We start from the raw sequence: 66,912 nt of genomic DNA, 5'->3' as shown, positions 1-66,912 counted from the left end.
ACACACTGCAGATGTCTGAGAGTATTTCTGGAAACGAGAAGGACAATAGTTACCAGAGACATTGCAGAGAAGTTTCTGCCCAGTCTGATAGAGCACGTCCTGCTCAAAGAGTGATGATGTGACCCAAAACCCCCTTGATCAGCACTGCTTTTTACTTGCAAGGACTCGCCAGTGTATTTCCTTGGGAATGACCACTAAATCCCACAGGAAGTGGATTTGGCGATGATGGTTTCTTTTTTTTTGTATTTTGTTTCAAGTTAGTTTTTTTTTTTTTAATTTCAGTTTGTGGTTTGGAAAGAAAACTGGTACATTTGATCGGTGGGGTATTGCTGGATGGTTGATTTTTCTGCCCTTCTTTGTTTTGCATGGGAGTCTGCCAGTGTTTCTCATTTTTTTGATCAAGCTGTTTCTTTCCCTCTCAAGAGAAGGCGGGAGGGGAGAAAAAAAAAAAAATCCAGTCAGTGAGCTCTTATTGCCATGTCCTACATGCCAGCAGCCAGCACCTCCACGGACTCCTGGAAGAAACGTTTCCAGACACGGGCTTAATGTCCCTTTACCAACCCTAGCTGAGCTGGACCCAAGCGTGGAAAACGTTACAATCTCTCCCTTTTTGTCTTTTGCAGCTGGGCAGACGCTCTCACAGCGGTGAACGCCACATGGAGCTTTGGCTTTTGGAGCACAGCGCAAAGCGGGTTTGGAAAACACAGGCAGTGGTTTGGCCCTGTGTTCTTTCCCAGGCCCTGCCTGGAAGGCTTCTCCAAGTTTGTTGGCATCACCTGGAGGCCTCTTCTTGGCAACCAAGCCAGCAGTGCCCTTTTGCCCAGGGACCACTTCCTCCTGCTGCTCTGTCAGCTCCAGCTTTCTGCTCCTAAGAGGCTGTTTTGCCACAGTATCTATCACACAGCTGGGAAACGGCAGCCTGGGGCAGTGAGCTCCCTGTAATACAAGAAATTCCATTTAAACATAAGAATAAAACTTTTCTTTTAAGGTGAGGGTGGTCAAACACTGAACAGGTTGCCCACAGAGGCTGTAGGGCCTCCATCTTTGGTGATATGTAAAACCCCATTGCCTCTTGTCCATACTGAGCAGTCTGGCTCCATCTTCTTTACTCACCCCCATCAGATGCTTACACACATGGATGAGAGCCCCCCCCCCCCCCTTAGCCTTCTCTTATCCAGGCTAAACCGTCCCAGTTCCCTCAGTCTCTCCTTGTATGTCAGATGTTCCAATCCTTTCATCTTCTTTGTGGACCTTTGCTGGACTCACTTGCTGGACTAAGTCCATGTCTCTCTTGTGTTAGGGAGTCCAGAACTGGCCACAGTACTCCAGATGTGTCTCACCACTGCTGAGCAGAGGGAAAGATCACCTCCCTCCACCTTCTGGCAATGACCTGCCTAATGCAGCCCAGGATATCAGTGACCTCCTTTGCTCTGATGCTGCACTGCTGGTCTGTGGCTGACTTGGTGTCCACCAGAACCCCAGTGTCCTTCTCTACAGAGCTGCACTCCAGCCGGTCAGCCACCAGTCTGTACTGGTGCCTGGGGTTACCCTCCTCACTGTCCATTTATCTAGCCTGTACTTCATCAATTCCTCTGAGGACGTTATGAGAGACAGTGTCAAAAGCCCTACTAAAGTTGACATAAATAACATCCACTGCTCTCCACTTATCCACTCAGCCAGTCATCTCACTACAGAAGGCTATCAGGTTAGTCAGGCATGATTTCCCCTTCATAAATCCAGGCTCACTACTCCCAATCACCTTCTTGTCCTTCACATGTCTGGAAATGGTTTCCAGGAGGATTTGCTCCACCACTTTCCCAGGGATGAAGGTGAGGCTGACTTGTCATAGTTCCCCAAATCCTCCTTCCTGCCCTTCTTGAAGATAAGGGTAGCACTTGCCTTCTTCCAGTCCTCAGGAATCTTCCCCGACTGACATGATCAGCATGACAATCAAGAGTGGCATCACAGTGACATTGGTCAGCTCCCTCAGCACTCCTGGGTGCATCCCATCAGGGCCCATGGACTCGTGCATGTCCAGTTTGTTTGTTTAATGTTCCTTAACCTGATCCTCTTCCACCTAGTGTAAGTTTTCATTGCCCTGGATTTCCCTCCAGTCTTAGGGACCTGGGATTGCTGAAGGCTGGTCTGACCAGTAAAGATGGAGGCAAAGAAGGCACTGAGGACCTCAGCCTTCTCCATGTCCTTTGTCACCATGGCCCCATTTCCATTTAACAGCAGGGCCACTCCCTAGTCTTATTTTGGCTGCTGATGTACCTGCAGAAGCCTTCCCTGTTGCCTTTCATGCCAACCACCATATCCAACTGCAGGTGGTCTTCGCCTTTCCTAAGCCCACTTCTGCATGCTTGGACAGTGTCTCTATATTCCTCCAGAGTTGTCTGTCCCTTCTTCCACCTCCTGTACTTATCCTTTTTATGTTTGAGTTTAGTCAGGATCTCCTTGTTCAACTGTGCAGGCCTCCTGCCGCCTTTGCTTGATTTCCTGCTCATCAGGATGGACCATTCTTGAACTTGGAGGATTCACAGAATGGCTGAGGTTGGAAGGGACCTCTGGAGATCGTCTAAGTCCAACCCCCTGCTCAAGCAGGGTCACCGAGAGCTTGTTGCACAGGATTGCATCGAGGCGGGTTTTGAATATCTCCAGAGAAGGAGACTCCACAGAGGAGGTGGAACTTGAATACCAGCCAGCTCTTCTGGAGCCCTCTTCTTCCCAGATGGTCTCCCATGGGATTCTTCCAAGCAGTTCCCTGAAGAGGCCAAAGTCTGCTCTCCTGAAGTCCAGGGCAGTCATGCTGCTTTTTGCCTCGGTCCCTCTTCTTGGGATCAGGAACTCCACCATCTCACAGTCACTGCAGCCAAGGCTGCCCCTGACTTTCACATCTCCCATCAGTTCTTCCTCATTTATAATAATCAGGTGCAGCAGAGCGCCTCCCCTTGTCAGCTCCTCAATCACCTGAGTTAGGAAGTTGTCACCAATGCACTCCAGAAACCTTCTGCATTGCCTGTACCCTGCTGTGTTGTCCCTCCGTCCACCCTGGGGTGGTTCAAATCCCCCATGAGGACCAGTGTCTGCCAGTGTGAGGCTTCTTGCAGTCGTCTAAAGAAGGACTCATCTATTTCTTCTTACTGATCAGGCATTCTCTAGCAGAGAGCCACAATGGCATCACCCACATTGGTCTGCCCACTAACCCTGACCCATCTAGCCTGGCTCATTGTCTGTCCCAGGCAGATCTCCATGCAGTCCCGCTGCTCTCACATAAAGGTCAACTGCCCTCCTTGCCTTCCCAGCCTGTCCATCCTAAAGAGCTTTTATCTCTCCATGGCAGTGCTCCAGTCATGTGAGCTATCCCACCATGTCTCCGTGATCCCAGCGAGATCATAGTCCTGCAACTGCACAGAGCTCTCTAGTTCCTCCTGTTTGCTCCCCAAGCTGGGAACCGGTTTGGGGCTCTCCAGTTCAAGAAACTGGAGAAGGGCCAGCAAAGAGCTGCCAAGACTGGCAGGGCCCTGGGCACAGGCCTGTGAGGAGAGCTGGGGGGGCTGTGCCTGCCTGGTCTGGCAAAGGGGCGGTGAAGGGGATCAAGCAGCAGCAACAACTGCTGCAAGGGCAGTTGCAAACAGGACAGAGCCAAACGCTTCCTGGTGGTACCAGGTGATATAACAAGGGGCAGCAGCCACAAATGGCAGCATCGAAAGGTTCATGTTTGGCCCTTGAGGAAATGCTTCCCCAGGAGGTGGTGTAGCCCCGGGTTGGGCCCCAGATGTGGGGAGGGTCTCCATCCTTGGAGGATCTCGAGACTCAGATGAAGCCACGGCCACCCTCACCTCATGCTGGGGACAGCCTCGCTGTGAGCAGGGGGTTGGACCGGAGACCCATCACCAGAGTTGCCCACACACATCACCCCCTCCCTCAGATACAGGTTCAGGGTTTCCAGTTTGAGAGAGATTAGAAATACATGCAAGTCTATTTTGTGTTGAGGGAAGCATTGGTTTGGTGATAAATGAGCACTTAACCAAAAAGAACCATTTCTGGCTTCAGAACAGGGGACTTATCACTAAAATCATCTGTGGCCAAGGAGTACAGGCTATGCACACATGCAGTTATCCTAGGGGAGGCTTTACTCCAGTCCTCCCAGACTTTTCTCGTTGCTCTCATGTTCCTCCTAGCCCATTCCCAAGGTTAAAGCAAGGAGGGTCTGGATGTCCAAGGATTTCTTTACAGCCTCTACAGGAGCCTATGACAGAGCCAGAAATTTAATCCCAGTCCCCACTATTCCCTGTACAGCTCCTTCATTGTAAGATCTAGCCCAGGCTTGAGAAATCAGTCACCACTGGCTCTGCAGAGATCTTGTCTGTGTGCACTAACATCTGTTTTGCTGGCAGCGACACTCAAAACAGTGAATGGGAAAATAAAACAGATTCTGGGAGCAGAACTGTTGTCTCAGTTCAGACACAAAAAGAGGTCTCATATGGGTGCATTGTCCCGAAGCGCATAGACATCCCGCAAACGTGACGTAGGCAGATAAGTACAGATCCAGTGCCAGCACTGCTGTACTAAGAAACATACAGAGTGAGAGCAAAGAGCAAGCACGCCTACTTCAGATTCCTTCCAAGAGGGTGAAAGGGGTCAGCAAGCTTCAGTTTAGTCCTTTTTTCCTTCTAACAACAGCCTCCCTTTTGTTTCCTTAGGCTGGAAAAGCAGAAGGTATAACAGGGTAAATACAACCATGATGCACGTCAGAGATCCCTGCTCACCCTTCTTGGTCTTTGGCAAGCAGGTCAAGCTGGAGGTGGGAAAGGAAACTGTGCTAGAGCAAACATGTTCTCACAACAACAAAAAGTAATGAGATCCTTTGCAAGTACGCATGCCGATCTGATCTGGGAAGGTCTGGCAGCACTGGTGACCACACACAGTGCCCAGGATGGAGAGAAGGGTGAAATCCTAGCGACAGTTCTCAGCTCTGCTGCTGCTTTTCAGCAAGAGACAAGATGGTGGGACCCCAGGTGGGACTTCTTACAGTCACTGAGATGGGTGACTCCTGCCCCTTTCCTTGGCCACTTGTACACTTCTGAAGAAGAAGAGGGAAGGAATAGCTTGATACTCTTGAGGACAGAAGTCGCAGAAAGTGAAAGAGCCCCCCGACTTTCTTATGTCCCTCTCAGATCATTTTTCTGCCCATGGGCACCCAACAAAGAGAACTCTGGGAAGAAAAAGTCCATTATTCCTGTGCAATGCCTTTGAGAGTCCAAAAACTAATGAAAGATGCCATAGGAACCAAGAGCACTCCCCCATCACATCCCTACCCACACCCCCTACTGCACCCACCCATCCATCTGCTAGTAACTTCTAAGTGATGATGCTCCTGCCAAGTGACATCCTGCGCTGCCCTCACTCCCCCACTGCTGGCCCTGGAGGGACTGGCTCTTTCCCTCGACTGACGAAACAAAACAGGCAGAGGTCAGCGCCCTCTTCCAGAGCCCGCTGTGGATGTGGTCTCCAGAGCTTGCCTCCAAGCCAAGGTACACGTTCAGGCACGGACCGGGCTTCCCCCTCCTGCCCAGGACATCCTCTTGCACCCAAGGCACTGCCAGCTCTGTCCCAGCTGGGAACGGGATCGCTTCTCTGGAGAGCAGCAGGGACCTCAAGCTGACTGGCCTGCCTTAGCCACCGTCTTGCAGCCAGAAAGATCTCCTCTATGGAAACGGTTTTCATGAAAAAGCGCCAAGTAACACAGGCAAACTTCTTGCAGTCACACTTTCATCAGTTTCCCCAGCATGATTTCTCCACTTCCAGACGCTCCAGCCAAATCCCCCAGACTGCTGACAGCCCCGGGGCTTGTGTCCTCCGTCTGATTCAAGTGGGGTTTGTACGCTGTCCCCCTACCCACAGATAAATGAACCAACCCTAAGGCTTTTCGGTGTTGTCTAGGTGGTCAACCTCTTGTCTTGGATCCATTCATCTAAAGGCACTAAATAGTTCACAGGGCTGAGAAAGAAACTGACTCTAGTCCAGCTGTTGCTCAACAGTGATGGGCTGGATTTACAGAGGGGAACAGATGCTTTCCCTAACATCTTGGGGGGGCAGCCAGAGGGGGGAGAAAAGCTGGAGAAAGTTAAGACAAGGAGGCAACCACCCCCGCCAGCCAGAAACCTGGCCAGCTAGAAAGAACAGACAGATAAGGCTGTTTCTTCGGAGTAAAGCTGCCAAACATTGTAAATGAAAATACTTTATTTGACATTGACAGCAAAGTAGGAACATTAGATTATACATCTGTTGATACATAAATGATAAAAATGCAAAGCAAAACCATCTTTAGGAAACCCATAAGCAGTCCAGTAAATAAGTAACATCCAGGGGAAAAGCTGCGTGCCAGGACCCTCTCCTATCCTAAACAGCAATCCCAAAGAAACCAACCATTAGCATTTCCTTTGCAGCTATTTGTTCTGGATTTGAACCCTTACACACAGTATCACTAAGTGTTGCTGCCAGTACTTGAATGGAAAAAACATCACCCAGTGTAGGACATGGTCAAAATTTATTTCTGTGTAACAGCAACTCCTGCAGCAAAGGCTCCTGAAAATCCCAGAGAGAGAAATTTCATGGCCTGGTTGAAGCAAGAATGTTTCACAAGTTTGACATATACAGTTTACACAGGGACAATGAGATCAGGAAATCATGGGTCAGCACCAAAGGGTGAAACAAACAAGGACAGACAGCTTCAGCTTTTAAATGGCTTGTGGCTTTAGCATTAGAAGAAAAACTAAGTGACAGTTTCTTGCACCACTAATGTTTCCATGCTGAAAATGGTTTTCAGGTTTCCTGGTTTTCCAGTTTCCATTTCTCCCCTCTTTCAAGGCACATTAGCAGAAAACTTTGATTGCAACAGCCATAAACAGTGTTCATACCACCTGGATGATATTCAATTATTTCAGCATACAGCAGAACAAAAACTCACTACACTAACTTTTTCTGATCTTCAGAAAATCATAAGGCAAGAAAAAACAAACAAACAAACAAACATCAAATATGACAGATAACCCCTTTGCACAGTCTGTAGAGCAGACAGACATGAACATGGTTGAAGGTCCCAACTCTTCAACTTATGAAAGGCTCAGAACGGTATCGGGGGTGATCTCTGCGGGGACCTGGGATTTTCAGTGGAGCCTTGATGAATTTTGGTACTGATCTGCCACCTGCGGGAACTGGGGCCCTGCTTCTAAGGCACCTTTGAAAAAAAATCCTCACCTGTGTCTTAGTTATTGGCACAGACTACAGTTACACCAAGGTTTTACAGGTAGAAAATTAACCTAATTTCTGTAAGGCATCCTACTCTTGTACCCCTTTATACTTGCCAGAGTTGGAGCCTGGCTTGCCAAACAGGTGCAATTTTTTCGATGCGACAATAAGCAGAAGAGAGCTGCTCATCAGCACAAGCCTGCTTTCTCCAGCTTCGCTGTTGCCTGCTGCCAAGCTCGGCAGATGGGCAAGCCCACCTTCGCGAGCTCCCAGCAGGGCTGAAGCAGTGGTTTTGATTAGCAATAGCCTTTTAGTGAGGCGGGTAAGCTTGTTTTAGAAACGAGACATAACGGGCAAGTGTTCTCTAATAATTAGAGCTTCTGTTCCTACTTGGAGCCATTATTAGCCTAAGAAGAAACTCGGAGGCAGTAACCAGCATGCCTGACAAGTTTGGAAAGCAAGACCCTCATCCCCCTGCCCAGGTCCCCTCCCCTGCAACACAAGAGTTCGGCAAAACCTTCAGGTCATGACAAAGAACAGGTAGCGCTGAAGGTGATCCCCAATATATCAAGTGTCCCTGATTTAAATAGCCTTCAGCGCAGGCCAAGGAAGTGCAAATTGCTGTGGTCAGAGCTGGTGGCAAAACACTCACCAAAACCCGGAAAGGGATTAAGTTCTCAGTCTTGGCTGAGAGTTTTAAATCATTTAAAGGAGCTCCAAGGGCATCAGCACGTGAGGCTTTCATACAGCTACAAGAAGGAAAAGCAGGCTGTCCGTACAGCTTCTGCTGGTGCCTTGGTACACTGACAATAAGCACCCTAAAATGTGCGTGTCCCTCACTGCTGGAGAAAATTAAAAGGGAATTTCCCACTACAGGACATACGTCACAACAGGCTTCTGACAAAAAAAAAAAAATCAGCTGGATGTCAGCTGTCCTGCGAGCATCTCAGCACTGCAGGATATCTTGTGGACAAATATGCAGAGCAAATACAATACATGGCTTTTACATAATGATGCACATAAAATGCCTACTAGTCTGAAGATAAAGGAGGCTTTGAAACATCCTATTACGCTGCACCCTAGTTTACTCAGGTATTAAATATACTGCTTATGATATACAAATTACTTTTAAAAGGTATTAAAATGTTACAACAACAGAAGTAATAGTGAATTCAAGTTTTATGCACAACCTGGCAAGCACAAATTTGTTTTTGGAAGATTCAGACAATGTTTAAATAGCGTGATAACTTTTTACCACTGTTAACAAGTGGCAGCAAATTCCATCACGCAATTAAACCCATTTGTCTTTACTACAGAGGAAAAAAAGCCCCGAGTATCTTGTTGTGTTAAGGCAAAAAGTCACCATCACGTCCAGAAGTAAGGTTATCTGAAGCCAGCAGTTTTGCAGATCACAAAATAGATACCATTTGTGTTGCTCTCACCCAATACACAGAGCTCCCTGGCAAATTCTGGCTCAACTCACTCAAAGCCTCCTTTGAGACTAGAAGAAATATTACATTCATTGAATCTAGACTATATTATTCAAAACTTGCTCTGCACACAAACAGAGAAGGTGTATGTTTTGGTCATTATTAGAGAAAAATATATGATTATTGTCTCCATTAAAAAAAATCTAATGTAAAGTGTAAACTTGTACAATTTTAGCAGCATTTTACAGTCCTTCATAAAATAAAACCAGGCACAAATTAAAAGGAATGTTTTCATCCACCTAATTTAAAACATCAGAATAACATGGGCAGTAATTGCTGATGCATCACAGTTGTAATCAATAAAATTTGGGCCCAGCAATTAACTTAACACCGGGAGCACTGTAGCAAACATATCAGCTTCACCATTATCTGGCAAAGTAAATATTTACAACTCTTACGTACAGCTTCTGGACTTACAAAACAATGGAGAGCTAGAAAGTTGTGTAAAGTCAAGTTTGGAATAAAAAAAAAATACATTTGTCCAACCAATTTGGAGAGGCTTTGGCATGCCAGAAAAGGCCTTCTTTTCTTCTTCATTGCAACTGTAAAAGAACCAGTAGATACTAAACATCAGCGAGGCCAGATGTCCTGGGCAACATACACAAGGTCTCTCTTGTGTCTGTGACGTTAGCTATTTGGTGAGCCAATATCCACTGTGATCTTTGTGTACAAAGGGTATTTGTCATTTTTTACCACCTTGTACGATAGCGTATTTAAGCCATCAGAGCTCATTGTCTCCCTTGTGTGAGCAATTCGATCAAACCTGGGGAAGGAGAAAGAGAGAGAACTGTGTCTGAACAACCTTAGCTTCACATTTTTATAGCCTCACAGATTGCAGCCTTAGTGTTTTAAGATCAGCTTGAACGTCAGTGCGGATCCCATAAAACTCCCAGACTTGGCCAGACTGAGCAGCGGGCACACGCATGTCTGAGGAGGCCCCGAGGGAATAGCTTTTAGTCGGAAAAAACAGCCAAGCCTGTAGGCACGCAGATCCTTTTTCAGGTCTGTACTAAAAGCAAGGGTTTTCAACACCAAAGACAAGCTGGGAACAATTGCTCGGAGTTTAATGTGATGTGTATCATCATGTAGGATGCTTTGGAAAGAAAAGGTAACTGGTGTTTGTGCAGCAGGGAAGTCTGGGGGTGGCAAGAAAGATCAGTAATGAGGCAATAAATTGGCCAGGGGGAGGGGGCAATTCATAGCCGGGGGAACGGAGAGCTCAGCAAGAGGAGATTGTAGTAGACTTACAATCACCAGGCTTTCACGCTGACAAGAGAAAGCTAAGTGTTTTGGAGCAGCAAGGACATGTCACTTGAATTTGTCCATCAAGATGCAGAGAGCCTCATGCACGCACCTTTCTGGGTTGGGCTCGTTTTTACGGTCCCTGGAATGACGAATCATTCTGCATTTCCCAATGACTGCATCTGGCCGAGATATCCCCATACCTTTAAATACCAGCCTGTAAAAAAACAAATACATTAAACATCCGTGACGAGCTACGTAAGCGGGCTGTTCCACCACCAACTCCACAGGCTTTTGGGGGCCCTGTAGAAGGGATGGGCAGCAAAACAGCTCCCCACCCATGCAGTAAAGCCAAGCTGGAAAATGGGATGTGCAGAGAGAAGGCAGGGACAGCCACATCAGCTCAAAGAGTTTCTCCTGCAGCTCGTTCTACCGATCGCTCCATTTTCAAAAGCGCTTCCAGGCCAGTCACAAAAACCAGCTCACAAGATCAGTATTAAAGCATCATCACTGCCCTTGAGCCTCATGTTCAAAATTCCCCAGCTTCCTCCTCGCAACTCATGAGCAACCCCTCTTCCAGACACCCCAGGGACCGGAGATGTTCGGTGGGCTGACAAACTCAGCCCCTTCCAGTGCTGCCCAACCAAGTTGTCCAGGGCAGGCAGCAAGTGACCCTGGGCCCAAGGACAGCTCATCTTCATCTGTGTGTGCAACGCATGCAGCAAGACACCTACAGATTGTGGACACCAAGGCTGAAAAAGTACACGATTTCTTCCTCTTTTGGCCTCCCTTTTCATTTTTATGTAGCACTTTCTAGTCTTCAAAACCAGAATGCCAGAAAAAAGAGGACCACCACTTTTCTTTGAATGCCGTGGCCCACTAGAAGTTGTCTCTTACTTGGTTTATTAAACAAAAGTGCTGAAAATCTGCAGCTGTCTCAGGAAGGTACAAGCATTTTTATGAAGACTTCTCCTGAGCTCAGGAGAGTTTATAAAGTCCAGGCAAAAGACCATGCAAGAGTCCATTTTGCAGTCAAGAAACTGAAATAAAGCTCCTCAAATCCAAGTTCCCATGACAATTTCTCAAAGTTACTGTCCTACCTTTTCAGGGCACGTAACCCAACCCCACAGCTATGCTCTCCCTTGATCCTTAGGCATTAACGGGTCCAACCTACACTATGCAAACACCCTACTCCTATTCCGCAATTCTGAGCATTGTATGCTCACCTTTGTTCCACGTAGGAAACAAAGGCCGGTGGTGTTATTTAGGACTGGTTCAAACTCGACAAACAAAGCCTTCCTGGGTACAAAGGCATCCACTGCCAGACTTCAGAGCGGGGCGCGTATCAGACTGCGTTAAGTCATGTGGGTAACGTCTCCCACCTCCGTCTCCCGCGGAGGTCCTGGAACGACATGCCTGCCCCACCCCGGGACCGAAATCCCTTTCCTTCGGCCAACGCTAGAAAATTCAGAAGCACCGCGCTGCACTCCAAACAGCGCGCTGGCACAAATGTTTCAGCCCATTAGGCAAATCAGCATTAGTAAGCGGTGCGCGGGGGCGGGAGTGTTTTGTTTTTCAGCTGGATCCATTCCTGGATACATCCTGGAAGCTGCAAAACCGGGCACCGGCGCAGGCAGGAATGAGCTGCACCCTCTTTGCAATGGAAAGGCTCTGCTCCAGCAGGAAGATCACGTTGGGCACGCTCCGCCTCGGTTTCCTACCTGTGCTGGACACCAGCAACATAAAGCCGGTCCCATTTTCCCCCCGTATGGTAAAAGGGGGATGCGCAGGGTGCTCCCAGGCTGTGCACGGGGCGCGAAGGCAGCCGTGCAGCCCCAGCCGAAACCCAGCTCAGCGGCTGGCTGAGGAGCAGCAGGGCGAGGAGGGACATGAACTTTCCCCACTGGGGCTAAGCCCAGCGGGACCCAGGTCGCTGCGGCGAGACGTGCGTCGAGGTGGGTACTCACCTGTTGTAAATGTCATCATCTTCGCCGCCCCAGCCCCAGTAGTTGTTTGGAAACCCGTTGATCTTTGTGAACTGCTCTTTGCTCAAAGCAGACACGCCTCCGAAATACTGATTGTAAGGCAACCTGGAAGTAGCAAGAAAATGCCATTAACGGAGGAGGTTTGCGAGCGAAAAGGCAGACGTCCCCCCGCCACCGAGTGGGTATCGCACGCAAGGGGGCAAACGACACGGTCCGTGCTGCTCGGTCGCAAATACGGCTGGAATATACTTTTTTTACTTTTTCTTCCCCATCTTTACTACGAAATACACTGCCCTCAGAGGACAGACTGGCAAGTTATCCCCGACACCTAGTCACAGGGCGGGTGGATAACGCGTGACGTCCCCAGGGCCCCGAGCGGCAACTCGGCGAGGCGTCAGCCCCGAGAGACGTGGCAGGGCGCTCGCTTCCGACGGCTTTGCCTTTCGCCTGCGCTTTCGCTAGTACCCCCAAGGAAAGTTTGCAACCCCAAAACGAGCTGATTGATAGGGTAATACCGCACGCACAAAGCCAATTAGCTCCCGCTTCGAACCAGGGATGATTCACCAGGGGGGTATTAGGGATGGAAAAAGTGCAGACCCACAGCACCAAGAGAAGGCCCACGCGGGAACCGCCAGGACCTACCACAGATCTTGGTTCTGCTTCGACAAGCAGAAGGACCTTTGGGGCCTGCATTTTTGCTCTAAATTTAATCAAATTCATCTAGCTGTAAGAAGAAAACTGCAACTGCCCTGATCAAGTGCTGATGGTAGCCCCGCTCCAAGCAGGGTTTGTGTCTGGAGTAGGGACACAGAGAGGGCCATGCCACTAACACCTCCACGATACCTCTTGCACTGCTGGCCACATGGGGTCACAACAGGTATTGACTTTACAGATGAGCTTTTAAATTTCTCTTGGGAGATTTGGGAGAGAGAAAAAAAAAAAAGAAAAAAAAAAAAAAAGCAAGCCACACTTTCATTTGCAGCAGTCTGCTGAACCAAAACGTATGCTGAAAGGCATTTAGTTTTGCATTGCCCTCAGATACCAGGGCAGATCCCCCAGTGGCCCAAAATCAAATAGACAAAAATATTTGGTTTTGTTCTTAAAATAACATCTGATGCAGTCTTTTTAAAGTTGCAAATAATTCTTACTGTGTGAGAATGTCTCATTATTCAGACCGAATAGAAACACTAGCTGTCTTCCAACTTCCAGCTTGAAATACAACAACAGATACGCAGCTATCTGTAAAAAGACAGCTTGTAGTTTGCCCGAGCCCTACATTTCATTTTTCAGGAGCTGTGAATTTTAATAAATTGCTTAATTCTGTTTTCCCCGCTTCCTCCTCTCCAACTGATCCTCCTCGCAGCTATCCATTCCCTGCAGGAACGTGCATGCCAAGACAGACTTCTGCCAGAGACATTTTCCCAGGCTTTCAATGGTGGGTGGGGATGCTGTAATCCTGTGCCTGCCATGTAATGCTAAAGACTATATTAGGAACAAAATGCCCCTTCAAAAGGCATCTCACCGAAATCCGAATTTATCCATGGACACAGAGAGGTGCCTCGGCTGGCTGTAACATTTGTAGGTGTTCCTGTCGTCCATTGGGATTAGGTCTACATCGCTAAACACAAAGCAATCATAGTCATACTCTTTCAAAGCCTCTGCGAATCCTATATTCAGCAGTTTAGCACGGTTAAATTCTTCTTCTCCATCCTAATTCAAAACAAAGAAAAACTGTTAAGTACCTTACATTAAACAGTTGGTGTCAGCAGTTTCTTACCTGTTGCCAGATGCCGGCTTTGCCACACCAGGTGTGCATCGCCTTTGACGGACCGAGTTTGAGCCCGCGTGCCCTGCCCGCATCCATGGGACTGGCCACCGTGGGAGTCCGGCATCGCCGTCCCAAGCGAGCCTCCCCAGACCCTGTTCTCTGGACAGCCACCTCTGACCAAGTCACAACGCATGGGGGCAGCCGAAACGGCCAGGGAGTGACCAGGGGCTGGAGGCACTCGGTTCCCCCGCTGGGCCGTGGCACCGGGAGCAGGTGCTGTCCCTCTCCGGCCAGGAGGCTGGCCCCATACGTGGGTCAGCCCCAGCCACACAGAGCCGAGGCAGTGCGAAACCTCCCACGCCTGAGATGGGGCATTTCGTGCAGAGCGGTTTCCCCCTCACCGGCATTTCAGGATTTAATTTTATTGGGGGGGGGGGGGTTGTTTGTGACCGCGGGGTTAGACTGACGCAGTCTCAGGTGAAGGCCACAGGTGGGAAAGGAGGAAGGTAGGGTGCAATGGGGGATCATTCGGGGCAAGCAGCTGGTGCTTCCCAAAACAGTGTAGGTAAACAACAAACCCAGACAAAATGAGACAACCCAAACAACCCACATGGAAGAAGAAACCCTTGGTATGACCAACACGGAGGGAAACCTTGGCAATGCTTCTGGTTACACCCAGGACAAGGAACATGGAAGAAATGTTTTTTTGGGCCAGGTCTTTGATACTTCTTTCCTAAGCTCTGTCACACACAGCTCTGAGACCCTGTGGTCTCAATAACATGCTTGAGCACACACCAGATCTGACTTGCGAAGCACACGGCAGCACCACAAGCCAAGGTCTCACTCTCTGCCGCTCGCTCCTACTCCCACTCCAGCTTGCACCAGCCTCTGTGAGGTTGTGCATGAACTGGATCAGGAGACCCCAAAGCAAGGGCTGCCTGTTTGGTGCACGGCTGTGACATCTGAATTCATTTGCTTGTGCCAGAACTGGGATGAGGTGCTCTCTGGGAGAAGGACTACGGTTGCTCTGCCAGACATCATGGATTCAACAGCCTCATGAGAAAAAGAAACTGGGAGGGCTGTCACCATGATGTGAAGGTCCTGGAAAAAGCTGATACCACAGCAGAGCACAATTATCTCAGGCCAGGCACAGTTACAACGCGATCTGCAGAGATCAGTGACCTGGGATGGAAATTCTCCGCTCTCTTCCCCAAGCAATGAGGAGTCTGAGGAGAAATCGGTTTGGCCTCTCTGGGGGAGAAACATTTCAAAAGCACACGTGGCTCTGAGAAAAAGTATGGGCTCTCTAATCACTCTGGTACTCTTCAAAAGCAGTAACAACAAAATCATACCCTGAAATCCTAGAATACTGGTGGTTTGAGTCCAAGTATTTCTAACCCAGAAGCTGATCTTGCAACAGCAGCTTCAAATCCAACCCCTGCAAGGGTAAAATAGTGCAGGGACAAGAGGATTCATGGGGCATTACTGAAGGAAACTGAAGTTTTTGCCCACCGGGAAGCAACACTTGGAGATGCAAGAAAACAGAACAACCAAGTCCTCCCTATTCTATCGCAACCCACCCTTCTCTCTCCACACCCTAAGAGCAATTTTGAGCCAAAGGATTCCCCTGTTGCCCTTGGCTCCAGGGCCCAGGAACACGTGCAAGCGTGTTGGTTTGCAAGAGTGTTACACGCTCCAGAGCTGGCACAGAGCAGCCGGCATTGGATGCAAATCAAGAATAGATAAAATACTGTGCCCAAAGAGCAGCAGTTTAAAACATCAAATTTACTTCCTCCCCTGAATGGTTTTGCCTGGTTAAAAAATTATCTGTTTGGAAACTGATTGATCCAAACTGGTTAATGGATCTGTGGCTCGAGAGACAACACAGGTTCTTGAAGCAACCGCAAATACTCTTCAAATGAAGGATTTAACATGCGAGTGTCAAACCAAGGTTTTCAAAAGCATTCCGCACCTGCCTCAGGCTTAAATGACTTCACAGGGAGGAGTGAGTTTTAGTGGAGGTGGATCTGAGCAAATTCTCAACACCCTCACCTGAAATAAAAGAGTTCATGCAGTAACTAAGGTGGTGGGAAGATGATCCTCATCATGCATAAGCAAGAGCAGTGAAGACTTGAGCACAGAAAATGAAGCAAAGTTGAACAAAAGGGTTGGGAAAAGGAGCAAGATGGGAAACGGCACAGCTGCTGAGGCCACGGGAGCAGAGGATATCCTTGTCAGCAAAGGGGCCACCAAGTCCCGGATGCAGAGCATCCCACGTCCTGCAGTCCCAGTCTACAGGCCCCAGGAAAGCCAGCACCCTCAGGAAAAATCTGACTCCAAACGAAACTCTTTTGGACCACGCCAGAGGCTGGTCCTCAAAAGTAATGCTTGCGGGGGGTTTCCAGGGACTCTCTCAGCACCAGGTTTCACACTTGCTTTCCAGCTACCATGAAGCTGCAAACCAAAGAGCAATTGCTCTCGCAGCAGCAACACTCCTGAAACCTGGCTTCCTTGCCCCAGAGGAAGTTTTTCCCTGTGCTGGCACAGAGACCACTTTGTGGAGGGCAATACACTCAAGCCTTAAAGCACTTGTTGGCCCCACTCTGGGAGGAGAATATCTTCATTTTATACCCTTTGGCTGCTATTGTTATAATGAAAAAGGCAAAAAGAGCTCTTCCCACTGATTTTGCTATCAGCAAAGACTCAATCCTATCTATCCCATACCCTTGGGTAGACTCTAAGTCATCTAGGTAATCGTAATTTTTTTTAGCAATGCTTAGGGATTAATGCTGCTACAAGGAGTTGGATTTTTAACCTCTCCCAAGTAATGTTTTAAAAAACAAAATGTAATGACTGGGCTATGAGCGCAGTTAAGCACTCAGCTACCATATGGGAACCCTCCCACGTTTCCGCACCACTTCACCCCTCTGATCTCCAGCAGAGGCCCCGCGGCTGGCCTGGTGCATGCGGACGCGGCAGGCAGAGACCGGTTAACACAGCAAACACTTAACACGAGCGCTACTTCTCTCATCCCATACAGCTTAAAACTTAAAAGGAGAATTAAACCAGCCTCCAGCCCTCCGCCCGGCTTGGCAGCGCCTCGTCCCCGGGTCGGTCCCGCCGAGTGCCGGCGTTTGTCACCAGGCAGGGGATCGGCTGGGCCGTGCTTTGACGGAGGAGCACCGTCCTGAGGAACGATGCAGCCCACGGCACCACTGCTTCGACACCACAGCCAAGCCCTCGCCGCGGCCTCTAAGCTCGCTTTTGGGCTTTCAATAAGCAAATGCGTAGTCCGAGCACATTTTTGCTAAGACTAATATTTGTTTTTCCTGCCATTTTTTTTTTCCCCCCTGAGCTCTGATCCCGGCACTTGACTCGCGTCAGGGTTCAGTGCAAGCAGCCAGCACCTGTTTCCGATTCCCAGTTCGGCTCCCCGCAGCACGTGCGAGTTCGCGGCCCCGCTCCCTGCTCCGCTGCGGAGCCGGACCGAGGGCGCGGGAACCCCGGGGCTCCCCGAACGGCGGGAGGGAGGGCTGGCCCTTCCCTCCTCCCCTGCCGGCGTGGAAGGTGCTCCAGGAGCAGGAAAGCCAGGAGCGGGTCACCCCGACTCCTTTCGGCAACAGCGGGCGCCGGGAGGGACTCTGTTACACCCTGGGAAATGACGGGACAAGCGCGATGCCCCAGCCACCTCCATGCACACACGCGCACACACAGCGTGGGAAAAATGCCACCGAGGATGTTGCAGGTGATGCCAGGGGCCCATGGAAAATTCCACCGTCGCGGGACTCGCTAGACCTTCTCCTTCCCAAACTTCATTTTGGAGCACGAGGTCACCGCCACGCTGGCACCTTGCACAGGGTGGACTCGCAGCGAGAAAACTCATTTCGAAACCCGAGCGCGCAGCGGCTCGCCATTTGGCTGCCGCGCCGACAGCGCGAGGCGACCGCGACCGCAAGGCTACTGCTCGCTCGAGCTTAAGGGGTGGTGGGTCCCCCGCGGCAGTGGCCGAACACGTAAGATAACGCGTAAGGCAACTGCAGGAGTGAATGGGACAAAAAGGAGATTTCACAAATTCAATACTGCTTTTTTAATTTGAGGAAATCGGGTTCGTGTGTCACCGAACAGGTGCTACCAAAAAAAAAAAAAGAAAAAAGAAAACCCGCATTCAGCTGTTTATTTCTCATCTCACACTGGGGAAAAAAAAAAAAAACAACCTAAAACTGCTACTCCATGTGTTGGGTTGGGGTTTTGGCGGGAAGCATGATATATGATATTTTCCACGGGCTCCCATTATACACCGGACATTTTTACAAACACAATTCTTCTGACCTCAGTCAAGCACTACTCTGGTGCATTCAGACACACAAGAACAGACCGGTGAAGACACAAGACTCATGACTGAAACGTATTGTGCTGAAAGGAAGAAGTTTGACATTACCAGTGTAGCGGTAGCAGGGCTCAGCACTCCTCTTTCTTTCTATGAGATGCAGAGTACAGAAGAGCATGTAGGCAGCGTGTAAGAATCAGATCACACAGTAATTCTCCTTGCTTCAGTGATTGCTTTGCTATAGACAGGATTAACAAGTAAAGGTAGTATTTCCCCACTAGAAGGAAAAATAAAATAAAAAAAAAAAAGGAGGACAGATGCAAAGGGAAGGACAGACAAGAAAAACAGAAAAGCAATTGTCAAGACAGCAGAGAAATAAGAGCATTTTCCTACTGCACTTCTGGCAGGATTAATACATTTTCTGCAAATCTCTCCATTCAGCATTCCCACTCACCCTCAAGAGAGGCACCTCGTTGGTTTACCAGCACTGACACAGCTTTTTAAAGGCATGCAGAAGGAGTGTGTTTACTTTGCAAATCAGGTAGTCTCACTTGCTAACGCACATCCAATTGCAGGACGTATCTAGGGTGTGTACATATATAGCTTGCGCACTGGGTGTTACACCCATTCCAAATTTGCTCAAGGGATCTGAAAAAACATCCGATTAGGTAATTTCTCTGAAGGTTAATTCCAGAGCACGCAGCCAGCCCCGGAGGTCTAGCGCTGGAGAACAGGACCAGAGAAGAGGAGGAGCCAGAAACGCAGGGCGATGCAAGCCAGCATGCACGGTCACAGCAGCAGCGGGAACCCAACCGGGCTTTTGGGGACTGCCTGCCTCTACGGGCGCCAGCGCAGCGCTGCGGGGTCGGGCCCTGTGCTTTCCTTACCCTTGAACTCTACCGATGGGGAAACACCCCGTCGGTCCCCAGTCGCGCCATCGGCTCTTTACAGCAGAGACGGCTGCTCGCCCACAAGCAGCGCCCCCCGAGGCTGCCGGCAATTTTTCGAGTCTTCTGAAGAATTAGCCAAGGAACCACGATCGGCAGAAACAGCAGAACTCCTATTCCCACTACATCCCAATTTCTAACCAATGCTTGGAAAACGGAGATGCGTTGCTCTGCCACCCACACTCCCCTCACCCAAATAATCGGTGGGAACGGTGGCTCGAGCGACCTGGTAACCAAACACCAGCAACCGCACAGGCAAATGCTAAGGCGCGGGAAAATGCGGCCTGAAGGAGCAAGAGCTGGGTTTGACCACCGCGGTCAGTCTGAAGAGCTGAGCTACGAGCTGGTCTCTGCACCGCACACGGGCAGCGTCAGCAGGGCATGGCTTCCGAACACGGCTGGTCACCTGACGTGTTACAGAAATGCCTTTCGGGCTCGGCAGCGGTGGCCTGGTATCCACAAATACATTCAGTGGCACATAGAGAGTATCTTGGCTTCTGTTCTTAGCAGCTATCACTAATTCCTCACAAACTACTTTTTCCCCAGTTCTCTGGAACCCTGGAAATGAGCAAAGTAAGAGGAATAACCGATATTCCATTACTGTTTTCTTTCTAGAAAAAAAGTCTCCCCTTATTTTCCATTTCTATATCGAAACTCATCATTTGGGCAATAATTTTAAATATTCAAGATGCCTGGTACACCCAAACACACTGGCAGATCTGAAAATTTAAGGAGTGACATTTCAGGAAGCATATTCTTTCTCAGATTCATGAAAAATGAGGTTAAACCAGGATACAAGTATGTATTCAGGAGAGAAACTGTGCTGCAAGATTTTCCAGGCAGAAGTCTTTGCTGGAACTGTCAGCACTATCATCCCCCTTTCACACTGCTGTCCAAACAGTGGTCTAAACATTTTAAGCTCTTCCATGTGTGCAAAACACCCAATTGTTTAACCACCATGATGGTGTAAAGCAAGACCAAGAATGTTTGGAGAGAAATGTGCCATTTTTTAAAGACAGCTCCACAACCATCAAATATAGAGAAAAAAAAAAGTCGTTATTTTCTGCTCTATTTGCCTAAAGACAATCACTTACCTGCTCCACCATGACAGCTTTGTCCATCCTGACACTTTGTGCACTACTACTAAAAGGAACAGGACTTGCTCAAGGAAGTGAGCGAAACCCTAAGGCTTTATGGCACACCCAAGGTCAAATTAAGCATTAATGTTACCTTCTCACCTTTAAGACCTGCGTATGCAATTCCTGCAGCAGTTGGGAGAAAGGAACATTTGGACAGATTAGGTCAGGCTAGCAGGATTTTATTCCCCTCTCACCAAGTGGCTTCTTTAAGCAGAAGCTCTTTACTGTTATCTTTGCCTGTCTGGGGAAAGGGGATTCCAGGTCTTCAATCAAAGTTATCAAAGCAGAATTGCTCATCTTCACTTTCACATTCTCTTACTGTGCTACAGCTTTTTTTTTTTTTTAATTTTTTAAGGGACTTTACCCCTCTCCACCAGCCCACCGACATTCAGGATGAAGAAACCAATCCTCTGTTTCAGAGTAGCATGGGCACACTTACAAGAGTGTTTTAAAACCCTATGTCTTTAGCATCTTACCTGATTGATAACATACACTCCGTAGTCCAGCTGCTGCCTTTGAAGAATTGGGTGTAGGTAATAGAGCCAGTATTTCAGGTGTTCCTCGCGATTCCTGAATGGTATAATAATTGCTACTTTCTGAAGTGCTGTACAGTCCTTGGGAGCAAAACGACCTCCTGTTTTCACCTCCGGGTTTGTCCTCGCCACTTCTTCCAGGTTCACGGGCTGGGAAAACTCCACACGTAGCGTGCCAACTGCAAGGAAAGCACAACAGAGAAAAAGTTAGCAGGTTCCCAGGGCTGCGTGCAATTTATTTCACTGGATGGGCACCCTTAACACGAGGACTGGTTCTTCTACACACCGACAGCACCCGAAGCAACCACAGAAGGGAAAAGGGGGAGAATGACGTTCATGGGAAACCCACAAGAGCCTGTTGGTATCCGACCCTAAAAAAGCCGCAGATGTATAACGAGCCTGGAAAATCCTCACGTTTGCATGGCAATCCAACAGGTGCGCTCCCATTGGCACACGCATCATGAAACTAGCCCAGCAAAGAGCATGCCCTCTGCGCCCTCTTCTACCTAACGCAGCGTGAGAGTCAGGCGCTTCAAAAATAGCCCAGCTCTCCTATCAGCGTAATTACTTACGCCAAGACTAGCCACATGCAAAGTGAACAAAACCCCCTTTTTGTTACAGATACTTTCAGTGTTTTGTAGGCATACCTATTATTTTTTTAAAAAGTCCTGTGATAGAACTGCTAAGAAGAAAAAAGAAATCCACATTTGCATGCAGGTTGGCAACTCCTGCATTCGGTTTCAGCATGGCAGGTATTGAAACTGCCAAAATAATCTCTGCCAAAACTAGCGTGTAAAACTGAGAAGCCCCCACTGGCACCCCAGAGAGGACAAGAGCTTCTGAGCTATTTAAAGGTGAGGAACACACCATCCAGAAGGGTGGAGAAAGATGTACTGCTGACGCTCCCATCCGGCTTGAGCCAGCTCTTAATATGCCGCGTCCAGGCGGGAGAAACCTGAGGAGCTTTGGTGACAGCAACAGCAGACGTGAGAGCACGGGCTGGGACGCAGGAGACAGCCGACCAAACCCTGCAGGGACATGCAGGCAGTTGGCTGACGTGGCCTCAGCCTTCTCGAAAGGCTGGTGTTTCCTCACGCAGGGATCGGGGCCGACTGCTTGCATGAAGACCACTCTGTCGGCAGTGACCGCCCCACGTGCGCCACGTTCATTGCTCTACACCCGTACCCGGGAGCTGCCTCAGCCTGTGCCTGCAACAAGCTCAGGTGTTGCATCATGGAAACATGCCAGAAACGCACCAGAGCAGCCTCCTCCGTACTATGCTAGGCAGAGGGACCTGCCTGCGTAGCCAGGGGCTTTGGACAAGTCCCGCGAGGAGCTGAGATCCCTCCACTGCCATACCCTGCACCAAACCACGCTGTCACCAAAATGGCTTGGACTGGCTGATGATAACATTATCATACAAAGAAAAGTGCACACTTCTGCTGGGAAGCTTACCACCAGGATTTAATGATCCACCAGGTTCTTTCCCTCCCCGGTACTCCCAGTCATGACTCTTGTACATATACACCTTCAGCTGAAGGCCGAAGGGTGCTGTTTCGCATATGAGCAAAATGAACATCTTGCCATCCTCACACCCCCTTTTGTCTCCCCTTCTCCTTCTTCCCTCTCCCTGCCCCCAGCTGGACAATTGTCCTCTCCCGCAGCAGGTCCAGAATCTACCTGGTCACAGAATAAGCCCATTCGTTGCACTAAACTAGCAGAAAACTGTTCACCTTTTGCAGAATTTGCTTCTGGCTGCTTAATTTGATGACCTGGCTTGCCGCAAAAGCTGAGGAGCCCCACAACTCCCTTCGCCCTTTGTACCTCCCCCTTCGTATCTCCCCCTTTGACACATGCTGTTCCCAGCAATGGTGACCTAATAAATCAGTTTATGGCATCTTGTAAAGTTGTGCTTCGCGTGCATACCCAGCCACCGATAAAGAGCAGTCCATTTGCAGCAGATGGGAGAGCTGTAGCCTCCACACTGGCAATGCCAGCTATAAAACAAGTCTTCAATCTTAAACGCTAGGCTGTGGATCAGTCCTTAGAGATTTGGCTGCTGTATCCTCTCCCTCTCCTCCACACGGGTATAAACGCACACACGTACATGTGTTTTGTCTTAGAGTTACCAGTTTCTCTTTGCATTTGTTGAAGATGCTTCCAGTTCCCTTTGAGAACATGCATGACATACATAGCTGTTTTGTATATTTACATATTAGCGGTGGGTATACATGTATTCACAATCTCTGTAACACGTAGCACAAATTGTCTGTTTGTGACCACTACCGTGATTCACTGGTGGGGATCAGGGAGTCCACGGTGAGGCTGGACTTCGCAGAATACGTTACCCTGGAGCCCAGCTATGGACATGAGGTTGTGGACCTTCTTGAGAAGGGAGCACGAGCGATTTTAGAGCTATGTAAGACAGTGGTTCTTACAGTCAATGCTGTACACACTCCAATGCCTACTAATATAACTAGGAAGTGGAAATAACACTTGAGGCTAGTGGCCTTTTTCTTGGTTATTCATCTAGAAGAAGATATTTCAGTCCAGATGTGCTGCCCTCCAAACCCGTACTGGCTCAGGCTGGAGATAAAAGAGACCTGCCAAAGCACGCAGAGGTGCTTGACGTACCCTCAGAAGCAGCAAGACCTGACTGTTGGGAGGCTTGATTTTCTCAAGACCTGATTCACTCACTGAACAACGGAAATAAGATCTTGCAGAAACAGGTGCCACAGGTGGGATTTGACAAGGTCCACTGACTGCATTTATACTCATAAACTGAACATGTCTGGAGCCGTCCTGAAGGGCTGAGGCCGACCCGCTGCAGTTTCGGTTCATGCTGGTAGGTTCAGCCTTCAGAAAGGGGTGGCTGACCACAAGTGGTTTTCTGGGAAAGGCCCCTGGCCCAGCGCCAATTCCCGAACTGTGCCAAGGAACTGTTTGGAGGCACGCCAGGAAGCATGCTAACAGATGGACGGTATCAACAACTATGTTGCAAGGTCCAAACTCCAGCTCTATCCAGCTTAGCAACAGTTTTGAGCTCTGATTTTTGCATATATATTACAAAGCAAGTCACTGGTGTATCGCAAAGACCCACGAGCAACGAAAACAGACATTTACAGTTGCATGAAAGTGGTTGAACCATCTTTCCTTCAGGAAGGCAGAGCTTCTCCAAAGCATCCTCTCCACCTTGTTGCTCCATGGGTTTCCCAGTAAGGAGAAGGGCTCATAGGGATGAGTTTGACCACTGCCCAAGAAGGAAGAGAGAAAAAAAGACGCAGGAGAAAACAAATTATACATATCTGTCCCCAGATGATGCATTTTGCATGGGTAATATTACATTAAACCGACAAGTCTCCATGGTCTCCTCTCACACAAGAAGAAGGAAGAAGTTTCTCAAGCTGAAGCAGCTAAGATCAGTTTGTTGACAACCGTGCCTTAGTTACTGACGGATAACTCCTGCCTTTCCCAGCTGTGGCCCAGTGCTGTTTGCCTGGTTCTTGACCCTCGTTATCACGCTGTGCCAAGCCAATTTCTGCGCACGTCTGGCCTGGGACTGCAAGGTAGGGGCCCACAGGGGCTTAAGCTCCTCCAACCGAGCAGCGGCTTGCACACAAAGTTCGGAAGCGCCTTTTGCGGCGGGAGGAAGAAACAAGAATGGGAGGAATCCAGCCAGGAAGCAACACGCGGCAGCGCGATGGGAACCGAGGCCACGGCCAGGGCTGGGGCCGGCAGCCTCCCACCGCACCTCCGAGGGGACGGAGCCGGCCGCGTCCCCGGCGGACACGGCTTGGGCGCGTGGCCGGCGATGCCCGGCTGGCAGTGGAGGCGGGAGGGGACAAGAGCGCGACGTTTCCTCCAAAAGCTGGTACCGCGTCCTCGCGGCGGCCGCTCTCCCAGAATAGCTTCTGGCTTTGGCCCAGCTCTGTGCCCATTTCCCTGTCTCACACGGGCTCTGACACACGTCCGTCTGCCTCCTTTGCCCTCTCCTACCCTCAGTTTCATGTCCGTTAGAAGATGACATCAAGGGACGAAGAGGTATGAAAGCCATGGTTATAAGAGCGTTGCTCAGCATTGCTGCTAAAATTCTGTTCATTGAAAAAGTAAAAGCCGTACTAGATAGGAATTCACTTAAACTATCAACACGCTCCAGCAGTTACCAACATGACAGCTCTGGCATCCGTCCTTCATATGGCACTGCATGATGGAAAGCCTCTGAAGGAGCATATCTGTACTTTAATAAAAACTGGATAATTACAGTTCTTCATCCAAAGACAGTGGGAATGGACAAGCATTTGCAGCACTGGAGTTTTAAACACGAAAGAAAAGAGCCAGGTGCTAGATTTGAGATGAAAAAGGAAAGTTTCTGCACAAACTTGAAGAGGTCATCTTTTCCTCACATACTGTCACCAGGAGCAGCATTTCAAAAATCGCCCGGGCATTTTCCGGGCAGAACACGGCTTTGTGGCTCTGCCTGTGTTGGCTCTGCAGGGAGATCTGACCAGTCTACAGGATGTTGCAGGAAACTGAACGGCGGAAGCAGCAGATCCCTTTGCAGCGCTTGCAAATCAAGCCAGCTTCCACACACCAGGTGGCCGCAGTCCCACCTAAAAACCCTTTCCTGTTAAGGCAAAAGTACACTTTTTGTAATTGTTTCTCAAGAGAAACAACTTGGAAGCACATCCCATCAGCCCAGAGAGGCTTTCTAGTTCAAACACAAAAGCTCTTTTAATGGCTCGCATTCATTCACGCAGAGTACAAAGTGAGGGGAACCAAAGAGTTTGCCAGTTAGGCTAATTTAAAAGTAAATCCCTCTTTTGCAGCTTGTGTGCCCCAGCCGGGCAAGGACAACCACAAGCATTTGAACATTACACGGTGCTTTTACAGCCTGGCAGTCACCAGCCCCCAAGTCAAACCAAGACCACTCATCATGCTAAAGCGGGTGCAACACGATGCTTGTTCTTGTTCACCTTCAAGGAACTGGAAGGCCAGAAACAGAAAAACTGAGAGGGGGAAAAAAAACACCAAACACATTTATGGTAAAAAAGAAAAAAGCTGCAGAAGATGGAGGTTTAACAGCTTCAGCTTCTTGAAGGACGCTGATGAGAAACTATCTGTACTAGTCACATCCTCTGCGTAATAAATCAGCTTTAAATGTCAAATGCATTCTTGCAAACGCTATCCTGGTACAGCCAATATTAAAGCCAGTAAAAACATTTTAGATATGGGTTCTGTACTTTTCAATTCCAATTGTTTCTGAGAAAAGCTTGACACAAATTACCCAGTTAATAAATTCACTGATGTCAGAAAGAATCCAAAAACATAAAAATTTGAGTAAGTGCATTTTCAAATACAGAATGGCTAAAATAAATTGGTCTAGACTTCATAAAGCCACCAGGTTAATAAAAAGCAATGCCAAAATACTAGCCAATAAAAATCACCATTTTCAGTCCATTTCCCATGGAGAACAAGACTAAGATCAAATCTGTAAGTGCGGGCTTTCCAGCTGGTGACCAGAGCTATGATTCCAGATGCTAATTTTAAATCACTTTGCCTGAAATTTGATTACCTGGACAACAGCCTCAAGGCTATTGCTTCCCAAGGACGCTGACTGAGGACACGATCCGCCGATGCACGGAAAGGCATGCAAAGTTTGCTGTGAGTGCTGAGTACCTGCCAAAACTTCATCCATATCTGTGTTTGCTAGGTAAACTTCCCAGCTTGATTCACTCCATCTTAATCCTTTCTGCTTTTGTTCAAGGCGACACAAGAGCCACTGTGTGTCACACGGCGGCGAAAAACGCACGCGCACGGCTGAGCTCTGCTGACACGCAGCTCCGTTCATGCGTTTGGCCCCAGGATTTGCAGGCAGACACCGTTTGGGATCCAAAGTCACAAAGCTGCAATACAGCAGCTTCACAAACCTTAGTCAGCAAGACTATATAGTTTTAGCACCAAAAAAAGAAAAAAGCCAACAACTTGAACAAGCAGTTGTCCTAAGTTTGCAAAGACACAAGAGCATTACAACACATCCAAACACCTGACAGACCGTAAGAGGAGGTTTTAGGTGGCCCTGGTGGGATAAGAGAAAGAAAAACATCTTTCACACCCAGAAACACTTCCACCCAGCTTCAAACGAGAGGTGGAGAGGAAAACTATTTTGCAGAGAAGCAGATGTCGGAAGAGCCAGCGCAGCTCATGCAACACAAACAGGAAGCTGTTTTTTTCAAATAAAGGCAAAAGGTGAGGCTTGCAAAAAGTGACAGGGAAACGAGGGGCCAATTGCACCTGGAGAACATGCTCCAAAGGCTCGGGGACCTCTTCGCTCCCCAGCTCCAAACAGCCGCGTCCGAAACCTGCGGCGCCACAGGGATCACACCCGCCAGCAGGCGCCCTCCTTGCTGCTCGCCCAGACGAGCGGCACAGGACCCTCGCACAGGGAGCCCGCACCCTGTTCGGTCCGACGCTGCAAGAGGAGTTACAGCCGCTCCAAAAAAAGGCCCAAAAAAGCCATGCGACTGCGGTCTGGATGGGGTGAAACACCTCCTCCAGGCCCTGCACAGGTGCATTTCCCCTTGCACAGGCACAGGTGAATATCAGCAATAACATAGGATCCCCCCACCACGAACCCGGATGGTCCCGTTCAATATGGAGAAGGGCCAAATTCTGCACCGGGGCAGGGAAAATCCCATGCATCGGTGCAGGCTGGGCCGAAAAGCACCCGGGGGGAGACCGGCGGCACTGGGCCGAGCAGCGCCCACCTGGGATATCCTGTGCAGCTCAGGACCGGAGGGCATTTCACCAGGGCCTGTGAAAATGAATCGCCCTCCCAAATGCTTTAAAAAAAAAAAAAAAAAATTTGCATGCTTTAGGATGGGCACAGATGTCAGATATTTAACTGAGTGAGACTGAAAGTGAAAGTGTGCAGCGCAGAAACATCAAAGTTCAAAACTTCTCAATCACCCCCCCCCCCCACCCCACCACCGAGCGCGGCAAATGCGAAAGGTTTCGGCTACGGGCCCTGGGAGCCGGCTGAACGTCCTCCTCCGCATCGGGGCCGCCGGGCAAACGCTGCGCGAGAAAGGGCGGCTGGAAGGAAAGGGAAGCAGGGCTGCCGGGAGCGAAATCCGCCCGCGGAGGCCTAACCGAAAAGGGAAGGGCCCGTCCACCCCTCTCTGAAGAAACTGCACGAAATCAATTCTTGCTTGGGGAAATAAAGAAAGAAAGAAAGAAAGAAAGAAAGAAAAAAAAACCCAACATAAACCAACCCCACCCCGGAAGGCGGTGGGGTGAGTCTCCCCACCGGCCGCAGCGGCGCAGGGCTCGCCGCACCCCGGGGCGCGCGGGCCAGTCCCAGGGCTGGCAGGGAATTGCATCCCCCTTGCTCAGGTGAACGACTTTATTAAATAAATAAAATTAAATAAAATTAAATAAATAAATAAATAACCCCCCCTTTTTTTTTTAAACCTCCACACACACCCCTCCTTGCCTCGCCACCACCGCTGCTGGCCGGGCAGCGCGGGAAGCGGCGGGAACGGCAGCCGGGCAGCGTGACCGCAACCCGCGCTGGCGCCCGAAGCCTCCGAAACCCCTGCAGCGCCGGTGGCGGGGACCGAGCGGGGAAAGTCCTGCACGTGCGGGGACACGGGCGTCCAGCGGCACGGTGCTCGGCCGGGGTTGGGGGGGGGGGGGGGCAAACGCGCTGCCCTCCAAAGCTTGGCCCGCACTGTGGGCAGGGTTCGCATTAAATACATATCCAGAACCACATTTTATATGACCCCAGACATCACCGACCAAATAAATAAATAAATAAATAAATAGGCCCAAAACGGAGCACCCCTCTCTGCCAGGAAAACCCTCTCCGCAGCAGGACGCAGGGACAAGAGACCTCCCGGACGCACGGCGCTGGGCAGCCTCCCCTCCCGGGGAAGGGTTTCTGCAAGCCTCGGCGCCTCCCGCCCGGCCCCCGTGCGAAACCAGCCCGTAAGAAAGTCGTCGTCGTCGTCGTCCCCCCCGCCGGCCATCACGCCGCCCCGTCTCCGTCCCCGCGCTGCACCTGGAGCCCCCGCGCGAGAGCCGGCTCCCTAAATAGCAGCGGTGGGCACGGGGCGACCGTGCAAAATCGGCAGCTGAAACTGGACGGCTCCCCCCATGCCCATGTTTCTAATGAAGCCACCAAAAAAAAAAAGAAAAAGGAAAAAAAAAGGGGGGGGAGGGACGCGAGGAGGGGGGCGACAGCAATGCCCCTTCGAACAGTTTGCTGGGGCTGGGGGCTGCCCGAGCCCCCGCAGCCCGGGACGGCGAGGCTGGAAAGGCGGCTTGCGGCATCGCCCCGGCGGGGACACTCGCCAATCCTCGCAGCTTGCCCGTCTCTGCTGGTTCGCCACCAGGCCGGCCAAGTGCCTCTCCTCGCCCTGACTTGCACAAAGGGGAAAAAAAAAAAGGGGGAAAAAAACCCCCACATTTTTAGCATGGGGCTGGGGACAGGGCTCTGGGGTGAGACCTCCTCCAGCTTGGAGAGACGGATGCAAACTGGACATTAACACTGCTCCATCCACGCTTGGGGGGGGGGGGGGAAAAGCCCCAAAAAGCCCGACGAAGGAGCTGCGGGGAGCAGGGGGGAAGCGGCGTCCTGCATCGGGTCCCGCACGCCAGGGCGGCTCGGGAGGCTGCAAACGGCTGTCTCGCCCCGAGCGCAGACTTGGCCCAGAGAAGCCGTCCGTTGCCTCAGATCGGCGCTGGCAAAGGACCAAGCGCGTTACAAAACACTGGATGCAGGAGATGGAAAACTTCTCCTCCTGCCCTCCAGCGCATCCCGCCCGCTGCGCCGCGTCCCGTCCCGGGAGCGGCTGCGCTCCAGGAAGGGCACGGCGCCCGCGGGAGGCGGCTCGCAAGCCCGGCCGCGCTTCGAGACCCTCGTTTCGGCCCGATCGCCGCGCGCGGCCGGCGACGCTGGGCCGGGGACGCTCTCCTCACAGAGAGCCGCTCCCCATCTCCCGAGAAAGCCCGCGCTTTGAGGACGAGACGCGCTCCGGATGACACGGATACAGGACCGATGGCCATTCCCGAAGCAACTCCACCGAGCCGCGGAGGCACCGGCAGCGCTGCCAGGAGCACGCTCGTCCCCCGCCAGGCACCTTAAGCATGTTCTCCAGAGAAGCTGAACCCGTCTTCCCCGGCTCTCTTTTGAGGCCAAAGAAGCTGAAGTCCGAGGGAAGGGGTCCACGTGTTAACCCTCCCCTCCCCCAGTCCTCCCCCCACGCTCTCCCCTGCAAGTTTCTATTTTACTTTTTTCGAAAAACGGCATCGCTGCGGGGCACATGATAGCTGAGGCACTGCTCTCCAACCGACCGACCGACCGACTTCCTCGTTGTGATCTCACCCCGTTGCACAACCCTCCTTCTCTACAGTCAGCGCCCGCTTCTGCCCGGCGCCGGGCACCAAACGGGCTAGCGGCGAGGAAGAAGGATGCCCGCGGCGCGCAGGTCCGGGAGGAGCCGGGAGGGGACGGGGACCGCACAGAGGCTAAAGAGGTTCAAAAAGATACGGGTTTTTTTTGCACCTTTCAGCGCTTGCCTCTCTCACCCCAAATTAAGCTCGGCCAGGATGCAATGTTCATAAACACAGAGCCCTCAAACTAGAGGATTATTTGTGCTTTCGCTGACTTTTCAGGCAGCACATAGCCCCTAAGAGCTTCTGCAACACAGACATTAAGGATCACCACCAATTTGGCAGGCTGCTTCCATTCCCACTTCTACCTCCTCCAAAAAAACCCGAAAGCATCAGAATACTGTCATTACTTATCTCTAGCATTTACAGCTTAAAACCATTGCTTGCGCTGACTACCCAGCTATCAGTAACAACGCATTAAAGAAAAAGGCCACGTCCTAGGGCCTTCCTCCTCCAGCTGACTGAGTGCTGCTCACGAGCAAGCTGGCCAAAGGAGGTCTTTTCTTTTCTTTTTTTCTTTTCTTTTCTTTTCTTTTTTTTTAAACATGCCTTTCTGACAGCGGAAAACATCAGAGTTTCTATCCGAGACACTGACATCGGGAAGAAATGGTTATTTTTCTGGCTTGCCCAAGATCCCCCACCAAACAGACAACTGATCGGAAAGTGTATTCGTTTTTAAGCATTACTGACAGATGAGCACATATCTAGTGGTTTGTCCTTTGTACTATTCACCGATTCACATGTTACCACGGAAATTACTTTTTGCCAATGTCCATTAATTTCAGTGTCTGGTCAAGTCACATTTTCCATCTCAAATCTGGGGGTAAAAGCTATGGATCCAGGCACGTTATTGCAGTACGTTCAGGGCACGCGGGTCACCTTCACCGTGAGATGCCCACGGGGCTGGGAGTGATTTCTCATTACTTTGGTCTACGATCCCTTGCCAGCCACCACACCTGGTACCTAAACGAGGGTCAAAAACGGTTAAGCCGACAGCTGTATTCTAAAATAACTTCCATAAACAACACGTGTTCTCGATCAGGCAGGACCTGAAAAATGACATCCTTGAAATACAGATAAGCCTTTCCACAAGATTCTGCTTTACAGATTTCCGGCACCAAAAGATACGAGTTGCTTTCACATCAGCTGTTCTGCTGTTTATGGAAGTTATTTTAGAATACAGCTGTTCTTCAAGGGGATACCTGCCCCCTTTCCTGTTAGAAACCACAAGCCGATACCAACACCATCCGCCTAAACTCAAAGATCTGATGGAAAAGGTCAAAGAAAATCACTTGACCTTTCGGAAAGCACTTAGGCCAACATATTTACTACTTCTTTAGAACAACTGATTTTTTCTTTTTTCTTCTTTTTTTTTCTTTCTTTTTTTGCAATGTTGTTCTACAGCTCATAGAGAACGCAACAGCTTGGGGAATGGCCAGGTACAAAATACAGTTGGATTTACTTGCCTTTAAGGCTTCTCAGAAGTTGAATTTTCACGATGGTAAGTGGTCTCTGCTTCTACAAACACACATCCTATTTAAGATATTCACTGGCACGCAGCTTTCATCTGGAGCATACATCCAAAATGCATATATCACCCTATATTAGAGGACTTGCATAGCTGCTAAGGACTTTTAATTGAGGGCTGATTTATGCTATTATTTCCCCAGGCCTGATTTATGCTTTTAAATTATAAATAAGGATAACTGAACCATAAAAGCATTTCACATTTGGCAGTTGCCTGTAGAGATTAAACCTCATTCAGCTAATGCATTTGTTCCAGAGCCAGACAGCAGGGATTGTAAACTACTCTCTCTGAACTTTGCTAGAAAGAAACCTCTGGGCCTCTCAAAATTAATACCTGGCTATTTGACTGCTCAGAAAGACAAACCAGCTCAGTCACACGGATCCTGCATGATTCATCACATGCTTCCCAATGACATTAAAAAAAAGACGAGTGTTGTGTTTCACTGAATTTAGGTTTACGCTAAGGAAACGGATGAGATGGAGCTACCTGTCCATATCAGAACGTTTTCCATGACAGGTGGGAATCAGAGGAAGATCCCTGCTAGTTCCTGCCTGCTACATTTATACCAGTAAAAAGCTCTGGGCACACAAAGAAGAATTTTTTGAATTCTGGGTGGGTGACTGAAGCGCCAGAAATGCTTGCAGATAGCGTACATCTCCACTCCCCACGCTGACCTTAGAGATACCTGAGAAGTTTATCAGAGCGGACTTGGCTCTCACCAGCATTTGAGGTATGACAGGATTGTTTTGTAAGCGCCATTTGCTATCAAAGTCGGAAAAAGCAGAGAAAAATTAAACACCCCAGAGCAGCCAAGTTTCTCACCTACGTGCAGGCTACAGATCTTGAAGCAGTAACATTACCAACCGGCATCTGCGTGCACACCCCACATACCGAACCCACCTTAGCTAAAAATCATTTGCTTATTGGGCTGTTAGGAGCTACTTTCTGCGTAACCCTGCAACTCTCTGAACACAGCCGAAATCACTTCCAACCGCCTCATTTGGCCTTTGACAGATTTAGCAAATTGCGTTGAAGATGATACAAAGACAGCATAAAATATTTTGTCCAATCCTTCAGCTGCTAAATCTGGTAATGCTTTGAATCCTGGAGAAACGAGGAGCACTCCTCTGTGTCGCAGGCATTTCAAAGCACATGACTTGCTGCTGAGAGGATCAGGGTAAGTGGAGATCATCTAAAGCAAAGCCATATCCACAAAGGGCTCCCACATGCACTTTGTGAGGACAGACTCACGCAGTCACTTTCAGGTTAAAGTGATCAAGGGAAAAAAGTGAAAGACACAAATCAAAAAAAAAAAACACACCAGAACAAAATAAAAACAAAAAACCTGAATGCAGTTCCTTTCAGAGACCTCAAAACCGCCTTCCTACAATAACAAACCAGTCATTTGTTATTCAGACGCATTGATCCATGAAAAGCTGACCAGCGAGTACTGAGAGAAACTATGAATTTCTGTGTCAGTTTCGAAACGTGAAAACCACATGTAGCTTCTCAAAAGTCTCTTCCTGGGTTATGAATCTCCAGTGATAAAGGTGCCTGTGTAAATGCGGCACACTGATAATCAGTGAGAGGATCCCTAGTCTCCAGGGCACAAATGCTTACGGTCAGGTCGCTGACACCTAGGATGCTTGCAGCTCGGCGCAATAAACGCTGCTCCTTACTTTCCAGGGAGTGTCTATTCAAAGAGCAGCAGCTACAAATAGCAAGTTTTAAGAACCTGGTTTGGGTGGAGAGGGGGCTGAAACTCTCTCTTGCTTTTTTTTTTTTTTTTTTCCTTCCTCCTCATGACAATACAAAGTCAGTAGATCAAAACAGCTCTACTAAGTCAACGCAAAAGCCAGAGCACCACCACGCTACAGAGCCGCAGACAGTGCATCAGCCTGGGAAAGGCCTGGGGGAGCGGAGCTCCAGTCCGCATAAAATAAAAGCCAGGCTGCCACGTATCAGGGCGCTGCATCCCAGGTCCCGATACGTGGGAAGCGCCGCTCGCATGCACAGCGAGCACATCCACGACGCTGCCCCGCAGCACTTTCAAAACCCACGCGGCCCGCGCAGGGCTGCAGGAGCGCCCGCAGCCCGGCGCAAACGGCCCGCCGCGTCCCTCCGCGCGAAGTTGCGCAAGGGCAGCGATTTGGGTAGCGCTCCCGCAGGAAACCGCCAGCCTCCGCCGGCCGCCGGGAGGAAGCGCCGCGCAGGAGCCCCCGGGAGCGAGCCGGCGGCGGGGGACGGGCACGACGGGCAGCCCGGCGGCGGGGAGGATGCGCGCAGCGGGGGAAGCGCGCAGCGGCCGCCGGCGCAGGAAGCGCGCTCGCAGAGCGCCGCCGCGGCGCTTGCCGGCCCCCGACGGGGCGGGGAGGGCGGAGGAAGGGGGGCCCCGGCGGGGCGGGCGGCACTCACCGAGCAGCGGCGAGGGGTCGGGGCAGGGCGAGGGCGGCGGCGGCGGCGGCGGCGGCGAGGCGGGACGCGGCGGCGGCGTGCGGGGCCCCGGCGGCGGCGGCGGGCGTCGCGGCGGCGGCTCGGGGCTGCGCGGCGGCCCCAGGGCGCTGCCCGCCAGGTAGTAGAGCAGCGTGGCCGAGAGGTGCAGGGCGCAGAAGGCGACGAGGAGGCGGCAGGCCCGCTGCAGCGACGTGCCCGGCAGCGCCGGCTCCTTCATGCCGCCCGGCTGCCCGCGGAGCGCCGGCCGCGCCGCGCAGCGCCGCGCCTCGCCGCGCCGCTGCGGGGGCTGCGGCGGGGGCGGCCCCGCTCCGCCCCGCTCCGTCCTGCCCCGCTCCGCCCCGCTCCGCTCCGCCCGGGGCGGCTCCGCGCTCCCCGCCCGCCCCGCGCTGCGCCGCGCACCGCCCCGCGCGAACGCGCAGCGCCGGGGCAGCGCGGCGGTGCCCTCGCGGGGGCGGCCGGGGGTGCTGCCGGGCGGCTCGGGCCTGGCCGAGGTCCGTTCCCCTTCAAAGCCTTTTTTTTTTCTTTTTTCTTTTTCTTTTTTTTTTTAAGGTAGTCTCCACTTAGCATGACTAAGCAGAAATTTGGGGTTGCCCCTCAGCTGTTGCATCGCGCCCGTGGCAAAGCGGAAGAGAGCAGCACGGCCTTTCTGCTGGAGAAATCACAGGACCCCCCAGCGGTGCTGGAGGCAGGGCCTTCTGGGGGTCACCGGCCAACCGTCCTGCTTGGGGCAAGGCTGTCCTCAGCGTTAGGTCAGAGTGGCTGTGATTTTGCCCAGTTGAAGCTTGAACCCCCCCCCCAGAGATGGAGATCACCACCTCTCTGGTGCCCTGCTCAGGGAGGCACCACCTTCCCGGGAAAGATTTTTCCTAATGTCCAACGTGAACCTGTGAAGCTGCAATTTGTCACTACTGCCCCTTGTTATGTGTCCTGGCATCAGGGAAAAGAGTTCGACTCCTTCCGGTTTGTAACTGATCGTCCCAGTAGTTGTGGGCTGTCACTAGATCCCCTTCGACCTCCTCTTTGTCAGATTAACCAAACCCAGCTCACTCTGCCTCTCCTCGCAGTTTATTTTTCAGAATAAATGCCAGATGCTGCTTACCTTCCTCACCCGCGCAGCATCATCAAGGCAGTGGAAGTGCTTGGGCAAGCAGGCCTGGGCCTAATCCAAAGTCCCTCAAAGTTGGAAGAGTTTCTTACGAGTGTTGAGTCCGTAGGCCTGGAAAGACACATCCTCAGGGCTCCCTTGTAACCCTGCCTCAGGCAGCGGTGGTGACATTTGCCCGGTACTACTCACAAGCAGGCACGGCCTTCGTATGAACCATACTGTGCGCACAGTCCTGAGGTAAGCTTAGTGTGGCGTGCCATGGCTCTTCTCTTTGCTTGGCCTTATAATGCCAGCCTGGCTGTCCTAAAGTTGCCTCTCGGACACCGAACAATGACTTGAACACACTTTTGCTGTTAATAGGTCTCAGTTTCTCTGTGCTCTTCCTAAGTGGCTTCCGCTGTCCCACTTGAGAGCACCTGTGAGAGGGATGCATGAGGCAGCCTTGAGGAAGCTGAGGGAGAAAGAGTTTCCCTGCAGCCAGGGTGCACAGTCAAAGACTTCTGCTTCCTGTTTTCACTTTTATTGGCATGTTTCTTCATTCTTTCTGACACCTTTCTCACACCTGACACCTGGCAAGTTAGTCCATTGATCACCTAATGCTATGGTGGAACCTGATGCTATAAGCATCAAGATGGCAATACAGATGTCCATTACAGCACTGCTATCACTGCTGATGTTCCCAGCCACCCCTCAACTAAGGACCAGCTCATAAATTGCCTTCTTGAAGTACTGAAGCCACCTTTCGCAGCCTCCAGGACTTCTGGTCAGCTGTCATGGATCAGCTAGCAAGAGGCAGCCCAGTGACATGGCTCTAAGCAGAGAACCCATTTTTCAGAACTTGCAGGTCAGCCCAGAGTCTCCATGGTTCACTGCTGTCGGCAGATATCTGACGTGTGCTAGTAAAATTTAACTTTCCTTTCTTTGTAGATCCCAGCTCAAAGCTGGTCTATTAACTTGTAGGGAAAGTTCCCTGTGGTGCATCTGGGCTCAAACCTCAATCATGACTCAAGGTAGGGTCAATTCGATTTCCTGTGACACTGTTGTGTGCTTGATGTTTGAAATTTAGCAAGTAATAGCTAAAGAAGTTAGCAGAGTGTTCAGTACAAACATCACAGAGTTAGGAAATGTCTCACACATATTTTTGGAGTCCCGTTTTAGCACCCTACCATGCATTCCTGCTATTTTTTTTTGTGAGTAGTATTAAAATATTGCCATTTTTTCTGTGGGACCACTGTCTTGCCCACACTCAGCAGGGCTCTGGAAGCAGAGCCGGGCTTTGTAATGAAAGAAGGTTATTGCTGTAGCCAGAGATCATTTGCACTCTGTGCCCACATGCAGGTGGGCAATCATGTGTGTATTGGTAAATATAAGTATACAAATATAAGCATACAATGGCTCACCTTTTTTTTTTTTTTTTTCCTGGCATAGAGGTAAGATGTCTTGCTAAAACAGAGAACAAAGAAATAGAAATATATGTCTTACAGGAAAAATGTGTGCTTGTGTGTCCTTAGGCTCTCATACACACTGCACTTCAGCTCTCTCCAGCTTTTCAGCTTTCACCATAGCAATCTCTACCCCAGCCCAACCTGTTAAGAACTTTTGGTGATCTCGCTTTGCCAGTCATAACCAAATCAATGTCTAGCTCCCTGACTTGATGGTAGTGGTGATGTTCTTGTCTGGAGAAGGTCATATCTACCCTTTCTTTCCCTACAGAAACAAGCGTGGGACTGTGCTGCACATTAACATGTCTGTCCATCCTCCATGCCTAATGATTTCTAAGCCTGATTTTAATCAAACTTGACAGTTGGAAGAGATCTTAAACGTCCAAAGTACTTGCTCAAACAAGCCATCAGGGTACAAAGGAGTAAAATCTCAGCAACACCTGGGGAAAGCTTTGTAGCAAGAATTCACCAAAGAATGAGGAAGAAGAGAGAAAAGTCCAGGAAAGTCCATGAATATGTGTCAAATCGGGGTTTCTGAATCCTGCAGGTCAAGGAAAGATTTGCTGCGGTATGACCTAGTTCTCCAGGTTCATGCTGGGGCGTCAGTGCCAAAGCCAAAGGGGCAGGATGAACTGCTGCCCCTTAGTGACCTCTGCTTGCCTGAAGAGCAGTGTGCAGTCATCACCAGCACAGGCGGAGCGCATCTGCACGGTCACGTGGAGTTAGAGGCAGCTGGATCTGTGGTGGAGTAGAAGCTGGGTGAGCCCTTCTGTGTACCTCTGTGTCAAGCCCCAGGAGCCCTTTCCTGGCCGAGGAAGGTGTCCTTTCCCCAGGTGAGCAGGGCCAGCAGGGATCTGGGAAGGGGTCAGAGGAGCAGGGCGAGGGGACAGTGGAGCATGGCCGTGGTAGGGCTGAAGAGCAGGGTGCCCCGCTTCACAGGTGCCCTCTGGTGGCACCACGCACCCCGCGTGTTGGAGCACACAGCAGGCTCTAGGCAGCCAGCTGTGCTGCCGGTGGCCGTGCTCTTAAGGGCTCTCCAGCGCTGCTCGCTTAGTAGAAATGCCGCTTCCAGGAGCAACGGTGGGACAGAGCAGAGCTCCCTCTCCAGCAGCATGGGACCAGTGGCCACCGCTGACCCCACAGGGAGGTCCTGGCGGGGCCATTCCCGCTGCTCGGGAGTGGGCAGGTTTTTCCTGCAAGGTCACGGTGGAAGTCCCGGGCCGTGGACGGAGGGGCATGGCTTGGTGCAGTCCGAAGCTCGCGGTGCTGCAGAGCAAGGAGGCTGTGCTTCCAGCAGGGCTCCCTGGTTCACGAGGGCAGGGAAGAGCTGAATTCGGCTGGAGGGACAGGTAGCAGGTGAGGCAGGTGGACAGAGAAGGAGCGAGGTGGAGAGAGGTGGAAAGCTCTGTAGATCCAAAAGCCACATCCAGCTGCCCTCTGCTGAAAGCCCTGACGGATCAGATCAGGGACAGCACTGATGGAAAAAAGCCTCATGAGGGACCAGACATGAGCTTTGTCTGCAGTTTGTGATGGTCTTTACTTGAAAGGTTTGAAACTGGCCCAGGCTGGCAGAGCGTGAGACTTGCATTCGGCACCATCTTGCAAACCCGGAGGCCTTTTTGCACAACTCTTCTCTAATTTCCGCCACTGACAGTGAATCAGTTTTGTGGGATGCTTTTTCATGGCTGCAGCATTTTGGGAAGTGTGCTGGAGCAGCCCTGAAATAGCAGGTGGTGGCATAGACACAGACCAGGTCCTGCTACCTTCCTCGCCTCGGCAGAAGGGTACACATCCCATTCTAACCATCGAAATCAGGTTAAAATGGGGCTTGCAGAAATAAGCTTTTCACAATGCTTCCAGTGCTGCTCAGATTTATCACAGAAACCACAGTGTGAGGGTAAAAAATGAGACAGAGATGGGAGTTAACTGAAGATATTGCTATCTCAACATAAATTATGTGGTCTGCAAACAGCAGAGTTGACTCTGCAAATATTAAGAGGAATAGAAACCATAAGCTGCAAGAATGTGCTGGAAGGAACAGGATGGGTTTCACTGGTGGTGGAAGTGCCCATTTGTTTGGTGATATTTGATGAGGCTCCCTGTTGGTGTTAATTTGTACAAACCCAAGTAGTTAACAGGTTATTTTGAAAAAATTTATATTTGCACAGGAGGTGATTTCTGAAGTCAGAAGTAGCAGGCAACCTCAAGGGCACACAGTTCTGCTTTCTGTATCTGCATGTAAGACCTGATTCTTCCTTTGCTAACTATTTAGCTAAAGTGAAAGTGCAGAGCAGCACGTATGCCTGCACACTGACAGTATAAACAGCACGCAAAAGAGCATTTCATTCCTCCATTTTTCTTCAGGTGGATACTGCACCCCTGGATGCACAGAGGGAAGTGGAGACTGGTGTAAGTGGTACAAGCAGCAATCCTGAAAGTTGGACAGGCGTGACCAAGTGACCCCTACTGCCAAAAATGCACACAAGCACAGCGTTACTGAATCACATCTGCTTAATGCTCAGAGAAACAAACATGGTTGCCCTGATCTCTTCTTTGCATGAATTCTGGGGTAACTTCAGAGACTTTAGCAACCGATGGACTGGAAAGACCAGGCCTTACCTGCAACACCCAAGGGACATCCTCCACAAACACTTCCCAACAGCAGTTGTCACTTTGAAGGGGTCACCTGGCATGTGTGCTACCTGCTTTTCTCCAGTGTGGTGCTCAGTGCAGGATGGTGGGTTTTAAATGGTGTTCAGTGCTGCACAAGATGGAATCAGCAACGGCTGAGAAGGAAGGAAGTGCAAACACCCATAGCCACCACCTGCTATGAGGGAAATGTTTTTGTATTTAGTGTTATGTTATGTTTAGGGTTCGGTCATGTTCAGTGGGTATTAGCACTGAAAGCCGGTGGCTCTGTACAGACTTATTCTTGCAGAAGAAGAACGCAGGGAGAAGGAGACTCTGAACTCTGCCTTTCTTTTTTGGTAAATTCCAGTGGGTACAAGTTCCCAGATAGGTAAATCTGATCATTAACGTGGAAGTACCTACCCCTGCTGCTAGCATCTCTTATCTCACCCAGGTTACCTCTTTGGAGTAAGAATGAACTGCTAAAGGACCCGAAATGCTTCCCCTTTTGGTTTCTTTGGGAATGTGTTTGGCCTCAGCACTGACACAGTGCTCGGGGCTTCAACCCCCCCCCCCCCCCCCAGTCTTTCAGGGTAATTTGAGCCACAGCTGGATTCATGCAGCTGTAACACAGCCCCAGTGAAGATACGTCAGCTCAGATGATTAGAAAGGGACAGTCCTGCAGCAGTTTCAGCCCAGCTATACCAGAGCTCTCCCCATCCTGCCCAGGCACATGGTCTCATCCACTGTGGATTGGTTGATCCCATGCTGAGCATTTACTTGGGAGAAAATAAATCCATGGGTTTTTGCTGTTTTTATCTTGAACTGCCACACCAAGGATTCAGACAACAATCCCTTGCCTAGGAGCACGGGGGAAAGGGAAGGTCAACACCTGCCAAGGAGCTGCAGGCTCTCTGTGGGACCACAGGTGCGTCCAGATCATTTCTCATGGCCCAGAGGTCTGGACAGGCAGAGGCAAAATCGAGGGACATTCCTGCTGGCATAAAACAGCAGCAATGCCCTGCACTTGATTGAATTGACTCAACTTCCATCCTGGAAACAACTAACGAGTGTTCAGCAGAGCCCTCTGAAACAACCTGGTGGGCTCATGACCTGCACGCTGCTTGGCAGGCCACCGCTCGTGGCATATGGGAGACCAGGAGCCTGCCGAGCTGCTGGAAAGTGGGGACAGGGAGTCTGGGGTGCCAGCAGAGCTGCTATGCCGTTTTATTTACGCTCAGCTCCCTGTGGTCGCTGGGATGCTTACCTGGTGTGTCACTGAGCAATGCCTCCGGTGCGGGTTAGTCAAACGGTGAGGGGCTGGTGAGTCAGACACGCGTCCCTGGAGAAGGCAGGGCCGGTGTGGAAAGAGGGTGGCCACGTCGCTGGGATGCAGAGCCCGGACTCACAAGCCCAGCTGCCCCACGTGTCCTGAAACCAGAAGCTGTCTTGGATTTCCCCCAGCTCCTTCTCTCAGGTCTGTGTCCTGCTGGAGGCAACTGGGTGGCTGTGTGCAGCTTCTGGAGGGCGGTGTGCTCAGCCCAGCTTGTCCCCCCACCCCCAGGCTACAACATCATTTTGACTTTTCCTTCTTTCCGTTGTCTTCAGTTTCCTTCGTCTAGAGCCACAAGGAGGACATCATCCTGGCCAGCCATTTGGGGACTAGAAAATGCACCAGGATCTAAAGAGCTTGTGATTTTCTGGTCTGGAGAGAAGGAGATGAGGGGGGATACAATCAGGGGTTATGAAACTGTGAGGGAGGCAAAGCAGGTGAAAGCGGAGCTGCTGCTCACCAGACCCACCATGCAAGAACGGGGGCATTTGATGACACTAGGAGGAGCTTGACTTAAAACAGACATAAGAAAGTGCGTCTTCAGCTAGAGGGAAGGGAACTTGGGGATCGGGAGCGCTAGGCCAAGCCCTGGACAACATCCCCAAAACAGCTACCGGAGAGAAGAGGCAGGGTGCCAGGGCAGCCCTAGCCCAGCAGTATGGGGGCTGTCAGGCAATGCTGGCCTCAGTGGACCTTTGGTTTGAAACTCAGCGCTTCTGATGCTCTTCTTTGAGGTCCTACTAGTTCATTTTTTCCCACTTGCCCAAGGACCTGTATAGGAGAACATGTAGTTGCCTATGAATGTTTTTATTTGCATCCTTTAGGTTTATGATCTGATTTCTCTAGATCACCTGAGTAAATCCATCCTCCTTGGTCAGTTGTCCCTTGCCACAGGGATATCTCTGGGCAAGAAGAGCAGGAGAGGAGATGCAGCTCTCCTCATCTCAAGGATGAGCCGCAGCAAGTTTTGACCAGCTACAGAGGGCAGTCAAAGCAAAGCAAAGCTGTGTGAAGGATCATTCTCCCCGTCCCCCTGCTTCCCCAGCTCCTGCACCTTTGAGAGCTAGAACGTGGCCTGGCCTGGTGGGCAGCTGTGCTGTCCCCTTGGCTGACAACGTGTCCCTCTGCTCCCCCTCAGCTGTCAGAAATGAGAGGAAATGGGAGGAATAATGCCTGTATTCAGTGCGTTTTGTGCCCCTGCAGCTGATGGTATCACTTAAAATGCTTGAATCATCAAAGGAATAGACATTTACCCACTGCCTGCCACGTGGGAGCGTTTACTTCGCAGTAATAAAGAGAGGAGGGAAGCAGTTGGTGCTGTGGGCTTGGTCTGGCAGGTTTGGCTAAACCACACATTTCCCAGGAAGTGGTTAATGGCCGTTCCCTTCCTTGATTACTCATGGTTACGTCTTCAAGAAATTTACATGCCTGGCTCCCTGATACATCCAAGGGAAACCTTTGGGAACCTACAGGCCTGCTCTTCTCTCTGCAAAGAGGAAGAATAGGTCAGTCTGTCCTCCTCTTGCTCATGGGGAGACATCAGAGGAGACCTCCTCCAGGAGGAGAGGCCAAACCAGCTCCCTTCCAGGCAGAGGTGCTCCCCGACTCCCTCTGGCCCATCGGGATGACCCATGTGTCTCCAGGCCAGGATGGTAGCCCTGTCCAGACTGGTCAGCACTGGAAACACCCCAAATTAGTATTTCTCATCAAAAGGCTTCTTTCTGTCTAAATTGTTCTTGGGGATTTTTTTTTTGTTTTGGTGAGGGGGAGAGGAGTGGAGAAATTGCTCTGCAAACCTTTGGGGCCTTGGAGGTTTTGTCTAGAAGTTTGAAGCTGTGATGATAATTGTCTCTCTGTAAAAAACATCTGGAAGCAAAGAGGGAGCTAAGGATGAACACGGCTGTGACGCTTGCTCTCCTTATTTTTACTTACTCCATTGTGCAAGGGGGGGATCTACCATGAGCCCTGGGCTTGGGCTGCATGAACCAGGCAGTGCTCTGTTCCTGGGGTGCTTTGGTGTTTGTGGGTCCCTGGTGTTTGCTGGTGCACATAAAGTGAGAGAGAAAGTGTGCAAAAGTGCTGGGAGAAACGGCAGAACAGGAGTTAAAAGGCTGGTGTGAGCACGGCAAGTCAGGAGGCTGAGAGCAGCCATGAAATCCCAGGAAGGCTATTGATAACAGCAAGGAAATGGCAGGTGCTGGGTGGAGCGGTGACGACACCAAGGCCAAACCACAGATAAGGCCACGACGCAGATGTGGAGCAAGAGCAGTGTGATGCAATTCAACTTGGCTCTGTGCCTGCTGTGTCCAGAGAGTAGGAAGTCTACAAACAGCACCATGGTCACTCACGATGCCAGGGTGTGATAAGGATGCACCACACCACAGATGATCTCGGACATTAAAGCAAGGTAGCCACCAGGAAACTTTCTGCTCATCCCAAGGAAGAATTTCCACATCTTTTATTTGGGCGTGACGATTGGCAGAGCTTTAAACAGGGTCTCCAGGCCTGTGCTTGAAAGAAGAGGCAGGAAAAGAGATCAGTTCACGAGAGGTGATTTCCCCTCCATTATATCTTCGTGTTTCATTTTAATTTGAGCTGTGAGGACAGCAGCATTTGAACATCACTGAGGAACCAGGTGGGGGAAGATCAAGCCTTAAACTGATCATTTTTTAATTTGCCCAGCTTTTCCAAAACATACTGCTCCACGCACAAAAGGGATACAGGCATTTCCTGTTGCCTTTTGTTTAGGGAAAGAGACCCTGAGAGCATAACATGCCCAAGCTACGCAACCCCACTCCATAGCTCCTGCACCTTATCTGGGACGAGCTGAACGAGCCAAGCTGTGTTCCCATGCCTGGTGGTGCAGCAGCGTTCTCTAACAGCAGTACCATGAAAGCTTTTGGAGTTGTAAGATTTGGGTTTTTTCAGTAGTAAATACTTTGAAGAACCCTGTAAAGGCCCTTGATAGCCCTCATCCGCGGCTGTGCTGAGTGTTCATGGGATCATCTCACAGGATGCAGCCCTGTACTGTCCACATGGCTGAGTATCGGCTCAGTGCACGTTTGCTAAGTAGTAGCCTAAGTGGACAAACCAGCCTGTGCCAGAAAGCGAGAGCTGCTGCTATTCACAGGGCCCAGCAGTGCTGGTGGAGGGCCCTGTGTAGGTCTCCAGTCCAGTCCTGTGTTCCCAGCAGGGCTGTCCCCAGCATGAGATCAGAGTGGCCCTGGCTTTGTACAGCTGCGTCTGGAAACCCACCAAGGATGGAGATCCCCCACTTGCATGCTGACCTGGGTTGCTCAACCTGTGGGGGAAGGATTCCTTCCTAGCATCCAACCTGAAAATGCCAGGCAGCGCCTGCATCCCGTTGCTTTTTATTATGTCATCTGGCACTACCAAGAAGAGACTGGGTCCATCACCTTTGTAAATGCCCTTCCAGTAGTTGTAGGCTGCTGTCAGATCCCCCTTGGCCTCCCCTTTACTAGACTAAACAAGCCCAACAAGCCCCCATGTGCCTCAGGAAAAACTGCTAATGCAGTTAAATATTTACTTTAGTTGAGGGATTTCCAAAGTGGAATAATAATAAAAGCCAAAGGTTATTGAACTGTGTAAGCTCAATGAGGAGGGAATATAAAACATGTGCAGAGCCATCTAAACAGAGCCAACGAACAGTCCTGCAAACGGAGTTTTTAAACATTCACACTTCAAACTCATTCAAAACAACCTTTGCCCTTCCCAAAACCCAATTAAAATCCTGCTGAGTCAGGTATCAGAGAAGGCGAGAAAGATTGTTGGTGACAACTCACTACCCGCACGTGAGGAGCGCTGGCGCTGGACCAGGATGCCTCCCAGCAGCTGAGGCAGAGCTGGCAGCGCTGAGCCATCTGCTTGCCTGGCTGAGGGCTCTCCTTGGTCCAGGTCCTCTTCCTGTCACATTTGCTCTCCAGGGAGCCGGTCCTGGGCACTGGGAGGGCAGAGTGGAGGCACCTCTGATGACCTTCTGGATGGGGAAGGACACAGCCCCACGCTGTACATGTCTGGAGCTCTCCTAGCCTCCTGGTGGTTTCTTTAGGACACTTACCCCATGGAGCCCAGCCACCTGCCCTGTGCACACACAGCATGTCATACCCATTCGCAGTGCAAGGGAGACCTTCCTTCATCTCTGGCTCAGTCTCAATCACGGCAAGTCTGTCCCTACTGAGTTGTAGTCAACAGTGATTTTCAGCTGTGATATGGACTTGCCAGTCTGCAGCCCCCTTTTCTATGCGTCACTCTTGGTTGATTGGTTGATCTTGATTCACCTGAGGAAGGTGATGATGGATAATGAAAATGTAGCTTCTCAGAAAAGTGCAGTGAAGATGCTCACAGGAGAAGACTGACATCAGGCGTCCACTCTCATAGGTGAAGTAGCTGAGACCTTCTGGAGAGGTGATCTGTTTTGAAAAGTGCTTCCCTGAAGAGCCAGCGTCTCTCACCACTGAGGATTCCTCTCCTGCCTCTTTGCCCTCTCCCCGCTCCATGTGCCGCCCCTGTGTATTTAAACTGCGTATCCATGGACACGGCCCCCTCCTGTTACGTTAGATCACTGCTGCACAGATCAGCCTGAATTTCCTGGCTTTTACACATGACGTCTCCCAACCCAAATGGAAATACCTGTCACGCATGAAGAATGGCAGCTGCACTGCTGGAGGGCTGGTTCAGAGAAAATATTCCTGGAAGTAAGCTGGCTGGGGTGAGTGAAGAGGAACAGCAGCATTTCCCAGCCCAGACTACCCAGCAGGAGGGTTTTAAAGCAGCCTCAACTGCGCGAGAAACTTCAGAGGGAGGCCCAGCTGAGCAAGCCTGCTGCCGCCCGCTTCCCATCCTGGCACCTGGAGCTGGCGGGCCGTGCCGGGATGGTTTATCAGCTCCTGGGGCTGGCTTGAGAGGAGGCGTGCAGCTGCGCGAGGGAGCCCAAGCGATCTTTCTAGGTGCACAGTCCTGCTGTTCTCAGCACAGATCAAGCTGCTCGAAATGTTGCTTTTCCCAGCTCCAGTGAGATAAGCCGGTGCCCTCCCCTATAAAGGGAGCTGCAGGCAGAGCAAAGCGTACGCGCGTTTGCACCTGAGTCAGCAGCACCATGGCTGTGAGGGAGCTGGTGGTGGTGATGGCCGTGCTGGTCACACTTGTTGCTCCAGGAGGTGAGTCCGCTCTGCTGCCAGGGAACAGGGCTCTTCCGAGACAGTTTTAGAGACCAGAGGGACCGAAAATGGGCCAGAGAGTAGACATGCATGGAAACTCCATTTTGGAGAGAAGGAGATGAGAGGGAGATACCATCACGGTTGTGAAGCTGTGAGGGAGGCAAAGCAGGTGAAGGCAGGGCTGAGTGCTGTTGCGCTGGGAGAGGGACGCTTGGTGCTCCTCAGCCTGCCAGGAAGGAGAGGTCCCTCCCCGTGTGGGCAAACTGAGGAGAGAAGGGTGAGCGGACACACAGGCAGAGCAGGGGGTGGGGAAAAGAAGGACTAGAGTAAACACACCACACTTTACTAGCAGCTCGGGGCAAGGGTTGCAGGCTAGTTCATAGGCCATATTGCACTCGGAGGATGGGTGGAGGGAAAGGAGCACAGCATGAATGGGAACCAGGATCCGGGAGAGACAGCTTGTGCAGGCTGCAGCAAATGTTGGGGTGGCAGCTGCTGTTGTTCCTGTCTCCAGGAAGGCATGCATGGCTTTGCAAGAGCACCCCATACTTAGCATATTCAGATAGGAGGTAGCTGTGTTGTAGGCTCTGGAAAATTGATGCTGCCTAGGTGCACACAGAGATGGTCCCACAGCGGTCTGTGCACGGGCCTTCCAGCTCCCAGGACATTCGTGCACCCCCCGGGGTCTTCCGTACAAGGACTGTGAATTACTGCCAGTGCTCTGTCTGGCTAGGGACAGGGCAGAAAATGAACTCCCCAAATGCACCTCCCGCTAGCGATGCCAGCTGTCAGGCTGTGCAGAGTCGCCCAGCCTCAGCCCATCGTAGATGTTGCTTGTCCCCACACAGCACTGCACCCGTTTACATTTCTGGGATACGCTCGATGCTCTGTGGAGCTCCCATCCCAAAAACTGGGGAGGAAGGGTTGTGGGGAGAGAAGGTTTGGGGGATGGGAAGAGGCATTCGCACCTTTGCCCGCCGGCTCGGCCAAGCCACGTGGAGGCTGTGTGCTCCGCTGCTTGGAGGGTGGGGGTGGCATGCAACACGCGGATCTCCCCCTCATGAAATCCACACGGCTGTTCCTCAGGACGGGCCCTAAACGTGCTCTGCACAGCTCTGCCTTCCCTCTGGTTTGGGCACAATCCTGCGCCGATGCCCCATGCTCCTACCACCGCCTCTCTCCGGAGAGGCTGGTCGCAGGTGTTACTTTACTCCCTCGTGTCGAATCCATGGGTCTCTGCTCTGTTTCAGGGGCAGAGCTGAATGAAGGGAATAGCCTGAGAAGGGTAAGAGACTTCTGTTTTCTCTCGTTCGTGGCTTGAGAGGAGCTTTGGCTGCCTCGGAGCCCGGCACGCCCGGGGCAGAGGCTGTTCTCGGGAGTCAGAAGGAGACGAACGCCGAGCAGCAGCGTAGCGGAGGCGGATGCTGCCGGCGCTGAAGTGGTTGCTATGGTTCCTCCTTTCCAGCCCCTGTGTGGGGACCTGGTTGATCTGGAGGCCTGCCCCTTGCTGCACATGCCTGTGTGCGGGACCGACGGGAACACCTACGCCAACGAATGCTTGCTCTGTGTGCAGCAAAGGTAAGCTCGTGCCGCCGCCGGCAGAGACCCCCCCCCCCCCCGGGGTCCGCCTGTGGCCGGCTGAAGCCGGGCGCTGCTCAGAAGCAGTCGTTCAGGCTCCCTCTGCGGTCGCTGACAAAGCCACCGCGCACGGGAAGCGTGCACGTTCCTGCTAGCAAAGTGAGAGAGGACACCTTCGCGTCAGCCGGGCCCCGTGCTGGTCTGCAAAGCCCGTGAGCTTTGCCCTCGTGTGCTGGTCAAGGGTAGACACGGTTGTGCACCCACCCTTTGACTGCAGGTTCTTGCCCCTTCTTTGGCACCAGATTTTATTACCGTGCAGCTGGGGACTGAGTGGTTTAGCTCATTGCATGGGCAGGCAACCAGTGCCACAAAAGAGCCGAATATTTATGCATTGGATAAGCTTGCTAATCAGCTCAGCCTGTGGCCACGTGATCAGGATATCCAAAAGATGGGATTAGGAGTCCGTGGCCAGGAGACCCTTTGGAGTCAGTGCCTGCAAACTGGCAGCCAACCAGAGGCTCTGGACAAGGCAAGAGAAGGTCCCCCCCACCTGTGCTGCCCGTGATTAGAGAGGGCAGAGCTGAACTTAAGCGTGCAAAGGGGTCAACTGGGCATCTAATGTGGACAGTCAAATAGCATCGCTAAGCCCTCTGAAGAGATCACCGCAAATGCAGGTGCCCAGTTAGGTGCCTCCTGGCTGTGCGGACAGAGTGTTAATCCAAAGGGGCCACCATAAATTTGAGGACTGGGAGCAGCAAGGACCTCATGAGGCTCAGTAAGGAGAAGTCCCAGGTGTGCCCTGGGGGCAGGATAACCCACGGCCTCCGTCCAGGCTGGGAAGTGACTGTCTGAGCAGGGGCCCTGCTATGAAGGACTTAGGGCAAACGTCGAGGCTGAGCACAGGTCAGCAGTGCACTTGCACTGCAGGTAAAGCAAACCGCGTGCCGGGCTGCACGAGGAGAAGCGTGGCCAGCATTGCCTCTGTGTGACACTGCGTGACACTCGGGGCCCCCCCTGTTCAAGAGGGATGCGGGGAAACTGGAGAGGGGCCGGTAAAGAGCGGCCAAGACCAGCGGCACGGGTCCGTGAGGAGAGCTGGGGGGTCTGCGCCTGCCTGGTCTGGCCAGGGGAGGTGAAGGAGATCGAGCAGCAGTGACAACTGCTGCAAGGGCAGCTGTGAAGAGGATGGGGCCAAAAGCTTCCTGGTGGTACCAGGAGATATAACAAGGGGCAGCAGCCACAAACGGCAGTGCTGGGAGGTTCACGTTTGGCCCTGGGGGAAACTCCTTGCCCAGGAGGTGGTGCAGCCCTGGGACAGGACCCCAGGGGAGGTGGGGGGTGGTCTCCATCCTGGGGGGTGTCCAGGTGCAGAAGAAGCCAGGGACACCCTCACCTCGCGCTGGGGACGGCCTCGCTGTGAGCGGTATGGGCTGGAGACCCGCCACCAGCACTGCTGGGGTGCCTGCACACCCAGGGAGGGGACGTCTCTGTGCCAAGATGGCTTGCAGTCGTCCCACTTTTTTAGACAGAAAAATGAAAAAAAAACCCACCCAATTTTAGAATAATCAGCTTCATTCCATGGGCCAGATGGGAGGCCTGAGTGTGACTCAGGGAATATTTTTTCAAACTCTTGCTTTCTTTTTCTTACGTCATTCTAGGAAAACCAGGCAAGACATCCGGATTTTGAGGGACGGGGAGTGTCAAGGAGTCTGAGCTTCCTGGTAGCTTCCTGAGCCACGGAAACAGGTGATTAACTGATCCTGTGTGCTCTGTGCTGATTGCACGCTTCAGTCAGTGATGGTGAATAATAAAACGACATGCACAATGCTCACAGGAACATCTTTATTTCCGCAGCGTTGTTTTATGAAAGGCTGAGGGAAAGGAGCACATGCCAGTTCCCACAAAGGGCTACTAGAAGTTTACAGTCAAAACGTTCCTTTCAAATCCACATCACATACAAGGGCACTGCACTGTGAATATTTTCACCCATATTGCTGTGAGAAATGCCATGTGGGAGTAGCAAGAAACAGACAGAGCTTTGAGATGCTGGTGAAGAAGGTGCTGAATGAATGAAGTTTTTCTGTAGGAGGCAGTTCAGTGAGGGGAAGGTAAAGTTTCCACAGCATGGGAAAATATGACTCTCTTTTCCCCAGCTCCCTAATAAACACCTTAGCTTCCAGAGCTGATGCAGATGGAAAACAGTGACCTCTGCGCTTCTCATATTAGATGCTATTCAGCTCTTCGACCGAGATGGCTTCACAGGAGGAACCAGCCCAGAGGGCAAAGGGAGCACTGAAAGAGAGCCTGAGAGGACACCCCGAATCCCAGGGACCCCGGATCTCCGCTCCAGCTTGGGAGCATCCTGCAAACTCAACCAAGGTGCTGACTCCCCAAAACTGCTCTCTGGCAATTGCAGACTCCCAGGATCAGCTGCCACGTTTCAGGTCTAGGTTGGTCCAGTTTCAGGGACCTATTTGGGACTGTGGCTGGGTATGCGAGGAGCTCCCTTTGCTCACAGAGATAGAGACCAGAGGACACTGACTAAGATAGGACTTTCTTCCTGAATTCAGTTCAGCTCTGCTCCAGATGTTATACATCTGGACAGTGACCGACTGAGATTTCTGATCTGCTTTCACAATGCATTAGATTGCCTTGAAAAGTGTTTCGCAGTGAATTGAAACACTGGAAGGACAGGCCTGTGCTTGCCCATAAGGGATCAAACTGCTACGACTTGCTACTGTACTCACTCAATTCATTTGTAGGCATCTGGGGGAGGATCCTGGGTGCGTCATATGGTCAAGTGAGCTCCCTGTAGTCAGTGGCCATCCTGGGAGTCCAGGAGCGCTGCCAGCATCGTGGCCATCGTACTTGGCCAGCTGGTCACATAGTCCATCCCCCCATCCGAACGCTCCTTTTCCTGTTCAGCACCTTCCTGTACCCACTGCGTGGGATGCCTCAGCTCCGTAATGCAAGACAAGGCCATTGCTGATCGATTTAATGCCGCAACTGAAAATAGGATTGAGGACCACAAAAGCAGCTATGCTTGGTCAGATCAGAGATCCCTCTAACCTCAGTTCAGCACTGAGCAACAGCAAATACCTGAAAAATAACGTGGTAACAGGGCAAATCTGTAGGGACATGCCTCAGGATGCCAACCTTTTTCTGGACCAGAAGTGCTTGCTGTCTTTTAAAGTCCATCTCAAATCTCCCCCTCTGGGTCTCTCCTAAACAACAGGCATCACGTTTGCCTCCTTTCAGTCCTCAGGTTGTGAGAGGAAGAGCAGACAGTGATCTGGCTATTTGCTACAGCCAGTGTAGCCAGGCTGTCCTGCTGGTCCTTCTTCAGACAACTTCTGATGGAGCCTCCCCTGCGCATTAGGGAAGGGTCTTGGTGGAGTTATCACCCCCAGATGTTCCCACGGTGAATGCAGATGTGAAAAATGATTCATTGCTGCTCCTCTGTCCCCAAGTGCTGTCTACTCTGCTCGTGGCACGAGTGATGGAGCTGCGGGCCCTGCCAGCAGGAGGTGCTTGGACAGCTCGGTCCCATGCCCACGGTGGGGAGGGGGGGACAGTTGTCCCCTGCATGGCGTGGAGAGTGCCTGGGCCCTGCTCCTGTCCGGGGAGGGGGCAGCAGCTTCTCCGCCCCACACGGGGAGATGGGACACGAGGTGCATGCACAGAGCGATGCAGCAACGCCACCGCCCGCCGGCGCGGCCACTCCACGTCCCCTGAGAGCCGTGTCTGTTTATTTACAGAGGTTAGGAAAAAGCAACACAGACAGCTCGGGGGCTCTTCTGAAGAGGGAAACCGCATGCCTCCAGCGCGACGTGGAGTGTTTGCTCAGAAAGAGCAGAGCTGAAGCACACACTTGTGGGCCAGACCTGCGAGGTCAAAGCGTGGGCAGCCTCAGGGCAGCATCGGTGTTGGCTCACCACACGCTGAGTTCAGTGACGCCCGTCCTCCTGCCTCTCCGGGGACCTGCAGCCTGCAGATTTGCTTGTTTATTTCATGCTGCTAAAGAAGGGGGGGCAGACGGAGGAGAAGCAGGGGGAGCAGTCTATATAGCAAGAGATAGGTGGGTCTCTGGATACGTCCTTCTATCTCCTGCTGCAGCAGTGCCAGGCAGTGGGAGAGCAGAGATACCAGTGAGGGTCATAAAGTGCTCGGATTTGTATAGCTCCCAAGCCTGGTGTTATAGCAGCAGCACCTTCAGCCATGCCGGGAAACAGGTCTGGTGGCAGGAGCCACCAGATCTAGGCCTAGTTGTCCCAAGGACCAAGAGCTTCCTGGGCTTTCGGGCAGTGAAAGAAGTGGGGGGGACTAGCACGGCTGTGAAGTACACATGACCCAGGGTGTTTTCTGACTGAGACAGCAGAGACACTCAAGGAGCTGCTGATATCTCTAGGCTGGTGTCGCAGCTGGACACTTGGCCGAGCACCCCTAGTTCCTCAGGCAGAGAAACTGGAAACACAAATGAATGTGGCCCAGACCCAGCTGAAACGTATAGTGAAGTAAAGGCAGGGGGAAGCAGAGCCTAACACTGCATAAAGTGTCCAGCAGCAACAGTCAGAAAGGTTAACCTAATTGCACAGGGTTAACCTGTGCAATTAGGGAGGCTCAGCCACAGCAACAAAGGTGCAGAGGTGTCCCAAGCTTTGACCCAGTCTGCTGCAGAGCTCTTTTGGAGAAGAGGACACTGCATTGCTGGCACTGCGGGGGGGGGGGGGGGGTGGACAGGAAGGCAACGCAGGCTCTAAAATGAGCTCAGTGATGAGTCCCCAGTGTTGGCACATCTCTGCCGTGCAGTTTTTCCCCTTATTGCACAGGCAGTTTGAAACTAGATGGTGGAGTCTGAAATTTCCTCACAGTTATTCATCACCAAAGCCTTCCAGTGGGTTGGTAAAACCACTTGCTTGGGATTTAAAGCAATTATCACACAAGAGCCATATCCTTACAGGCATTTAGCTCCCGAGAGATGCAAGTACAGGCTCATTAAGGTTTTAAAGCCCATCTATCCCATTAGGGACCTCTAAAGAGGCTGAGGGCACAGCCACCCTTTCTTTTAGAGATGACCTTTACAGTTTTATTGGTTTCTACCCAGCTAGGATTTGCAGTGTAAAAATGGCTGGAATGGGGTAAACATTCCCAGTACCAGCTCTGCAGCGTCATATGACAATATTCTGCTGAGTCAAGAGTGATTTATCAGACCTCACCAGGCTTTGGAGCACAGGAGTGCTCCTGCCTCCCAGACACGGTGCGGGGGGGGGGGGGGGTGAGCAGCTGAGCTGAGCTGAGACGTAGCTGCTACAGCAGCAGGGTCGAAGCTCACCAACCCTGGCGTGAGCTTCCCTGCAGCCACGTGCACGTTCACACGCCTCCCAAGCAGAGTGTCCCACAGCTGAGCACTCTGCAAAGTTGTCTTCTCAGGAGCCCTGCACGAGGCAGGGGTACCACCGAGCCATGCAGCATCGCACGGTGCTGCAAGATGCACACCCTCGCTGGCGCCGCACACCTTCCTTCCGCTTGCGACCAAAACTCCCCCCCCCGTGAATGGCTTGGCAGCCCCACATCTCCACGTGCCACGCACGCTCCTCTCCCCTATCACAGCCTTCCCATAGCTGCTCTGCTGGCACCGCCCTGCTGCTGCTGCTTTGGGGGCTGTTAAACCTGCCCCACCTCTGCAGAGGTGCCATGTAATCTGTGTTGGACACAGGGGAGGAGGAGTCCCGGAGGAAAGCGGTAACACGAAGGATAAGCAGAAAGGCAGCAGAGATGACCACAAGCCCCCAGGGTCTGGGCCACCACTGATGCGAAGGTTACATCTTAAGAAACCCACATACATGCAGTTTGGAAATTGTGCTGGAGCTTTCAGTGCCCTAGAGAGGGAAACTGCAGGGAGAAAAGGCTGTGTGTGAAAGAAAGCCTGGCAAGGACACAAGGCAGGCCAGTTCTGCTCACCCCCTGGGGAGTGCTCATCTGGGGACTCCCTGGGGAAGACACCACCCTTGCCATGAGCGGTGGGCCAGTGCCCTGAGGACCTGGGTGGTAGCCATGTTACAGGGGTCTTGTACCACCCTTGCAGCTCCTTGAATTCGTTGGAGTGAGGTTATGGGCACTGGAGCCAGTCCCGAGCCTGAGCAGTTGAGTATCACGTGGAGAAGAGTGATGGTAAAAGCTGCATCCCAAATGCTCACTATTGAGAGTGTTAGAAAATGCTCCTGAAGTGGTGGTGTGCCCCTGGTCCAGCAGATGTTATGCACGTGTATAATCTTAAGCTCTTCTGCTGTGCCCCTGCATGAGAAACTCTCAAGTCCTTTTGCAGCAGAGGGCTTAATTTCTGCCTTGTCTTACACTCAGGAAACAGGGGCAGGGTGACCCAAGTGCCCCAGCCATGCAGACCACACTGACCCAGGAGTGTGCCAAGAACAACCAATAAAGAATATGCTCCTGTGAGAGCACGGATCCAGCCTCATTCTTCCCACTGGATTTACTGGTGCTTGCGTATTGCCAGTCTGCTTCATGAGGGATGTGATTTGCTCTCGAGCTTGTGGGTGACTGGCTGGGTACAGGACCAACGAGTCACTGGGGAATCCTCAACCTCTGCAATCCCTTGGTGGGAGTCTCCATGGATTCATTATTTTGTCTGGATTTCCCAGCAAGGTGGTGCAGGCCTTGAACAGGTCACCAGAGAGTCTGGGTGGAAACCCAGTCCTTGGGGATTTCCGCAGTCTGGTCGCACAAAGCCGCAGCCACCTGGACCTGTTGCTGGGGACAGTCCTGCTGCGAGTGAGGGGGCTGGACCGGAGATGCAGGTTCCTTCCCACCAGCACTGCTGGGCCCTGTGATCTGCTGGGGGGGGCCTATGCACGCATCTTTTGAACAGCTTATGTCCCATTTCACACCTCTCTCAAGAGGTCCTTGAGGGCTGATAACACCTCCCTGCCTCTCTGGAAATCAGCCGCTAGACAGTGCCGCATCCTGCTCTGCCATGCAGCCGCTCTTGGTTATAAAGGAGAGCCTCCAAGCCACAGTTTAGCAGCAGCGAATGTAAACTTCCTGTGCAAAGTGGAATTACTTGCTGCACAGAAGCACTAACGTGTTTTGCAGTCAATACAGTAGGACCTGGGCAGACACTCGCACACCTTTGCACGGTGATAAGGAGAATATTATTACCCTGCTAGTGGCCTGGCCAGATAAGCTGTTTTGGGCGGGCAGTCTGCACTTTTTTCAAGCTCTCCTTTTGCTGCACCACTAACTCCAGATGACCTTCCCAAGGAACTAAGCTGCTTTTTATTTAAAACTACAAAGAGCAATGGAGAGTTTAGGTAAAGACCACGCTTACTCGGACCCTTCCCTGCCAGCCTCTGCATCCCGTGAGGAATACGCTGTGCCAGGTAATGCTGAGACTCCGACTAACTTGAATTTTTGAAGGGAGAAACTAATGTTCCCTGCCACTAGTGGCTTCTAAAGAAGAAGTTACTAATTTCCAGTTGATGCTTGGGGAATGGAGGAGACACATTCAACTGCAAAAATCTGTGATTTTTTCCATGTTGCATTTCAGATTCCCAAAGCAGAAGCACCTGTAAAAGGCTTTTTAACTTAGATAAAATCCTGCAGCCACTGTCAATATAGTCTGTAGACTGGCAATACTGTTTCCTTGTTCTTTTAGCTGGAAGGATTTTTTCCATTTCACCTCTGCACCTTTGTGTGTTTGGCTAGATATTTTTCATCAGGTTGCTGACATTTTAGTATAATCTTTCCTGCCTAGTGCTGGGAGGTAACAGGAAGCTTTGGGGCAGCTGTGGGAGTGCACTCTTGGACAAGCTAGAAATGAATGAGGCGTGTTTTCTAGCTGTGCAAAACCAATTTGCTCAGGATGGGTTGGGAAAGAGACTGACTGCAAGCAGCTAAAAAATGCTTTTTCTGCTCTCAAATTATTTTGAAAGAGAAAGAAGGCTGGTTTCGCCTGCACAGGGATGTGCAAGGTATTAAGTGGTTAAATTGGAGGCCTGTGCAAATCCCGCTGCTGTGACTTGTAGCCACCTCTTCCCAGGCAGCTTCCTGCCTTTTGCTGCGTGGCTGGTGGAGTTATTTCCTGCTGGCTGTGCCCCGGCCGTCTCTGACACTGCTTTGCGCTGGGGAACAGCCTCCCTTTGGGGGAATATCCACCGGGCTGTGTGTCGTGCAGTTCAAGTGCAGTGGTTTTCACCTCCAAGGCTGACAGCTTCTCTGGTCATACTGAGGTGCCTCTGCAAGGAGTGAGGAGCTCTGCCACTGTCCGTGCATCCTGTGGCCTTCACATCTGTATTGCGTCTTGTTGTGTCCCTTCTCTTTGGACTGGTGAGACTGAAGGCTTTTTTGTGGGAGGATCTGTCTTCTGCAAGCCTTTGCTGTGCTCAGAGCAAAGAGGGCTCCTGGAACTGCTGTATGAATGACAACAATAAAATAACTCAGTACAAGGACAAAAGCAAACTGGAATGATTCCAGAACAGGGCCACCAAGATTGTTGAAGGCTGGAGAACATGCCGTAGAAGGAGACGCCTTTACATATACAGAAAAATTTTTTCACCGTGAGAGAGGTGCAGGACCAGAGGGGTTGTCTTCCAGATCTTCCCAACTCAGCTGGACAAGGCGCTGAACAACCCGATATAATTTTTAAGTTGGCCGGGCTTAGAAGAGGACATTGGAACAGACACCACCAGAGCTTCTTTCCAAGATAAATTACTCTGTGATTATTATTAATTATTACTAGTGGCCTGTGCAAAGATCTACTTTGGGTAGAGTTGGGCTCCTACTGTTGGTTTTGCTCTTTCCTGTTTTGAACTATAAAAAAGGCTTTTCTCATGGCTAACACAGCATCTGGGACACAAGAGCTCTAGTCCCAGCTCAGCCTTGGGAAGCCATCTCACCTTGCCAGTTATCCCAGCTGGACAAGGGAAAGGCAAAATGACAATCCTGTGCTGATATGACTTAATATTTTAGTGTGAGCTGAGGCTCTTCATGGAAGGAGCTGGATATGATTACATCTGTAAGGAGCAGGTAGTAGCTTTGCTGCTTGTTCACTGTGTGCGTTTTGTTGAAACGCTGAAAATCAGTGCTGTTATGATTTCTTCAGCGCGTGTGTGGGAAGATTCCCCTCTCCTTCCAGGCTCCGAGAAGTGTTATTTCTACTGAACAATGTCCTTTGTCTAAAGGGAACGGCCTCATACTGCCTCTTCTAAGCCAGGTCTCTATTGTCACAGGCTGGAGTCCAAATTAGAAAATTCAGGGCTGACTGGAATAGAAACCATAAGACCTACTACCACATGGTCAGGGATGTTGTCTGTTAGCTCCAGGACATGCAGAAGAGAAGTTTGGTGTGGGCCTCAGTGAAATTCAGGCATTCGTTTGTCCAGCTGAAGGTGGCTGAGATGTCTCTTGCCTCAGGAAGCCACTTAGAGCCTCCATTAGCCAGTGAAATGGGCACAGCTTACTTAGGCCTATTAAGGCATCTCACAGAACTCAGGTAAATGGGCTCCTAAAGGTGCTCCTTTCTCCTGGTGGCTGCAGGTAACCTTAACATCTTGTCCAAATGGAAATGTAATTGGAGCCTTCTCACATGACTCTGTCTATCTTCAGCCCTGCCATGGTCCTCCTTATAGCTGGAGACTAGCTTGGGGCTGCTTGTGTGGTCACCAGGGCCAGTCTCCTCACTACCACCGTATCCTGCTCTCTGGATCACCAGACTCTATAGGACATCACTCAGCCTAACACACAGCAAGATGCACAGAAGGGAAATCCTGTGTCCTTCGGCTTAGCCCTCTGCCTCACAGACCTGTTCCCATGTGGCAGGGTTGGCCCTTCTGCAGGGCAAGGCTTTCATGGGAGACTCACATGGAAAAGGCTATCAGTCCTGCTTGCTGGTAATTTTCCAGTGGACATGACTCAGACAGGGGTGGTAGTGAAACGGTTTGAGAGTCGCTGACGTTCCCCACGTACCAGCAAAGGGCAGGAAAATACATCAACATCCTGAATGCCTCATGGTGGGACCAGTCGACCGAGCATACGAACAACTCTGCTCAACCTGTCGGCTTTTGCTCCATCTAGACAAGCCTCCTGGTTGCAGCAGTGGCCAACAGCAGCTACCTGGAGAAGAGTGGACGGGACAAACACAAAGAATTATCTTGCAGCCTGCAGCGATGTGTGGCTGAGGGATTTCATGGTGCCTTCATGCCTCCTCTGCCCCGGGTCTCAACAGTGATGAGATCCCCACAGGTTGGGAAAGAGTCACCCAAAGGCTGCAGCAGCAGGAGGAAAACGACCCTAAATTACTATTTACGGTAACTTACAGCACAGGTGCCTGGGAGCTTTGCATGGAGTGTCGTTTGCTCCTACCTGCTGGTGCTGCTTTGGAAGTGCAGTTCCCCAAACTGTTTTTTACCAAGGCCTGCTTCATGACAAAAAGAGCCCAGAGCCTGGTCACCTGCATCAGGGCTATGTCACCAGGCAGGGAGGGATTGAATTGTTCCTTGGCCAGGACATCATGTTAGCACTCACTTTGTTCTTGTAGATGTCATCATCACACACCGCTTGAGAGACCGGGAGTTGCTCCGGAAAAGAAAAGCAGAAGCCCAGGAGAAAGACTCAATTCAGTGGGTTCTGGGGTAAATTTTACTTACGCCATGGAGTCATTTTATTCTACACTTAACCTGTGCCCAGGCACGGCAGCCCAGCCACTCTGTGCTCATGCAGCAACGGAGAGCTGGAAGAGTCTCCCTTGACATGTCTCTGCCTCTTGTTCCCTGGGATCTAGGTAGGTGCCGGAAAATATCTCCTGCATGCCCAAGCCAGCAGTGGCTCCTGTCTTGCATCACCTTTGCCCATGCCTGAACCAGGGGGGTGCAGCAGACCTTGGGCACCAGGGTGGTCGGCTCAGGGGGGACAGGGCTGAGCTGTGCCCCATACATCTCCTGAAGGAAGAGGTCCCTGCTCAAGCAGATAGCCTGTAGCCAGCAGCTGCTAGAGCTCTGGGCTGGGATCAAGGGATAGAGGAGTTTTATGTGTTTTTTTTTTAAATGCAATAGTGCAGTTTGTCTGGGAAAAAATGGGCAGGACTCACAGCTTGGGACCTGGCAAAGCTGTCCCTGGGCAGGTGGGGCTGGGATCCTGAGCAAGGAACCCAACCCCAGATGAGAAGAGAAAGACCTCTGCTCTGTGCCCAACTCCTTGCCTGTGTGACTGTCCCAGCAGGGAGCAGGAGAAGAGCAAACGGCAAAAGAGGGGCAGAGGAGCAGGCAGAGGACGAGGCCGCCAGCCAGTTTTGGAGCCCAAGCCGGAGCCCAGCCCGGAGCCAGACCCTCAGCCCGAAGTGCTGGAGGGGAACGAGCAGGCACCAGCTGAGCCAGCAACACCCATGCCAGCGTGTCAAGCCCCGCTGCCCGTGTTGACCTCTCAGGAGCTCTTCGGTGGGACCCCTCAGGGAGCTGTGGAAGGGGAGCTGGCAGACGGGAGCCAGTGTCCAGCGGGTGAGCTACTGGAGAGGGACTGGTGTCACGGGGGGTGGTGGGCAAGGTCCCGTAGGGTGAGCTTCCAGGGACTGCAGTGCCACATTTCCAGGTCTTTCGGCACCAGGTGTGCCAAGGTTTTCAACAGGCAGCTCTTGGCAACAGGAGGACCCAGGTGGCTATCCCCAAACCTGACCTGGGTAGCTGTGAGGAGGTGTTTGGGGTGAGGGGGCAGATGCTGACCTCCAAGTCGTGGAGAGTGATCAAAGTCCACTGCTGTCAGCAGGTCATTGACAGGGAGCCTGTGATCTCTGAACAGGTCCTTGTCCCAAGGGCATCTCTGTGGGCCTTCTCACCCTGGGTGAGAAGTGGCTGTGTCCTAACGTACCTTCATGAGAGAAAGCTTCAAAGACTCTTTGTCCCCAGCAGCAACTGGTTCACTGACAAATTTCTGCCCCAGGTCCTCTGCTGCCTGAAACAAAAACAATTAGAAACTGGGGGTCAGGTTTAGCCAAGCATGATGGTGGGTCACCATGCTCCTCACTTCTCTGGAAAGACCCAGGTCAGGGTGACACTGCTGTGAAAAGCAGTTGCAGTCTCTAGAGACTGCTGGACAGGGAGTGCCAAGGCATAAATATAATCCAGCCAAAATCTACCAGTCTGACCCCAGGGTGGTGGGAAGGGGGAGGTGGGAGCTGGAGCAAGGGGTGCACGTCTGCTGGGAGCTACCCTCTTTGGGACCCGCCTGAGGAAGGGCTCCTAGGGCTGAGCTAGGATGGGACCTAAACTCATCTGAACATCAAATTGCCATCTGGGCTTAGGAAATCTGTTCATCATGAATGCTGCAGGACTTTTTCTCAGATCTGGTTTGAGAAGAAGAAAGACAGTTTGTTTTAACAGACAGTGCAAACTAGGCATTCGGATTGCTTCAAAACTAGGAAAACCTGGGACGTGTATTTCAGAGGAGGTAAGCATCCTTCAGTCCCAGAGCTTTAATGAGCAGTGAGCCAGGGAGCGTTGGGAGCACTCTGTATTTCCGGTACGCTTTGCTGGGGAGGGAAGGAGAGGCCTTTTGCTACGACACTTGTAACAGACTTGTGTCATGGAAAACAACCATTCTGCCGCTTGGGACCAGCTGCTAACGGGGGCATGTCACATGAATCCAGCTCCCAAGACCAAGATCTTGAAAATGACAAAAAACAGGGCTGCATTTATTTGCCTTCTGCCTCTGAACCCATTGGGGTTTACTCCCTCCAACTCTCCTCTGCAACCCAGGGGACTGCCATGTCATTTAAAAACCACAAAAGCTGTCAGAAACCACTTCACGTATCCTGCAGTCACAGGAGTCCAGCCACCAGGGCTTTAGCTCAGCAGGGCATTGAGGGGCAAAGCACAAGAGCCACCTGATGCGACATGATCTGTCTCTTAAATGCTTTACAGGTGAAGAGGCAGTCCTGAAACCAGGCGAAGCAGAAATACCGGAGGGTTTGAATATTCCTCTGGAAAATGACCACCAGGATAATGAATACTACACACCAGTTCTATTTTAATTTTTTGTTTTGTCTTCTGTCTGATAAACTCAAGCATTGTAGAGTGATTTAGATCAGCTGTTTCCATGTGAGTAATAAAACCCAGCTGTCCTGGCAAGTCCCCTTCCTATACTGCTTTTAGGCTGTGATAGGGAAAACACAGTCGCTTCTGCAAAGGCAGTCCTTTTGGAGTTGCCTGCAGAGGACGGCTTACGTGTCCCCTGCCCTCTCTGCCAGCGTGTCTCACCTGTATGGTTGTCCTGTAGAGGTCTGAATGGTGCCCTACTGGTTTGCAGTTTATGTGTACAGCTTAAGTGTACAGACCGGCGTTTATCCAGGTTTCCAAAAGGCAGTTTTGATTTGCCCAGCAGAAATGCAAGTCGCATTGCGAAGCTAAACCTCACTGTGACTTTTAGGTGGCTGCAGCTCTGTGGCTTGAGCTTTTTTTCTGCGTGGTGAACCCTACAGCCCCTTGTGTCGTTATCTTCAGTCTGAAGGTCTTTCTCGCAGTCAGTTTTCCTCTCTGATACCCTGTTCACTTTCCTAACGCCTGGAAAGTGATTTGTTTTCATCGTCTGAGTGAATTCACTCCAACCCTGCTGAGCTGCATTAGGCAAATGAAAGATGGTTGAAAACAGCTGTGTGTGACAGACTAAAAATAGACTGAACCATACACTTTTGTTAGGAGAATGCCATTTGGGACAAGGACAGGAGGCCCCTCTACATAGCTGTTATGTCCTTGGCTCCCCAGCTAGCATTCAGCCAAGATTTCAAACACATGGATGCCTCATGAAGAGAGCCTGTGTCATTTACCCAGACTTTTTCATGAAGTAGTGACAGAATGTGGCTTCCTTTCTCTCTTCACACACTTTGGGTCTTGAGGTCTTCTCCTCCGTGCGTGTGTGGGTGGCTTTTCTAGGGTCCTGTAATATCCTGACACAGATGGTCTTCTTCATTTTGGGGTGGGATGGGCCCTTCTGTTGCCATTATCTGACTGAGTGAATGCATTGGCTGGTGTCCCAGAGCACATGGCTGGCCAGTCCTGAGGTCACTCTTGGTTTTAGGGGTTTTTGGATTTTTAGGACTGAATAACCAGTAAGATACACTGTGATGTCCCTGCCACTGGCCCAGAGACATGAAGGCTCCACAGACACCTGCATTTGTGCCTTCACCTGATTTGGCCCCAGGGACTAAGCACGAGGAACTATCGCATGCTTGTGTTTAGCACAACACCCTCTCCACCTTCTGAAATCAAATTTGACCTCTGCAGTTACAATGTCAGAAGTGCTAAAGCACCTTGCGGTTGTCAAAGCAGAAAGCTTCCACTAGCCCTGTAAGTAAACAAGTGCAGCACATTTCCCATGGGCTACTACTGGAGGGATGGGTTCCTCATTCACGTATGTTGGCATCACTTCGATCTCTGTTATAGATGATCCTAGACTTCCCAGCTAACGTAAAATTGTGTTATCCCCTCGAGCACCTGATATAGATGAGAACAGTACAAGATCTCTTGGTTTCTTCCATAAACTACCCAAACTTGTGCTTGTAGTCATTCATAACCCCAAATAGTTAAGACACAACCCAAGGGATTTGTGGGAGCTCTGTAGCATGGAGAGAACCCAGGAAAGTAACATTTCCAGCTCAGTTAGACATGGATGCAGGACACAAGGGGCTGGAGGTGCAGGGCTTTCAGCAGTAAGTGGTGCATCTGGTACCTTCACCAGTCCACAGAGGAGGGAAGCTGCTGCAGAGAAATGGCTGTCGGCTGGTCAAATCCAGTGAAGGTTTTCAGGCTCTCTGTGGCCAGGCTGGGGAGGATGCTGCACCCAGACCAAGGTGGTGAGAGAAGGCAGGCTGACACACAGGCTGGGTTGCACTGGCCCAAAGGGGAGCTGGAAGGAGGAAGCTGTGTTATGGTTCAGTGCCATCACAAACTCTGTGCTGGGGTCCTACTGCAAGCGTAGCTGTCCACATTGCATTGGGAGGAGGCCAAATTGCAGGACCTGCTGCTGCCAGGGAGACCCTGCAGATGCAGAGGAACAGCCCATGAGACCCTTCTGCTTCACCAGTTCTCATCTCTTTGAGGCTTTAGACTCATCTCACTGCTCCCATCCTTCAAAGAGGGCACAAAATACCCATGTCTTCCTCCTTTCCAGTGCTGTTCAAGTGGAGCTGGAAGCGGTGGTGAAGGTTTGGCACAAGATTTCTGTGAGCAGGAGGCCACATTAGCTGCCCACTCACAGGGAAGATCCCATTGGGACACCTCCTCCCCCTCTTTGGAGGAGGGCTGAAGGGAGTCCCGGATGCAGTGGAGTGCACTCCCTTCCTGGCAGCCTCCATCTCCCGCAGCTGCTCCCGTGGCCATGCAAGGGGAACTAGTGTCGGACAGGTGAGGACAACTCCCTACAGGAGCCCCACTGCCCTTAGCCACCTGCGAGGAAAGTGAGGGCCAGCCACCCCAGGGACCAGGTGCTGAGTTTTGGGAGCCTCTGCCGGGCTTCTTGTCTGTGGCAATTCCTGTGGACTTGGCTGGGCTCACAGCCTCTGCCGACTCCAGACAAGCTACCTATAGCCTGGCCATCAGCACCACCACAAGCCAGACACCCCAGGCTGGGAGTCATCTGTTTCCATCCCCTTTGCATAGGAAACACTGAGAGTCTTGTAAGTCTGTGGCACTCAAGGGAACTGAGGGACACTGCTGCATATGGCCACCTTGAACCGTCTTGGCTTTTGCGGACTCTTCTGGTCGCCTGGGGAGAAGAAGAAAACTGAAGCGCTGTGCACACCTGTGCTGATCTGGTACTGCTAGGTCTGGGGAGCTCTCTGCGGGAACAGGCTCAAGAGAACCAGAACAGCCCATAAAAAGCACCTCTTCCTGCTGGGGAGATGCCTTCAGTGGACAAGGGGTCCTGGGGCTACCCAGGCTATAGCACTGTTCTTGTTAAAGCTGCTCCCACTCTAACTGGTTTCTTCAGCAGCCCGTAAGAAAGGCGTGCCTTCAAGCAACAAATCTTATCGCAGAATAACCAAGAGAAAGATAACACTTTCCTTATCAGCACTTTTACTCACAACCAGTGTTTCTTCCTCTGACAAGCAGACAGAGGCCAGAGCTCCTTGCTTGTAGGGAATATATTGGGGTTCAGGTGAAAGGCAGGATACATAGGGGTGCATGTGCACCTCAGAGGGGTCCTGCTGTCTGAATGGAGCTGAGGATCAGCTGGAAAGAGCTGCTGTACCTTGGGGAGAGAGGCTACCATTTTGCTGACACAATGCATGAGTCTATCCCTTCCTTCCCTCCCTCATCCTGACACGAGACGGGAGCTGTGGCTCCCCTTTACCTAGCGCCATTAACAAAGTGGGTGGTGGGTGCAGCCAGACAGCTTTTGAGCTATGGGGCCAACGTAGAGTGCTGGGTCAGTGCCCGACATGATGCTTTCTTCTCTGCTGTGCTGTGTCATTGATAGGGCTTAGTGAGGCTCTTCCAGGACGTCCCGTACTGCTGTGCAGACCAAGAGCCATGCAACCTAAGAGCCATGCAGACTAACGTGGGTGCACTGTGACATGCTGGGCAAATGGGTCAAGCAAGTATGACCACTGCGATTGTCTTCTTCTTGGTGATATTCAGCTTAGCGTTTGCTAAAGCCAACAGGACCATGCTGACCACACTGCTGTGAGCTCCTCTCTGGGCCACATGTCCTGTGCCAATGTCTTACTTGGGAATGTCTTTCTTGGGAAACCTTTCCAGACACCTGTAGGATGAAGGCCACGGCAGGACACCTAAGGAGAGGGAAGCTGATATCATATCCAGGATGACCAGATTCTCCTCTGCCCATTGTCACATACCTTTCAAGACCCTTCTAGGAAACCTGTGGGAGACAGAAAGAAATGGTGTATGGGGCCATTTCTAAGCAAGATCTAAGCAAGCTTCCAGGGACCCCAGAGACTGTCAAGGCAAAAGAGGTCCTGTGCCAGACATGCTCCCTGGTGCAGGGAGACTTGTCCTAACTAAGGAGCTGCTCAGCCACCAGGCACTTGGTGAGATGAGAAACTGCAAATCTCCCAGGACACAGGCTGGAGGCAAGTTTTCTAAAACCTCTTCGAGATCCTTCAAACCCACCTCGCACCATTTTTCCACCTTAAAGCCAGGCCTGCACCGACCAAGGAAACCTACCTTCTTAGGAAAATAAAAGGAAACCTACATACCTAAATGACCTGTGCAGGTCACCTCTGATGTATATGACTATGATTCTTCCCTAGGAGACAGGCACAAAGGAGCTTGAAGCTCTTCTGTGGCAGAGAAGGAAGGGTCAGATGCTGTTTCACAATCCCTGGAAGGATGTGTTGAAGAAACCTCCTTTGGCAAGGACAGCCCCAGGAGGAGGTGCAGTATAACAACTCAAGGGAGGATGGAGAAAATCCCTTGGCAACAAGGACTGCAGGAGAAAAAAACACTGTAAAAACAACCACAAGTGTGCAGCCAGGGGAAAAAGTGGTGTGCAGCTCCTAGGGAAGTCCTGGAGAACAGATATTACTTGTGACCCCAAAACCCACAGTCCTCCGGCAGGTCAGGGCTGAGCAGACACACAGCACAGGATGTGGGACCCGTGGGGGCTTTCAGCTCAAACAGGGAGGTGCAGGTTAGTCTGCATTTCACATCACATTTTGGGCTCAGGGGCCTAAAGTCTTTCAGAGTTCTGTCTGAGATGTTTCCCTAGGTCCAGCTGGACCCAGGCTTCTGAAATTAAACTAATTGCCAGTTAGATATCAGATGGATTTAAAAATAAGATTGTAAAAACTTTGGGTTAGCTGTCAGTCTTTCCTCTTTGCTATCACAGTAATCATTGACAGTGATTTATAGGCTGGCTCTTTAACAGACTCCTCTTAGGCAGCTTACGTAGATGAGCAGGATTATCGTCTTTATTCTTCACCTTATGAGTCATTTGATGCTGCTTGTTTCCAAAGACAATTGCAAAGCGTACCCTTCCATTCATTTCAAACGAGGCTCAGCTTGGCAATGAGCAAGTAGAGGAATTGGTGGGAGCAAAAGAGAGAAGATTACTGTCTGCTGGATTTTGAAATTTCCTTTTCATTTGATGTCCTCTTTTCGAAGTCAAAAAAGCCAGGTGCCTGCATATAAATAAGGACCACATTATTTTAATCATCACAAGGCTACAGAATTCTCAGCAAGTGGCATGAATCCCTGCAACAGGAACAAAAGTCCTGGGCTTTGCACTGAACAGTGAGGTTTTTTTCTCTATTTTAATTTTAAAACCTATTCTTCAGTATGCTTTTCCATGGGAGATGGAGTGATCTAAACTTCATCACTCATCACTGGTATGTGAGTCTGTAGCTTCCCAAAGTATTCTTTCCTTCCCAAGTGAGACCAGTGGAGTGCACCAGCAAAGAAGCCAGTGCATCTTGCCAGGGAACTCCCAAGCTAGTATTGGGCCACACCAATGCAAATATGATCTGGAATAAGGGAAGAAAGTTTCTGGAGGGCCACTCCCACCTAATGGCAGTGTCTCTTCTAGTGGAGTGTTTCTTCTCTTGCACGGATGGCGCAAGCTTTTACGAGCTGGGAGTTCACTGCTCACTGTGGTCTGGCTGTATGTTGTTGGGAGAAGGGAAGTTTTACTTCATGCTGGGGAGGAGGAATAATTTTCTGCAGAATTTGGTCATAAACCATAAGGCTGCTTGTGGGAAAGGCCGTGCCTAGTCCAGGCTCCCACTCACTGCGGGATAGTTGCCAGCTCTAGGTCAGCCGAGCCTTGCAAACTGCCTGACTATCTCGATGGCCTCTGCTGAACTACTGCATATGAACGCTGTTGTGGTGCTGGGCTGCCCAGACTGGATCCAGCATTCCAGGTGTGGGCTCATCAACAGCAAGCAGGGGGAAGATCCACTTGCCTCAACCCACAGGCTAGGTCAATCCATCTGGGCAGATTTGCGACTTTAAGATGGGTTGTACCTACAATTCTCTGGGACTACTTGAGGTTTTCACCAGAGAGGTACAGGAATTGCAGAACAAAGAAAATGGGACACAACTGGTGTGGTGAAGAGTGTGGTCTGAGCTTTCTAGCCTTAGTAATGAACTCTTCTTCACATCCTCTTCTGTGCTCACCATCTCCCAAGCAATTTTCAAAAGCGGTTCAAAAGTGCAGAATTATATGCCCCTGGAAATTACCACTTATCTTTTGAAACTTAATTGCAGAGTGAAGATGTAATTCTAGTGCTGTGTTTTTATAGCTACGCATTAGTTCTTACACAAGGATTAGCCATGTATTTTCAGGTGCTCAAAGCAGTAACTTATCATTTCTAGCAGAAAACGACTGCAGCAATGGCCTGGAGCCTGACCAAATGATCCCACTGAATTTCTTTTCATGTGCAGTCCCAGGGGCTCGGCATATAGGCAATGGTATGCAAGCCCCAGGATAAAACCAACACGTGAACGAAAACATCAGCTTGCGTCAAGTGAGCGCTTACAGCCATACAAAGCACTGGAAACTGTTATAGT

At 51.1% G+C, this 66,912-nt stretch overlaps 3 protein-coding genes and 1 long non-coding RNA gene across 7 annotated transcripts; 3 read left to right on the top strand and 1 right to left on the bottom strand.

Moving 5' to 3' along the window:
* Positions 1-6,228: 6,228 nt before the first annotated feature.
* Positions 6,229-34,352, bottom strand: B4GALT1 (beta-1,4-galactosyltransferase 1). Its single transcript, XM_067316747.1, has 6 exons — positions 34,082-34,352; positions 20,629-20,864; positions 13,494-13,681; positions 11,954-12,076; positions 10,099-10,203; positions 6,229-9,507 (listed from the first exon to the last, which is right to left on the bottom strand). Exons 1-6 carry the CDS (start codon positions 34,335-34,337, stop codon positions 9,372-9,374), a joined length of 1,044 nt encoding a protein of 347 aa, XP_067172848.1. The 5' UTR covers positions 34,338-34,352; the 3' UTR covers positions 6,229-9,371.
* Positions 34,353-36,152: 1,800 nt separating this feature from the next.
* LOC136995325 (uncharacterized) lies at positions 36,153-39,630 on the top strand. The gene is made up of 4 exons (XR_010886895.1): positions 36,153-36,235; positions 36,939-37,500; positions 38,836-38,905; positions 39,032-39,630. It is a non-coding gene; the product is annotated as an uncharacterized lncRNA (long non-coding RNA).
* Positions 39,631-45,733: 6,103 nt separating this feature from the next.
* SPINK4 (serine peptidase inhibitor Kazal type 4) lies at positions 45,734-49,212 on the top strand. The gene is made up of 4 exons (XM_013945596.2): positions 45,734-45,805; positions 47,056-47,090; positions 47,271-47,383; positions 49,042-49,212. Exons 1-4 carry the CDS (start codon positions 45,745-45,747, stop codon positions 49,094-49,096), a joined length of 264 nt encoding a protein of 87 aa, XP_013801050.1. The 5' UTR covers positions 45,734-45,744; the 3' UTR covers positions 49,097-49,212.
* A 5,365-nt stretch (positions 49,213-54,577) lies between these two features.
* On the top strand, positions 54,578-60,516 carry HEMGN (hemogen). Of its 4 annotated transcripts, none has more exons than XM_013945612.2 (4): positions 54,578-54,780; positions 57,936-58,029; positions 58,613-58,890; positions 60,310-60,516. In XM_013945612.2, the coding sequence occupies exons 1-4, from the start codon at positions 54,699-54,701 to the stop codon at positions 60,417-60,419; spliced, it is 564 nt and encodes a 187-aa protein (XP_013801066.2). In that variant the 5' UTR covers positions 54,578-54,698; the 3' UTR covers positions 60,420-60,516. The 4 variants fall into 4 exon arrangements, with proteins under 4 accessions (XP_013801066.2, XP_067172001.1, XP_013801067.2 ...); XM_067315900.1 differs by having other exon boundaries at positions 54,579-54,780; positions 58,616-58,890; XM_013945613.2 differs by having other exon boundaries at positions 54,580-54,780; positions 57,936-58,017.
* Positions 60,517-66,912: the final 6,396 nt, after the last annotated feature.

The sequence above is a fragment of the Apteryx mantelli genome, chromosome Z, assembly GCF_036417845.1.
Source record: "Apteryx mantelli isolate bAptMan1 chromosome Z, bAptMan1.hap1, whole genome shotgun sequence".
NCBI classification, from domain to species: Eukaryota; Metazoa; Chordata; class Aves; order Apterygiformes; family Apterygidae; genus Apteryx; species Apteryx mantelli.
The sequence above is the reverse complement of the archived record's forward strand: the minus strand, read 5'-3'. Positions and strand labels throughout refer to the sequence as shown.

Bases quoted from the DNA above. Each gene is read 5' to 3' on its own strand.
- B4GALT1 (XM_067316747.1), bottom strand. From the start codon at position 34,337: ATGAAGGAGCCGGCGCTGCCGGGCACGTCGCTGCAGCGGGCCTGCCGC. The intron at 20,865-34,081 runs GTGAGTGCCGCC...CTTTCCTTGCAG, and splicing joins CGACCCCTCGCCGCTGCTCG to TTGGCACGCTACGTGTGGAG. The intron at 9,508-10,098 runs GTGCGTGCATGA...CTCCTTCCCCAG, and splicing joins AACGAGCCCAACCCAGAAAG to GTTTGATCGAATTGCTCACA.
- HEMGN (XM_013945612.2), top strand. From the start codon at position 54,699: ATGGAGAGTTTAGGTAAAGACCACGCTTACTCGGACCCTTCCCTGCCA. The intron at 54,781-57,935 runs GTAATGCTGAGA...TTGTTCTTGTAG, and splicing joins TGAGGAATACGCTGTGCCAG to ATGTCATCATCACACACCGC. The intron at 58,891-60,309 runs GTGAGCTACTGG...AATGCTTTACAG, and splicing joins CGGGAGCCAGTGTCCAGCGG to GTGAAGAGGCAGTCCTGAAA.
- SPINK4 (XM_013945596.2), top strand. From the start codon at position 45,745: ATGGCTGTGAGGGAGCTGGTGGTGGTGATGGCCGTGCTGGTCACACTT. The intron at 47,091-47,270 runs GTAAGAGACTTC...CCTCCTTTCCAG, and splicing joins AAGGGAATAGCCTGAGAAGG to CCCCTGTGTGGGGACCTGGT. The intron at 47,384-49,041 runs GTAAGCTCGTGC...ACGTCATTCTAG, and splicing joins TTGCTCTGTGTGCAGCAAAG to GAAAACCAGGCAAGACATCC.